At 38.2% G+C, this 72089-nt stretch overlaps 1 protein-coding gene and 1 non-coding gene across 2 annotated transcripts; both read right to left on the minus strand.

Moving 5' to 3' along the window:
- Nucleotides 1-30702: 30702 nt before the first annotated feature.
- On the minus strand, nucleotides 30703-46810 carry LOC136404284 (protein FAM170A-like). Its single transcript, XM_066383645.1, has 7 exons — nucleotides 46741-46810; nucleotides 39891-40063; nucleotides 39402-39424; nucleotides 37375-37511; nucleotides 35196-35321; nucleotides 32150-32384; nucleotides 30703-30964 (listed from the first exon to the last, which is right to left on the minus strand). Exons 1-7 carry the CDS (start codon nucleotides 46808-46810, stop codon nucleotides 30703-30705), a joined length of 1026 nt encoding a protein of 341 aa, XP_066239742.1.
- Nucleotides 46811-59191: 12381 nt separating this feature from the next.
- TRNAT-AGU (transfer RNA threonine (anticodon AGU)) lies at nucleotides 59192-59267 on the minus strand. The gene has a single exon. It is a non-coding gene; the product is annotated as a tRNA-Thr (tRNA).
- Nucleotides 59268-72089: the final 12822 nt, after the last annotated feature.

Here is a 72089-nt window from a genome sequence, read left to right on the forward strand (position 1 = left end):
AAAATTAAAAAATTACTATTGTATTTAGTGGAACAAGAAATAGATAAAATGGAGAGCCAGGGATGGGAGCACTGCTAATGTGTTAAAAAGGTGAAGTAAAAACCCTCCAAAATGCCACAAACTTAAGTTTGAGTCCCAGATAAGATAATTTGTTCGTTATTGAGGTTTGAGTGAGAGAAGATGTAAAGGAGAGAGGAAGAGACTAATATAGAGGGAGAAAAGAGAGAGAGAGAGAGAGAGAGAGAGAGAGAGAGAGAGAAAAGATGGAACCACTTAAAGAAGAAAAAAGAAAAAAGAGAAAGAGAGAGTTAGGGGTTTTGGATTGCAACCCTCATAGAGAGAAAGGAGGAGGAAAGAAAAGATAATGGGAGATGTAACACTTATGGTTAGTGTAGTTCAAAGAGAGGCGAGAGTAAGACTGAGAGAGAATTAAATGACCAAATTGGAATAGAAAAAAAAAATCAAGAATGAAGAAAAGAGACACAGACAAACAAATATAATAAAATGGGATAGGTTATAAAGTCTGCAGATTATTCTTGATTTTGAGAGGTTGTCATCTTGCTTTTTCTTTTCTGTCTTTCTGGTCGGTGACTTTGTACCCCGGGTTCTGCCCCTGTGGCACGCTCTGGAAGAGGTTTGCAGTTGATAATTCTCTATGGCGATGTCATGTATTGGGCTTCAGTCTCGTTGGCAGTCGAGGCTCATTAGTGTTTATAGGCTCCAACAGTGAGAGGGTCTCTCACTGTGAGAGTGTTCCTGGAGCCTCTCTCCTAGTCTTTCCTTCCACAATTAGAAGCCTGATAATCCAGCTATGGGGTTGCTGCTGCCTCTGCCTGGATAGTAAGAGGCTCAAAGAGCTGGCAACTCCCCACTCTATTCCCACTCAGCACAGGGCTCTGAGTAAGGCTCAGTCAGTCAGAGCTGCTAGCATAATCAGGTGGGGCTTCCTCCTACTCAAAGACCTCTGGCTCTGCCCCTCTGTGGGATAACACGGGTGCCTACTCCTGAGGCGTTCGGAGGAATCTCTTGCCCACTCTCCGTGCGCACCCACCAGGATGTCAGACCAGCCAGGTCACACTTCGAGTGAAATTCCCTACCCACACGGAAAAGATTGAGCGTTGGAATTGGCTCTCACTCTATCCCTGTGCGCGGCCCCCTCAGGGTGCTGGGGCAGCTCAGAGATTCCTCTCCTGACCCGCTCACAGGCCTCTGACTCTACTCCTCTATGGGAAAACACGGGCACTCACCCCTGAGGAGTTCGGAGGAATCTCTTGCTCACTCTCCGTGCGCGCGCCAACCTGGATATCAGGCCAGTTGGAATCAGGCTTTCTCTCACTCCGAGAAAGCCCTCTGCCCACACGGAAAAGTTACAGCGTTGGAATTGGCTTTCGCTCTGTCCCCGTGCGGCTTTCCCAGGGCGCTGGGGCTTCTGCTCCTGGCCCGCTCACAGGCCTCTGACTCTGCTCCTCTGTGGGAAAACACGGGCGCCCACCCCTGAGGAGTTCGGAGGAATCTCCTGCCCACTCTCCGTGCGTGCGTGCTGACCAGAATATCAGGCTCAGGCGGGACACCTGTCACTCTGAGAAAGCCCTTCTCCCGCACAGAAAAGTTCCGCCGTTGGAGTTGGCTCCAGCTCCTTCCCCGTGCCCGGTCCCCTCAGGGCTCTGGGGCTCCTAGGAGATGCTGCTTTTTGCCCACACAGAGGCCTCTGACTCTGCTTCTCTGTGGGTTAGCACGGGCTGCGCCCACCCCTGAAGTGTTCGTAGGAATCTCTTGCCCACTATCCACGTGCGCGCCGACCAGGAGATGCGGAAAATGGCTGCCCCACTTGTCTTTCTTTGTCTGGGTTTGGCGCGTGTGTTAGCTTGAATTGCCCAGGTTTTTCCGCGGCTTGGATCTCCGTGCCACAGCCTGGTTTGGCTGTTTGTACCGCGGCCTGGATCTATTCACTCCCTATGCCCGCCTTAGTTTCTATATTCTCAGTACTCAGTGAAAGCCATCCTGTTTGGATTAGAGAGGAAGGCGGAGCATTTCTTACTCCTTATTTCCCCCGGGGTTTGACCATATATCTAGCCAATCTTTCGCTCGACCCTACCTTTGGGTGTGTTGTGAAGCATCTGAAGACTCCAAGGATAGGTTTTTCTGTTTCTGGTTGAAGAACTTGTTGAGTTTATGGGGAGATTTTCGGTATCGCTTCCTAATGAATCGCCATCACTCTCTAATGAATATTTTTTAGAGCATTAAACAAATTGACAGGAGCTCTGATACCTTTAAAGGAATAGTTCAAGTTGTGGTGATAATAGTAATGGTTGTTAATAGTTACAAAGGTTTTTTTGTATCACTTACTCCACCAATGATTTTCTAGGTATTATTTTATCTAATTACAATAAAGATCAACTTTAAGGTATCAGTGCACCAGTTTACATATGCAGAAATTGAGTCATACAAAGATGAACTAGTTTGTTAGTGATCGCATAGCAAGAAAGTGAGGAGTCAGGATTTGGCCCTATAGGCTATACTTATATATGCTCTGACATTCTTCAAAGTGACTAAAAATCTAGGTAGCACTTGAAGGTATATGTTCAATGAAGAAAGTAAATTGCTGTGTGTATTCTTTATTCATTTATGGCTTTACTTGAAGAATTAAAACTTGACCAGTTTTCCTATTGTGGCTTTAAAATTTTTTCTTGTTAATTTGCAAGACCTAAATTACATTTTACCAACTCTATACTTTCCCAATTTTTATATCCTTTTCTTTAAATATGTATTATTTGTAAATAATTTAATTATTTTTCTTATAAATCAATTCCCAAAAAAATTTTCAAGTTATAGATTTAGGTTTAAACCTATATCTGTTAAATAATCTAATATTATGGATGCTGGTTTTTAAAGCTTTATTGATTTGGTTTTCTTTATAACACGGACTTACACTTTTGTATTGTGTCAATATATATGATCTCATAATTTTGAAAATTTATGTTTTTGGCGTTCTAGTGTTTATCTTTCTAATTTAAGAAAATCATATTCATGACTTCTCTTTATTATTTTGGCAACTTTAAATAGCATCCTTTGATTTGATATCAGAAGATTTAGAAATTACTATATTTTAACTTTCTCACTTCTGCTTCTCTTCTACTTTCATTCATTTTTATTAGTTTTATTTTGTTGATCTTCCTGACTTAGACATTTCTTCATATATCTATTTTTTTTGCAGTGTCTTTTCAGAACTCTTACCCATATTTTGTTGGATATTTTTTTTTTGGTTTCTTAACATTGAGTTGTAAAATGTCTATATGTCCTGGATATGAGTCTTTTATCAGATTTGTATTTAATGGATATTTTCAACCAACCTGTGGCTTGACTTTTCATTTTTGTAGTGTTTTTAAAAGCAAATTTAAAAAATTATGATTAAGACCTACTTACCTATTTTTTTCTTTCATGGATCATGCTTTTTGTGACCTATGAAGGAAATCAGTACCTATACCTAAGTTTTGAAGAGATTTTAAAATTTTTCTTCAATAAGCTTTATGGTTTTTGCTTTTAGTATTTGGTTTCTTAAAATTTTTGGTCTTTAAATCAGGAATGGATGTTGAATTTTCTTCTAAAGACTCTAAATCTATTTATGTAATCAAAAGTAATTGTTTTTTAGAAGAAAGTTCTTGTTCCAAGTTTTAAATTGTATATTTTGTATGTGTATGCTACAAATCTTTAGAAGTCTTTTCTCAGTGTTGTTATTTTGTTTGTTTGTTTGTTTAGACTTATTTATTCATATAAATTTTTTATATGTATATTTTAACATGAGTAGATTTTTTTGTGTGTGCTTTAAGCTTTTCCTTTTTTTTTTTTTTTTTTTTCATTTTTCTGAAGCTGGAAACAGGGAGAGACAGTCAGACAGACTCCCGCATGCACCCGACCGGGATCCACCCGGCACGCCCACCATGGGGAGATGCTCTGCCCACCAGGGGGCGATGCTCTGCCCATCCTGGGCATCGCCATGTTGCGACCAGAGCCACTCTAGCGCCTGAGGCAGAGGCCACAGAGCCATCCCCAGCGCCCGGGCCATCTTTTGCTCCAATGGAGCCTTGGCTGCGGGAGGGGAAGAGAGAGACAGAGAGGAAAGCGCGGCAGAGGGGTGGAGAAGCAAATGGGCGCTTCTCCTGTGTGCCCTGGCCGGGAATCGAACCCAGGTCCTCCGCACGCTAGGCCGACGCTCTACTGAAGCTTTTCTTACATGTTTCCTTTTAGAAACTTCTTTGCTAAATGTTAAGCTAGAAGTCTCATTACTATATTCATCGCTTAGGTAATTTTCATTGTCTGTGGATATGCCAGAATCACTTTCTATTTTTCATATTCTACAAGGGAAATATATTTCCAATAATCTAAGATATTCTGTAGTTCTTTAGTCAATCTATTAATGCACTATTTGAACAAATATGTATATAATGCCTATTATATTTTAGGCATAGTGTAATGAGTTGAAGATACAGCAAAAAATACATACACTGACTCTGCATTTATGGGCTAATATTTTAGTGTGAGATAAGAATTAAATTGTTATTTATTTATTAATTTGAAATTAGGATGGAAGCTATGAAGACCATGTATAAGTTGCTAAAGTGAGCTTTGTACAATGGGCATGAACTGCTAGTAAAAATTTGGGAAAGACTTTCTTGGAGATAGGTTCTATTTAAGTGAGTTCTAAAGAAGAGATAGGAGTTGCCTAAGAGGAGGAAGGGTGCACAGGGGGAGCATTTGAGGGAGAAAGAACAAAACAAACAGCATATTCCTATAAATGGCTTTTCACACTTCATCCTTTGAAACCCCATACTCTTGGATTCTGAACTCTGCCCATCTGATTTAGTTTATTGGTGCATTGCAGAAGATTTTAGTCCTGGAGTAGTTGTTTTGGAAAATGATTTTTTTTTAAATTTAAATATTTATTTACTTAATTACTTATATATTTTTATTATGTAAGAGAATGGAGATAGTGAGGTAGACTTCTGATACGCCCCAACCAGATCCACTCAGCAAGCCCGCTATGGAGTGATGCTCTGCCTATATGGGGTGTTACTCCATTGCTCTGCAGCTGAGCTATTTTTAGCGCCTGAGATGGAAGCCATGGAGTCATCCTCACTTGAGTCAATAAAGCCATGGCTGTAGAGGTGGGAGAGAGAGAGAAAGAGAAGAGAGAGAGAGAGAAGGGGGCAGGAGGTGAAGAAGCAAATGTTTACTTCTACTGTGTGCCCTGACTGGAAATCAAATCAGGGACATCCACATACCAGGCCAGTGCTCTACTGCTGAGCCAACAGGCCTTATTTTTTATTTATTTTTATTTATTTATTTGTTTGTTTACTTAGAAAATAAAATTTGATGAGGTGACTGATCAATAAGAGTACATAAGTTTTAGGTAAACATCTCTGTAGCATAGAACTGTTGATTGTTTTGGGAAAAGTTTTTAAGAGTATGCATCTGAGTCTGTATTCTCTTGCTATTCAACTCTGCATGTGACTGGATTCTTATTAAAAACATCTACACCTCTTTTTCCCATTATTTTTTTCTGGTGGAGCACGATGCACAGCTCAATCCAGGACTGATGGAAATGCCGTGAGTTACTACCCTGTGGTGTATTTTTCAACCAATAAGAGCCAGCCAGTTTCATAAAAAAATTAGCTAAACCTCCATGTCCTCGATTGGAAGTCTCTCAAGGGGTATTGTAAATGCTATCCCAGTGTGTTCTAGTGGGATTCAGTCCTATCATTTTTTTTTAGGTGAGAGAAGGGAGATAGTGAAGCAGATTCCCACATGTGCCCCCACTGGGAACCCCTGGGAACCCCCATCTGGGGCCAATGCTCAAATACTGGGCTATTTTTAGCACCTGAAGCTGATGCTCAGACCAACTGAGTTATCCTCAGTGCTGGGAGTCATGCTGGAACCAATCAAGCCAGTGGCTGGAGTAGAGGAAGAGGGAGAGGAGAAGGAAAGGGAGTAGAAGAGAAGCAGATGGTCACTTTTCCTGTGTGCCCTGACTAGGAACACAGGGACTCTGGGACATCCATATACTGGGCCAACACTTTATCCACTGAGTCACCAGCTAGGGCTGAGTCCTTGCTTTCTGGATGATGCAACCTTTATAGATATTGTTACTTTCAGACATCATTTCTCAATTCTCCTTCCAGTGTTTCCTGATATTTCTCCCAAATTGATTACTTCTGTCTTATCTTTATATCTGAGGAAACCCAAATAAATCTAGCCAGTTGTTACTGGAGGTAGTTCCTGGAAGCAGATTATTAGAATAGGATATTTGAATTATGTAATTTATCTCCTTGAGGGGCTTAGGTTTTTAATTTTGTTTAAGTTCACATTATGTTTTCTTTTAAGATTTTCAGGACTTGTTCAGGACATCTTTGTCTATTTAAACCCATGTTTCAAAGATATTTTTTCTTGTTTTTTCCTAGGAGTTTTATACTTTTGGGTTTTATGTTTAAGTCTTAAGTCCATTATGATTTAATTTTGAGGTACAGTGTGACATGAGTTCCAGTACCAGATGTTGAAATGACTATCCTATACACCTTTTAGATTGCTTTGACTCTTTGATAAAAATTAATTTGGCCATATTTGTATGAGTCTGTTTCTGGACTCTCTCTTATGCTCTACATTGCTCCATTTGTTTATATTTACACTAATATCACACTAATTAAAATCTAAGTGTTATAATGAGAATTAAAATCAGATCATTTAAGTCTTCTATAACTGTACTTGTTTGTCAAGAACATTTTAACAATTTTGGATGCTTTATATTTTTATAAATGTTATTAACTTATTACTTTTCACAAAAGACTCTACATAGCATTTATTTTATAAAGCAATTTAGATCAAATTGTTATATTTAAAATATTTATTTTTTCTATGTATAAACATCATTTATCTTTCTTTTTACTTAATTATTCAAACTCAGCAATGTTTTGTAGTTTTTAGTGTTGAGTTCATGTATATTTTATTAAATTTGTTTATAACTGGGTTTTTTCCTGTGATAGTTATTTTTAAGTTTATTTTCAGCATTTTTTTGCTAGTACATTGAAATACAGTTGACTTTTGTATGCAGACCTAATGTACTGAGGTTATCTTTTTTAAAAAATTGAATTTATTAGGATGATACTAATTAACATAATCATACAAGTTTCAGGTGCCCAATTCTACAACATGTTTCTGTATAAAGTATTATGTTCACCCCTAGCCCAAAGTGAAGTCTCTGTCCATCACCATTTATCCCCCAAAACACTCTTGAACCTCCTTGTTGGTTAAATAAGTTTGTAAATATGATGTATATGTTTTCTTTCTTATACTTTGCATTGGGTGTGGGAGACAGGCTGTAAGCTGGCAAAGTCATTATAGCCTAAGGCAGTGGTTCTCAAACTTTTTGAAGTTGGGGAGCATTTAAAATCCTAAAATATTTGCAGGCACGCTATATACAAATTTCTGAGAAATATGTTATAATAATTAGGTCAAATATTAAAGAAAAAATATAAAGTCGAAGTGTGCTTTTATGGTATTTAAACAAAATAAATACGACAAAATTAAATTCTGACATTAAAAAACATTTTTATGTTAAATTTTTTGAGTTACGCTTTTTAGAATTTGTAAAAAAGGGGTTAAAAATTTTTACAAAATTTAAAAATGTTATCTTTTTATATAAATAGATACATTCTTAGTAAGATTTAGTAAATTCGGTAGGTCCTGGCATGAATGTGTACAGTTTTTTCATTCTTGTGTTTATGAGAAACATGAGCCTAATGTGTCCTAGTGTTTTCTTCAATGTTTGGGCATATATTTGAAAGGGAAACTCTCATTTCCTCATCAATACATGAAAGAATTCCTCTCTTTTTACTCTTAATTTTCTTGAGGGTAGAAAATTCTAATTCACATAAATAGGATGTTGAAAATTGTAGTAAAATGTTCAAAGCTTTTTTAGATGTTGCCACATATTCTTCTTTTATAGAAATCCAAAAGGCTTCAAGAAACAATTCCTTATGTTGAATCATCAATCCACTATCAGTGGATATAGTTGCCAGTTCTTCTTCTTCTGTTAATGTTAAACCAAAATTACTTGAAGCTTTCATAAGTGGTTTTCTAATCTGATCATATTGTTCAGTGTTAAGTGATGGAAAATGCTATAAATTAAATTCTGCCCGTCAGCCTTCAAGTCCTATTTTATTCACACTTAACTTTTGCTCACTTCCAGAATAAGTATCTTCAATATCATGCTTCTTTTTGAAAAATCTATTTATTTTATTTGGGTATATTTATCTAAAAATAATATAATGATGTGTTAATAATAAATATAATGATGTGTTAACAAAAAGAGCAGTATTTCTGTAATGCAGTGGTCCCCAACCCCTGGGCTGCGGACCGGTACCAATCCATGGGCCATTTGGTTCCAGTCTGCAGAGAAAGAATAAATAACTTACATTATTTCCGTTTTATTTATATTTAAGTCTGAACGATGTTTTATTTTTAAAAAATGACCAGATTCCCTCTGTTACATCCATCTAAGACTCACTCTGACGCTTGTCTCTGTCACGTGATTCATTTATCCATCCCACCCTACAGGCCGTTCCGTGAAAATATTTCCTCACATTAAACCTGTCCATGGCCCAAAAAAGATTGGGGACCACTGCTGTAGTGAAATGGTATAATAGAGTAACTATATTTATTTTTATATATGGGTACATGCTGCAAACCAGCACAGCTAGTAATTCCAAGTCCTGAGTGGGAACAGTGCAGAATTAAGAAAATACAGGGTCGGGAGGGCCCTGTAATTGCTGCTGGCAAGAACAAAGCATGCGCAAAAACTGCATCTTGCTTTATTTATAGGGCAAAGTGAGGTCATTAGCAAAGCAATGGTCTCAGGTCACGTTTCCAAGGCAACTCAAGAATTTTACCAAGTGCAGAAAACCCCTACTATACATATCATCTTAACTTTACACCAAACAAAGGATAGAAGAAACTTGCCTCCAGTCTTTCCGGGGAACATGGGGGGGTAGTGTAAACAATCCAGCACCACAGCTTAACAGCCTTTTGCAACCTAATCAGTCAAGTGAGGTAGGGGGTTGGGCAACTGTCAGCTTACAGTCAATTCCCCACACCTCTGTCCCCCAACAATCTAAACTCCAAAAACCCTGTTGGTATTTTGGTCCCCAACAGGCATGTATTTCTCTGGAATACCATAGGGCGCACCTGGAAATATTCTAGGGCATACCAGTGCACCCTGGCACACACTTTGAGAACCACTGGCCTAAGTGGTTCTTTTCCTCCCTCATTGGCCTTTTCCTCACTTCTAATACTAAGATCTTCTCAAAACTAAGCTTTTCCCCACACCCTTGACTGATGCATGATGTGGAGTGGTGCACTTTTATGAGGAATCTCATATATGCCTCAGATAAGAAGCTTTGTATCAGAGACTCCCTTATTTGTATATTGGCTTAAAGGCTTTAATTTCTACACTATAAAATAAGACAGACTGGGGGCTCTCTCTCCTGGTACCTGCTATCAGCATTGCAGAGGAGAGACAGCCAAGATGGCAGAGTGTGAAGGAGAAGCCAGTTTGTGCAGAGTTTGTGCAGGAGAAGGAGAACAGAGGTGAATAAGGCTGATGAGACCTTTGATTCTAGGAATACTCAGATGAGTCAGTAGCTTTGGGAGCCCTGAATGGAAAGGGAAGTGTTTTTCCACTGTGTGTATTTTCTCGCCCACTGGGTGCAAACCAGGATTAAAAGTAATGGCCCACCAGATCTTGGCTTTGTTGTTTCATTACGGTCTGTCCAAATCAAATGCCAGGAGGCTGTGATGGTGGCTGTGGCTACTGGCTTTATACTCCTCCACTACTGTAAATAACCACATTGTTGTTTATGTACATAAGTTTTTTTTTTTTTGGTACTTTTTGCTCTATCTCCCTGCCTTCCTTGCCCAGTCCTCCCTCCCCATAGCTATCAGTCTGCTCTCTGTGTATGAATCTGTTTCTGTTTTGTTTGGTAGTTCATTTTGTTTATTAAATTCCACATATGAGTGAAATTATATGGTACTTGTCTGTCTCTGACTGGCTTATTTCACTTAGCGTAATATCTCCAGACCCATCTGTGCTGTCACAGAAGGTAAGATTTCCCTCTTTTTTATAGCTGTGTAGTATTCCATTGCATAAATATACCACAGCTTTTTAATCTACTCATCTACTGATGGGCACTTGGTCTGTTTTCAGATCTTGGATATTGTATATAATGCTGCAGTGAATATAGGGGTGCATATATTATTTCAAATTGGTATTTTGGGATTTATAAAATATATTCCCTGTAGTGGGATTATTGGGTCATAAGGCAGTTCCATTTTTAATTTTTTGAGATAACTCCATACTGTTTTCCACAGTGGCTGCAACAATCCACATTCCTACCAGCAGATAGCACTTCATACCTGTCAGAATGCCTGAGGCCTTTCTTAATCTACAAATTCCACTTAGTGTTTTTGTAGATTTCTTCAGATTTGTATAAACAATCATGCTTTCTTCAAGTAAAATTTTATTTCTCTTTTCCCAAATTTTACACATTTTATTATTTGCCTCTTGTTTGATAGGCCCTTTAGTGCAAAATTGAATAGAAAAAATGAAAGTGGGCATCTTTGTGTCATCTGATTTTCAATTTAGGGCAAAAGTATTCATAATTTTACCATTAAAAATGTTAGCTCTAGGTTTTTTGTGTTTTTTGTTTTTTAATTTTTTTACAGAGATAGAGAGAGAGTCAGAGAGAGGGATAGACAGGGACAGACAGACAGGAACGGAGAGAGATGAGAAGCATCAATCATTAGTTTTTCATTGCGCATTGCAACACCTTAGTTATTCATTGATTGCTCTCTCATACGTGCCTTGACCACGGTCCTTCAGCAGACCGAGTAACCCCTTGCTGGAGCCAGCGACCTTGGGTTCAAGCTGGTGGGCTTTTCCTCAAACCAGATGAGCCCACGCTCAAGCTGGCGACCTCGGGGTATCAAACCCGGGTCCTCTGCATCCCAGTCCGATGCTCTATCCACTGCGCCACCGCCTGGTCAGGCAGCTCTAGGTTTTTCATGGGTAACCATTATCACATTCAAGAAATTATTTTTCTGTTGCTAGATGGCTGAGTGATTTTATCATAAATAGGGTTGGATTCTGGTCAAATGACTTTTTCTATCCCTATTAAGATAATAACATAATTTTTCTCCTTTATTAAATGTGATGAATTATATTTATTGACCTTTAAATATCAAATAAAGTTCTTGTTCTGAATCACACACTAGCTTTTTAATAGTTGGTATTTGCATAGCATATCTAATTCCCTACTTCTTGCCTATCTATATTTTCCTATCTAATTTTGTATTTGAGATGTGTCTCTTTTAAACACAATATGGTTGATTTTTCTTTCTGCTGCTTACATTTGTGACAAGGTACCAAGAAACTGTAACACTGTTAGCATAAGCAATGCCATTTTGTATGCCTTCTGTTTTAATCACTTGTATGCCTTCTGTAAGCACCATTTTGAAATTTTTGTATTTTTGTCAGTGTAAACTTGCAAAGTGAGCTAGACTGCAAGTCAAACTGTCAGCAATAGTCAGGAAACTCTGTAGAAGAGACTAACCACAATTTCTGTTTCTATAAACCAGCTATTTGCACCTGCTAAAACTTCCCTAACTGAATCCTATGGCTTTTACCTTTATAAACCCTGAACACCTATTCCTCAAGGCTACATGATTTCAGCTTGTTAGCTTCATGTAACCAGCTCGCTTAATAAACTCCTCAAATTCTTCAATAACTCTGGTGTCCTTTTAGAACTCACTGGTCACTTTATAACACCTTTAATAATTTATTCTGAAAATGTCTGCTACCTAGTTGGAGTACTTAACCCATTTATTTTATGTTAAATATTAGTAATTTCTTTTTGTTTAAGTTTATCATTTGGCTATTTGTTTTTTATCTGTGTCATTTCTTTTGTTCATGAAATTGCCATTTTCTGTTATTTTTGCATTACTTATATATTTTTTAGTATTTTATATGTTTTTTAAGTTCTGTCTACACTTCTTTGTTTTATTTATCCATTTGTAGTTCTTTCTATATGATTAAACTAGCATAGTCTGTCTTGAAAGAATACAATGCCATTTCACACACATTGTAAAAACTATGCCACAGTAAATTTTATTTAGCATCCTGTCCTTGCTGCTGCTGCTTCTTCTTCATCTTTTTGAGGGTTAGTATATTTACAACTACATATGTAAACTCCCATAACACAAATACTGTTATTACTCTTTAGCTTGGAAAAACCTTTTTATTTTTGGCATTTTTTGTAAAGCTAATCTTTCAATTCCAACTGTACTTAGAAATTTGTACCTGTTTTTATTCTTTTTCTTTTTTTTATTTATTATTTTTTTGAAAGAGAAACAGGGAGAGGGACAGATAGGGACAGAAAGACAGGGAGAGAGATAAGAGCATCAACTCTTTGTTGTGGCACCTTAGTTGTTCATTGATTGTTTTCTCATATGTGCCATGACCAGAGGGGCTACAGCAGAGCCAGTGACCCATTGCTCAAGCCAGCAACCTTGGGCTCAAGCCAGCGACCTTGAGTTTTAAGCCAGGGACCTTTGGGTTTGGCTTAAGCCAGCGACCATGGGGTCATGTCTATGATTCCACACTCAAGCCAGCCACCCCAGGCTCAAGGTGGTGAGCTCTGGCGCTGAAGCTGGATGAGCCTGTGCTCAAGCCAGCAACCTTGATTTTCAAACCTGGGTTCTCTGTGTCCCAGTCCAATGCTCTTTCCACTGTACCACAGCCTGGTCAGGCCATAAATGTTTTTATCATCATAGAATAATATCTTAGCTGAGCCCATTTTAGCTGTATTGCATGCTGAGCCCTAAGTGGCAGGCATGTATGGAAGTGACTGAGGAAACTCAGAACAACTGGAGCTAAGACTAGAAGAAGTAGACAAATTGTAGTAGTGACAAAATGACCAAATACCCAAGTTAGAGGGCTGTGGTGTACTTTGGCTATTGTCAATGTCAAACTGGAGTCAGTTGCACTGGAAAAAATATATTACTAGATCTTATAGACAATGATAGTATGTTTGGAAGCTAAAAAGGAAAGAACCAATTATTCAGACTTTAATATATTGAAATGGTATATGCCTTTTCTCATAAAATTCATTTAGGTCTCTGAAAAAACTATATAAGGCAAGTTTTATCATTGTTATTTTATAGATAAAAAAAGTTAGGCATCTGAAGGTTGAATTTATGATAGTCCATGTGGTTAGGGAGGATTCCAGCTGTCAACCGTGAGTGTAAGAAGTACGATCCAAACCTTTAATTGTGAACTTGATGGAAACAGAGCAGAGTGTTAGGGTCCTAGTTAAGTAAACTGGACTTCCATTAGGGAATCCAGTGTGACTCCATGCATGCCATCATATGAAAGTGGCATATGTGGCGTGGGGCTGGGGTAAGGCCATAGCTCTGTATATGGAATTTGCCAGAGCTAAGACCAGACATTGCAGGTTAATTTTATTTATGGAAGTGGATGAGACTCCCAGTGTCTTGCTCCTTTATTTATTCAATAAGATCTGTTCCCATACCTGACTGGCACTAATTGGAGACATCAGAGCCTTTTAGCACAGTAGGACTGTGGGAAGTTGGGAGTTCCCATGAAACATTGCTGAAGCTAGACACAGACAATTCAGTTATTTTCTGCTTTTTACAAAAATTGATAGATAATTTTTCACTAATGGAATTCCAGTTTATTTTTAAAGATATCCACAGCATGTTTGCAGAATGTCCCTTTATATAGTGCTTCTAATGTACAAGCAGTAATAAACACTGAAAAGTAGAAAATGCACACTTCATCTCTTCCTCAGCAAAAGCCGCTGTACAATTTGACTTTATTTCTATTAGTTCTGTCTCTACTAGAACAGAATAAAATACTCCTCTCCTCTGCTCCCTTCCAACACCATTTATTTATTTAAAATCAGGAATTCACTATACATCTTTTTGTGTTCAGTGTAAATAATTTTTAGTTTTCTAAACTTAAAAGCATTTTAATTCATTGATTTTATTCTTATTTTTTATTTTACTTCATTGTTTTTAGTGAGAGATAAAGGGAAGGAGAGAGAGGGGAGAATCAGGAACAATTGATGTTCTTATATGTGCCCTGACTGGAATCGAACTGGCAACCTCTGTGCTTCAGGGTGATGCTCCAGCCAACTGAGCTAACCAACCAGGGCTATTTTTCTAAACATTTAACTAGAGGTTCTGATTTCTTACCTTTCAGTAAATTTTTTATTCTCTCATAAGAGTGTGTTAGTGTGTAATCACACACACACACACACACATATATATATACATATACATATATATATATTACATATATATTATAAGCAATCATAACTCATCCTTGTAAAATACTTTCTTGATGAGATTCTTAAACATTGGAAAATATAAACTAAAATAAGTCTATACAACCAAATGATAGACTTTCTAATGTTCTGCTGAAGCTGGAAGTTAATGTCATGTCTGAACATCAAGGCCATAGCGAATGACTTGGGCAGAGTAACAGCAGGATGCTGCAGTTGTCTTACAGGTTTATTAGTGTAATGAATCACATTTATGAAGGCATAACAAAGTTATAAACAGTTATCATATAACAGTGCAGAGTGGTCCATCCCAGATACTTAATATATCCATTTTATTACTGCAGGGGACCAACATTACAATTAACTAAGAAACAGGCTACACATAAGTTATTTCAAAACAAAAAGAATGAACTGCAAAAAATCAACTTTCTGGACTTGTTTAAAAGTGAATTCTTATAAACTACAAACAATTGTGCAGCCATTGAAACATTGTACATAGACCCATAGAAACACTTTCTATACACCATTTATGCCTTATAGAATAACGTTAATGTGATAAAGTAGTTTGGTATTAGCTGTGCATAATGAAGAAATTTAAGTTTAAAAATTACAAGCATGGTTTTATATATTTAGTAATACCTCTGTCAGAAAAATCTTGCTATCCTGTTCATTGATCATTTTTTATTCCACCCAAAAATCAGTCTCAGTGAAGCATGTCTACCTCTGGACTGGATCCCTCAAGCTTCATTTCCTTCTGCCAGCATAAATCTACACAGATGGATGACAGCATGTTATCTTTCTCTTTTGCCCACTCAAATGCCTTCTCTTGTCTTAAAGGGGAAGCTATTATGACAGAGTATAAGCCATGATATCATTTTGTAATTTAACATCATTGTTTCTGAGAGTCTAACATTTATCTGCAGTGCTCTTCGAAGGGCTTGCTGGCTGTTAGCATTGACTCAACTATTTCTTCTTAGGAATGGAGAAATTCCAGGAATCATTCATCTTCACACACATTTCTTAAAAGCTTTGTGTTTACCTTTTCTTTTTATCTTTTAAACCTTTCAGTGTTTAAGGGAATGATAACCTAAAGCTACTCTTCTTACTTCAACTTTAAATCAATAAAATGTATGTGTTTTAAGTTTTTTATATGCTCAAATATTTAATTATATAAATAACATCATTTGTCCTATCTGTGATTTTTTTTTAAATTCTACCAAATTCACCTATAAGGCACAACCAGTTAATTTTAAACCTTAAATTATGAAATCTTAATTCTCAACTAAGTTATAAAGATTGTATATATAGGACATTGACTTTACCTACTTGATAATTGTAAAGCCAGTAGCCACGGCCACCATCACAGCAGCCTAGTCCATGCAGGTTCACAAAGGATTCGGACAGATAGTAATGAAACAGTGGAGCCAAGAACTGGTGGGCCATTACCTTTAATCCTAGCTTGCACCTGGCGGACAAGTAAAAACATACACTGGGCTCCCAAACCCATTCATTCAGTGCTCACAAAGCTACTGACTTATCTGAGTTTCCTAGAATCAAAGGTTTCTAGCTTACTAGCCTTATTCACCTCTGTTCCCCATCTCCTTCTCTCTGCACAAACTCTGCACTAACTGGCTTCTCCCTCAGCACTCCACCAATTTGGCTGCTTCTCCTGGCCTCCTCCACGTGGCCTTTCTCTGCTCTCCTCTCTAAAGTTAATCTCAGGAACCAAGAGAGCAACCTACGGGTCTGCCCCCATTTTATAGTGTAAAAATCAAAACCTCTAATCCAATATACAAATATGGAAGTCACTGATACAAAGTCACTTATCTGAGGCATAATGGGATTCCTCATGAGAGTGTACCATCCCACATTATACAATCATTCAATGGTGTGGGGAAAAGCTTAGTCTTAAAACTAAGCCTTAGGCTATAACCACCCTGCCAGCTAACAGCCTATCACACACACACAATGCAAGCTATAAGTGAGCAAACATATATCATATTTAAAAACTTATTTGACCGACAATAATTTTTTCTTTTCATTGTAGTTTTTCCTAAAAGATACCATTGTGTCTAAAGGGTTACTGAAAGTTTAGAAATTAGGGTTTTAATATTAAACTAATTCAGTAATTCATCCTGGATTGGCACATGGTCATGGCTATGATGAGGTACATATCAATCTTAGGGATCAATTTTCTAGCTTTAAGCAAGCCAGTGATACAAATATGTAAGGTAGATAACGAATAAAACCTTATACACTCAATTCTAGCCTTAGATACCTAGCAAATTCAAACACAGATGTTGTTTTATGACTGAAAAACACCTGACTTTAGTCAGAGTTGAGGTGGATAGTGCAGAAGAGTTGCCCAGCTCAAATCTACTGGTCGCAAGACAACAGGATTGATAACTGGTCCTCTTCTCTTGGAACAGTAGCTGCCTCCCTCCTGTAAAAGCAAGGCAGTCCTCAACTCTTACCAGTAGCTGGAACCCACAGGTGGTCATGTCTGCAGGTACCACAATTAGGAAAATAAAAGTATGTTGTTCCTTCTTGGTAATAGAACTTTCTGATACGTAAACTTATGTTTCACCTTTCAAACCACCAAATGTTTTTTGTAATGCAGTAGACACTGACTTTATCACCTTGTTAATTTACAACCAACTTTTAGATTTCATGAAAGCCCAGTCATTGATTTATACGGTTTATATAGCCTCAAGGTATCTGCCACATTTTGGTAGGAGACATATTTTTTGCCTCCTAAAGAAGATTTCAAATCATAAATAGTTCTGTGTCTTTGCTTACATATTTTAAACTTACACTCTTTAAATCTTGAGCATTTTCTTCTCTTTGTTTAGAAGCCATGTATTCCTAACACTCTTCTCTCCTTTAGTGCAACTGGTTAATAAACTTAGAAATGAGAGCAGCGCTGCAATGCTTGTAATGCTACTGCTCTCTTGCTTTCAAAATGGAATAATAGGTTCCAGAATTGGGTTCTTTAAAATGACTGCTCTCCCTGTTTGTTCTGAGGGAAATGAGGGAGTTTTTAACTCCTTTCAGACAGAAAGAGTCATTATTTTTTGGCTCCAAGTTGAAATTAGTATCTCAAACTACGAAACTTTCCATCATAATATTATAATACCAATACTGCTCAAGATTTCCTTGAGAACCATAACTTAGTGTAGCTCACCCTGCCTGGCAACCCTGAGAGGTCAGTACTGTTAAACTAATGTGTGTCACAGGTTAAGGACCTGGGAATGAGAGCAGTTAAGGGACCCTTTCAAGGCTAATGAATTGGTAAGGATTTCTGTGCTGGGGCCCAGAGCTTTTGTTCTATAAAACTCTGTTGATTTTGGTAATGGCAACATTTTAATTTTATATGTTGAACATGATAATTTTCTTTTGAAAAAAGTGAAAAATACCAGATCAAAAACATTAAGCTAAAGTGCAGTTATCTTTTTGGCAAATATAGTCCCTTTTCTGTAATATTTTAGCTATGCAAAATAAACCAGCCACCCAGGGACAAGACATCTGTTTCTTAATCAGGTGTGTTCTTGTTTAAATGAGAGATTTCAGCCACATGCAAAAGAATGAAACTCGACTACAGTTTGTCCCCTTGTACTAAAATTAATTTAAAATGGATCAAAGACCTAATATAAGACCTGAAACAATAAAGTACATAAAAGAAGACATAGGTACTAAACTCATGGACCTTGGTTTTAAAGAGCATTTTATGAAATTGACTCCAAAGGCAAGAGAAGTGAAGGCAAAGATGAAGGAATGGGACTACATCAGACTAAGAAGTTTTTGCTCAGCAAGAGAAACTGATAACAAAATAAACAGAAAGCCAACTAAATGGGAAATGATATTTACAAGCAACAGCTCAGATAAGGGCCTAATATCCAAAATATACAAAGAACTCATAAAACTCAACAACAAACAAATAATCCAATAAAAAAATGGGAAGAGGACATGAACAGACCCTTCTCCCAGGAAGAAATACAAATGGCCAACAGATATATGAAGAGATGCTCATCTTCATTAGTTATTAGAGAAATGCAAATCAAAACTACAATGCGATACCACCTCACATCTGTTAGATTAGCTATTATTAACAAGACAGGTAATAGCAAATGTTGGAGAAGCTGTGGAGAAAAAGGAACCCTCATTCACTGTTGGTGGGAATGTAAAGTAGTACAACCCTTATGGAATAAAGTATGGTGGTTCCTCAAAAAACTGAAAATAGAACTAACTACCTTATGACCCAGCAATCCCTCTACTGGGTATATACCCCCCAAAACTCAGAAACATTGATAGGTAAAGACAGATGCAGCCCCATGTTCATTTCAGCATTGTTCACAATGGCCAAGACATGGAAACAACCAAAAAGTCCTTCAATAGATGACTGGATAAAGAAGATGTGGCACATATACACTATGGAATACTACTTAATCAGACATAAGAAATGATGACATCGGATCGTTTACAACAAAATGGTTGGATCTTGATAACATTATACGGAGTGAAATAAGCAAATCAGAAAAAACCAAGAACTGCATGATTCCATACATAGGTGGGACATAAAAACGAGACTAAGAGACGTGGACAAGAGTGTGGTGGTTACAGGGAGGGGGGGAGGAGAGGGAAGGAGAGGGGAAGGGGGAGGGGGAGGGGCACAAAGAAAACTATTGAATAGATAGAAGGTGACGGAGGACAATCTGACTTTGGGTGATGGGTATGCAACATAATTGAATGACAAGATAACTTGGACATGTTTTCTTTGAACATATGTACCCTGATTTATTGATGTTACCCAATTAAAATTAATAAAAATTTATAAAAAAATTTAAAAAGAATGAGAGATTTCAGTGTAGTCGCAACATGGGGGAGGGGAGCGGACTTTGTTAAAGACTCTAAAGTATAACAAAGGAAAGATAAGTTCTTTTCAAGGCTATATATATTTTATTAAGTTCTAATTTAAATTTAGGGGGAAATAAGGCAAATTCTTTTTTAAAAATTCAAAAACAAGAAATTCTGAATGAGCTTTTAATGTTCCAAATTTTTACAGATGTCTGTTATCTGAGAAGACTATTTCATTTTGTTTTCTCTGAGTTTATACATTTTCTTATTGTTTCCTATATTTGATGGCAAATGCATAAACCTATTAACAACCAAGATTCCCAATATTCAGAAATTTCTATTTCTCTCTCTCTCTTTTACCTCTCTCTCTTTCTCTCCTATGCACATGTGCGTGCTCGCGCGCGCACACACACACACACAGTGTGTGTGCACAATAGAAGGTGAATTAGTTCATGCTCCACTGTGGCCTAAGTTTAAATTTATTTTGACCTCATGCTTATAGGAACATGCATAATGCAGTAATTAAGTAGTGCCCACACTGGCCTGGATCTTTGTTTCCAGGTGCCCCCAAATCTACATGAATCTCTCAGGGGGATTGGAGGTTGTATTTATGCCATAGAACTTTTAAGATATATGAAAAAATATAGTGCACTAGAGCCAAAATGTCTACCGAAGCTTTGAAACTTGCAATTCTGGAAGAGTAATTTTTTTACTTGTTACAAATAAATATAATACTGGCATAACAATTCCAAATTTGCTGCTCTGTAATTAACTCAGCACATTCCTACTTTTTAAAAAAAATTTCAATTGCAGTTGCATTCTATAACACTCTGCATTAATTTCGATATGCTGCGTAGTGATTATACAGTCATATACTTTACAAAGTGTTCCCTCCAATATTTCAAGAACTACCTGGATCCATACATAGTTATCATGATGTATTGTTGACTATATTTCTTATGCTGTGATTTACATCCCTGTGACTATTCTGTAGCTACCTATTTGCATTTATTAATTCCTTCACCAGTTCACCCAGCCCTCTAACTTCCCTCCCCTCTGGAAACCAGTTCTTTCTCTTATCTGTCAGTCTGTTCCTATTTTGAGCCTCCCTCTCTATTTCCTTCCTTCCCTCCTTGCTTCCCCCCTCCCTCCTTCTCTTTGCTCTCTCCCTCCCTCTGTTTCTCCCCCGTCTTATCTAGTAAAAAGGGCTTCTCTAGAGTGAGTTATTACAGTTTGGATGATCCCAGGTTAGGTAACATTATGTGAAGAATTATTAAAGAAATATGTAGATATTTTTCTTCATGAAAGAATGAAAACTTCAAACTAGCACAGGAAATTTTGAGAATACTTTAATTTATACAATTTATGTTTCTTAATTTATAGTTTATATGTCTAACAGCATGCATTTTGCCATAGTATTCTCTAAAAAAGGGTTTATCAGATGACACTTTGCAACCTTTATGTTCAGAGATACATTTGGGAGAAAAATTTTCAAAAGATTAGTTTAAGAAAGAATCAAATAAATTTATTATAGCTCTTTAAATGGGTTCTAAAGGAAATAAAAGATGAGGGGTTTTTTTTCCTTTTTTTTAATTGGGACTCAATGGTCATAATACGACATGCATTTCCTGATTTTATACTTTCTTAAGTTAGTCTCAAGGTGGAACAGTCGGCATTGATATATGTACGTCTTATTTTTACCATTCCTAGCAATCATGCATCATACGTCTGTGAAACACTAGACTCAAAGTCTTCTGATATGGAAAAATTAGAGCTATTTTGACTGAGAACAAGTAACAAACCCATTTTTTTCACCAAAATGTGCGTAAGGAGTCTTAGGGAATGCTCTTGGGACTTATATTTCCCCACGGACTAAAACAGTTATTCAGTTACATTACAGTTAAGGTAAAAACAAGTGAGTGACTGAAGACAGAAGGTTAGTAATATAAAATAATAATAATAGTAATAATAATAAAACTAGATAGTATTTAAAGCAAGAATGTGATGGTAAGTGCTCTCAAAGCTCTATCAGATAATTTATAACTATCTAATTTTAATGAGGCAGCCTACAGCACAAATTAGATGATCTGACATTTAAAAAAATAATGGATGAAACATATATATAATACAGTGTGATTTAGCTTTATGCATATACAGCCCTCATGGATTTTTTTTTATAAGAAACTCATTTCTTAAAGGATTAGTGTTATCATAGAAGTGAAAATACTACACATATTTCCAGTTCATCCTTAGGTTTGAAAATGAGGTACATTCATTAATTGGGTGAATAATTCTGTTCTTGATAAAGAATGATTTCTTTTTTAATTTTTTGTATTTTTCTGAAGCTGGAAACGGGGAGAGACAGTCAGACAGACTCCCGCATGCGCCCGACCAGGATCCACCCAGCACGCCCACCAGGGGGCGATGCTCTGCCCCTCCGGGACGTCGCTCTGCCGCGACCAGAGCCACTCTAGCGCCTGGGGCAGAGGCCAAGGAGCCATCCCCAGCGCCCGGGCCATCTTTGCTCCAATGGAGCCTTGGCTGCGGGAGGGGAAGAGAGACACAGAGAGGAAGGAGGGGGGGGTGGAGAAGCAAATGGGCACTTCTCCTATGTGCCCTGGCCGGGAATCGAACCCAGGTCCCCCGCACACCAGGCCGACGCTCTACCGCTGAGCCAACCGGCCAGGGCCAAGAATGCCTTCTTTTTAACCTTTTCATTTTATTGTACCTATAACATCTGTTATATCCAAATTCATGTGTTTTATGCCTGATCTTATTATTGGGGACTGTATCTCTTTTATCATGGCAAATAATGTTTTTGTAGTGGGTAATTCACAACAATGAATAACATTTGGTCTTATCTCTGCCAAAACTTTACACCACCGCTGGTAAGACCAAAATTAAAAAAAAACAAAACAATAGAAGTGGTTTTGTCACATCCTCTGAGAATAACTCTTATTCATCTTTTTTAATAAAACCAGACAGCCTGAGAGCTCTTCAAGGCATATCTGATGTCAGTGCAGTAGGGAAGAAGATAATTTCTAATCCATAACCCCTTATCCTGGCTCACTGTTTCTGCACAGGAAGGAATCACTTTGCCTGATTTGAAAGAGTTTATTCATTTCTTCTTTTGGTACTCATATTTATTTAAGGAAACAATTCCTCAGCACATTTTTTATAGTTATTCCTTTCCCTCGAGTAAATAAACTCAGCCTTTCCCCTTCAAAGTCAATAGACACAGTTGACTTAAACCTACCCATAATCACTTCAAGGATTATATCATGGGATTATATCCATTCTGATCTATTTACGCAAGCAAAATGGAAGGTAAATTCAAACATTATTTTATCAATCTATTCAAGAAACAATTATTAAATAAACACTGTGTGTCTCTTTTAGATCTTTGGGATACAGGTGTCAGTATCTGTTTTCAAAGTTGAGCATAGTCTAGTGGGAAAGGATGGTAGATGATAAGATGAATGACATCACTAAGTACTATGTAAGTACTATATGCAACCTATGAATAATGTGCTATGGGAGATTGATTATGGCAAAAGCATTTGGGAATGACTTGCATTATGCAAGATCATTGTTATGAATTAGATTGAAGGTGTTCATTACAGTCTAAATTCACGAGTTAACCATGTGTTTGTTGTTTTTTTTCCTGAGAGCCTTATATGCCTATCATTATTATGTCAATACCTTGAAAATAGTCAACAAATTTTAATAGTTGAGTTCTTATATATTGATAATTAAGAGTTTTGGATATTTTAAACCTGTATTTCTATTTTTAATGTGTATATATTATATATTTTTTTCTTTTCTTTTTCTTTTTTTTTTTTTAGTGAGACAGAGACAGAGACAGGAACAGACAGATAGGAAGGGAGATAGATGAGAAGCATCAACTCATAGTTGTGGTACCTTTGTTGTTCATTGATTCCTTTCTCATATGTGCCTTTACTGGGGGGGGGGGGCTTCAGTCAAACTAGTGACACCTTGCTCAAACCAGCAACATTGAGCTTCAAGACAGCAGTCTTTGTGCTCAAGCAAATGACCGTGGGGTCATGGCTGTGATCCCACGCTCAAGCCAGTTATCCCTTGTGCAAGCAGGTGGGCCCACACACAAGCCAGATTTGCCCGTGCTCAAGCTGGAGACTTCGGTGTTTCAAACCTGTGTTCTCAGCATCCCACACTGACGTTCTATCTACTGTGCCATTCCTTGCCTGGTCAGGCCATAATTATTTCTTAGATTATAAATTCATAAGCAAAAATGCATTGTTTTTCATCATATTTATCTTCTATGTTCTCCAATACCATTTATTTAAGATATCCTCAGCATTTAATAAAAAGTGTTAATTAACTAAGTGCTTTTGAAATTTTTTTTAAATTTATTCATTTTAGAGAGGAGAGAGAGAGGGAGAGAGAGAGACAGAGAGAGAGAGAGAGAGAGAGACAGGGGGGAGGAGCTGGAAGCATCAACTCCCATATGTGCCTTGACCAGGCAAGCCCAGGGTTTCGAACCGGCGACCTCAGCATTTCCAGGTCAACGCTTTATCCACTGCACCACCACAGGTCAGGCCTGCTTTTGAAATTTGAATGAAGGATGGAGAGGGATAATCACTTGGTTAAGAGTAAGGAATCCCTACTTCTGCTAGCAACTCCAGCAGTTTCCATGTAGTGATTTGAACAAAATCATAGAATCCATTGTGCTCATGTCTTTTAAATGTAAAGTTGGATAGCATTATTGAACTAAGAGTCAGAAATATTAACATGCTGGAGATATGTATTCCCGAATGGTGGAATAAGGACTCCTCAAAGTTCACACTTCCATAAAAGAAGTGATAGGAGTGGAAAATGTTTTCAAAATTTACTCTTAGATTTCCAGAAATAAACAATGGCTTGCAACAATCCAAAGAATATATATTCAAGAAAAATGGTGAAATCTTAATAAAACTAGCAAACTTGGTGGTTTTTAAACTTTCTCTCCTCCCAATTTCCTCCTCAAAGATCTTTAATATTTTTGAAACTAAAATTTTTGAAACTACAACTTTCAATTAACATGTCATGAAAATAAAGTAAAAGAATTGATTCTAATAAATAATTAATAATGTAACAAATACCTCAAATTGCATTTCTTTAATTTTCTATACACATTTTACCTCTTGCCAAAATGTTACTCTTGCACAGGAAACTCTTGTTTCAATCTTTAAAATTTAAAGAAGCTTGTACTTAACAAGTAAAAGCAATGATCAGAAATTTGGTCAAGAAGCAGTTAAGTTACAGGTGTTACAAGGGAAACTTATGTACATATCTACTTTGAGAACCGTATAGCATCCTGCCTTTAGTTTGATTAAATATAGTTGTGTTTTCCGTGTTTTCTCTTTAAATTTTGGAAAGGCTGTGGATCCTAGGTTCTGTCCCCTAGGTATCAAGTCTCCTGTACAGGTGGAGATGTGTTTTTCTTTTAATTTATACAAATTTTTAATTCAAGATTATTTTATACTAGTTTCAACTGTATATCACAGTGGGTATAAGCATTCTGATAATGTCTTCAGCCAGTAGGTATTGACCATTGAGTAAATTCATTGACTCAACCGTGCCCTTTCCTTGAAACTCAGCACTATTTTGAAATATTACATATCAAATGTAAGAGGAAAATTATTTTCTACTTAAAGGTGCAATATGACAATAAGACCATGATTTTGCAGTTCGCAGGATCTCAAATACATAGAGAGACAGGCAGTAGAAATTGTAGGAAAAGGTGAGTCAGATGGGAAGTGCTGGTAGGTGCAGAGGTGCTTCATAGGAAGGTGGCCATGAAAACTCAGGGGGGCTGATTTGGTATTAGGATTCTAATAATTTATTTTTCAAATAAAAGACAAAAACAGAGATTTTTCTCTCAGTTTTTAATATTCATATAAAATTGGTTATTTAAAAATTTTCAGTGGCTTGTTAGATGGACCAGCCATTATTCACGAACTGCCAGTTTATAAACTTTATCTGAAGGCCGGATGGGGAGATTTTGAGTTAGATTATTAAATTTTTATTTATATGCTCACTTTTAAAAGTGAGAAATAGTGTAGGGAGTTTCTTCAAGGAGCACCTTCAGTGTTCCCTATTTTTTTTTTATAATACTAAACAATAAAAAGTGGTGTAAATCATCTTTTAAGGGAACTCAGCTCTAGACCATGATTTCCTATTTGCCCTCATTAGATAAAGACATTATATGTCAATTAACTTTCCTAAATTGCAGTTACTTTTTTTACTCAGCTCTTTTGCAACATTCTCTTCACTACCATCCCAGAGCCTGCTTATTCCAGGCCGTTGGGCTACCAGAAGAGAAAGAGAAAAGTGTTGGGAGTTATCCACCATCCTGGTGCTTTAAGCATCTACAATATGTGGTGTCCTAAGCCAGTTCAAATACTTGAATGTAGCTATTTTTCAATTCAGAAATACATTTGGTTTTGTCACATAGGCAGGGAAGATAGGGGCTGTCAATTCCACTCCTAGCTTACCTCGATACATCTCACATGAGGATCAATATTTACCCGAATGAAGTTCCATACAATTGTGGAATTGGTATTCTTTCCTACCCTTATCTCCCAACGTCCATGCTGATGGCTTCTCCTTAGTATCTTCATCATCACATCAGGAAACTCTGACTGCATCTACTATAGTAACTGTGCATATTGCTTCTTCACCCAGTACATCCTTATTAAGGGATATCACCTATGTGAACATCTTACAGGTGCCTACATGGAAAAATCAGCCAAAAAATGACTTGTGTTTCTATATTTCTAATCACTCCTTTACCTGGACTTCAGCATTCTTATTTTGTCTTCTCTTAGCCATGCTTACACTATCTCTGAAGGGTTGATGTTTATTTTCAAGATAATTTTAGTTAAATCTTCAGTAAGATTTAGGAATTTTTGCAGTTCCTATCAATAAATTGATTACACCTACTGCATTTTCTTCGTGTGATAATTGAAATTGTTGGCAACAAATTCAACATACTGGGAATGATTTTACCTCTTTCTCCATATTCCTTTTATTTTTTGCATGATTATCTTTTAAGTGTTCAGAAATAGATCTCCCTATGTCCTTCTGATAATATAATCTTCCTGATATACGTTGCAATAATATTTGTGAGTGTATCCTGGACTCTCAGATGTTTCAGAACTCTCTGGTCCCGTTGGCCTCCACAGCTGCAATTGACCTCAGTTATTGCCCTATTTTGCACCACATAATTTTTGAAGAGGAAAACTCACACTGGAAACAATTTTGGCTATCAGCTCTTGGGCCTAAATTCCTCCATCCTCATAAGTAATAACACATAGCATAGAAATCTGTGTGGTTATATTCTAATGCTGGGAAACTTATAACCTGTGATACATGAATTTAAATTACAACTTTCCCCGAAGTGTCTTAATAGAAGAAATCATCGTAAGAACTGTCCATTTACCCTTCCACATTGAGATGCCTCCTTCCTAAAACCCTACTCAGAATCTGCTAGTGACTGGACTCTCTGGAATCCATGTCACCGGCATACAGAGGTATATCCCCTTTGTTCAGCACAGTTTACAGCAGGGGTCTCAAACTCAACTCAGCATGTGAGCCGCAGAGCAAGATCACAGCCATTAGGCAGGCCGCACTAGGTCTACAAAAGGTAACTGTTACGCAACACTTTTCTCACTGCAGTTGAAAACACTCTGCGGGCCGCACAAAATTGTTCGGCGGACCGCATGCAGCCCACGGGCCACGAGTTTGAGACCCCTGGTTTACAGTGTTACACATCTTCAACCATTACTAATCCTCACAAAGCTGAAAATGGCAGAAGTAAGAAGACATCTGCAGAGCCACAGAGTTTCAATTCAAAGTCTTTCTATATTCCCGTATGTTTCTGGCCCTGTGTTCCTGTATATCAGCACTGAAATGTCATATATATAGATTATATATATGTTGGGCGGATAAAATGTATTATGCTCACTTTGTTAAAGATGGTGCTGCCCACGTGGAGGCCGTTGCCCAGGTGATATTAATGTGTGTTGGGGGCTGGCTGTGGGCAGGCAGAATCCTTGTAGCCTGGGGCTTGGTTTTGGGATTAAGCCTTTCCCACCATTTTGATGTGGGGTGGTACAATCCAATCATGCCTCAGAGAAGTGACTTTGTATTAGAGACTTCCCTATTTTGTATATTGGATTAAAGGTTTTGATATCTACACTATAAAATAAGGGCAGAATGGGAGCTGGCGCTCTTGATTCCTGAGATTATCATTAGAGGAGAGAGAAGAAAGGAGAGCAGAGAAAGGCCACGTGGAGGAGGCAGGAGAAGCAGCCAAGATGGTGGAGTGTTGAGTGAGAAGCCAGTTTGTGCAGTTTGTGCAGGGAGAAGGAACGAGATGGGAAACAGAGGTGAATAAGTCTGGTGAGCTAGAAACCTTTGATTCTAGGAAACTCGGATAAGTCAGTAGCTTTGTGAGCACTGAATGTGAGTGGGTTTTGGAGCCCAGTGTGTGTTTTTTACTTGCCCGCCGGGTGCAAGCTAGGATTAAAGAAGATGGCTCATCAGTTTTTGGCTCCGTAGTTTCTTTACCGACTGTCCGAATCTAATGCGAACCTGCATAGGCCAGGCTGCTGTGATAGTGACCCTGGCCTTGGCCACTGGCTTTACAATATATATATATATATGTTTTTGGTCTCACATCTTGTTTTCTTGAAGCAAGGAAAATGTGAATTTAACTGCTCAAATGCCTCATTCAAAATCACTTGAAGTGGTAAATGTTAATGACTTGTAAAAAGCCTAAAGCCAGAGTAGTTTTAAACTTCTTTTTATTATACAACTGGAGTTTCACTTCCACCTGTGAGCCTTCTTTCGTGTTTGATAAAGGCTCTGAACACCCACCACCTTCATTTCATTTACTATGTGCATTTGCTATGTCATCTTAGTGTTTAATGAAAAATAACATACATGTGAATATGTGTGTGTGGGGGGGGGGGTTGCTGGCCATCTCTAGTTTCATAGATACATTAATAAGTATAATATATTTATTTTTAAGGAACGGCTTTGCTTGTTAGGACTAAAGAGATGAAATTTATTATCGGGACTCAGTTACATTTTATCCTATTTGTACTACATGTCTTATCATTTCTTTAGGGGCCCTTTACTCTGGTGATTTACAATGCTTTTGAAGAGGTGAACGCCCTGTGCCTGAATCCGGAGACTGGACCCCTCCGCATGCAGCCCCCGGATCCCCCGTGGCGTCCCAGCCTGTGCTTCCAACCGCTGCTTGCCACCCACCAGGTTAGTTCATCCCTGCTGGGCAGCCTTCTTTATTTCTATCTGCGCACACTGCTATTCCTTATCTCCGCGTCTGTTCCTAAAGCAAATAGGACTGCAGGTATGGTGCAGGGTCAGTTCATGAATGACACTGTTTGTTCTTTTTAATGATAATGAAGTTATTATATTTAAAATTCCCAGCTTGTGAAATTTTGAGTGCTTTTTGCTAAACTACTGTTTATTAAGTTGGAGAGAAATTTAGTATATCTTTTTTCTGCTCACTGTCCCTCTCAACAATGGTTAAGAAATTGTGCATGTTTACCTAGGAGACTCCTTTTTAACCTTTATTTAAAGAAATGTTCACCATGTGAAAATCAAGCAGAATGGCACCATGAGCCCCGTGCACCCACCGCTCAGTGCGAGCAACATTTAACTCTGCCCGTCCTGCTCCGTCCACACCCGGTCTCCCCTCCTCCGCTCAGTCCATGGCAAGGTCATGACGTTACCTTAGTTATCCAATAAATATTGCAGTATGCACTGCTATAACTAAAGGGTTTTCTTTTTTTAAAATTAATAATATATTTTATTATCCAGCTATGCTTCATAACTTCAAATAATCTGTATTCAAATGTTAATGACTTCATAAGTGTCATAGTTTTAAAATATGACAATTGAATCAAAATTTACACATCTAAATTGCCTAATATGTTTTCTTATTCCTAGAAACCTTAATTTTAGAACACTTTTAGATATACAGGAATTTTCAAAGATATTAGAGAGTTTGTGTAATGGTTGATTATATGCAGTAACTTCACCAGTTATGGGGATCCCAGATTACACATTATGTCTGTGACTGTGTGTCTGTGACTTTGCAGTTGTCTGCCTTCTGGATGACATTGGCATTGGAATCTGAACACTCAGTGGATCACGTAGTCCAATATGAGTGGGCATCATCCAGTCTCTTGAGGGTTTAAGAAAAACAAAAAGTGAAAAAGGGAGGTATTCAAACTTATTTTTTCTGAAAGAGATGCTCTGTGATTTTCTAATTAAATTTCTGTCTTTGTTTGGACTTGTGGCTTCACAGTGGTTTCCTAGTGGTCTAGTTTTGTAAGCATCTGCTTCCTGCCTCCTTACCTGGGTAGTGCATTCGAAATTCACTTTTTAAAACTCACTGAGTGCTGTTGATTATGTTTTTTTCTTATTCTTTACTACAGAAAAAAAGGGTTAATGTCACAGCTACAAATTATAAAGAACATCAATTAAAAGAAGAATCATTTTTAGTTCCCTTCTCCTGTATAGTTTGGTGAAGTGTAAATACTACATTTTTAATATCTACTTAGGTTTCTGAGCCTTGGAATATGCCAGAGTGACAAAAATTAAAATTTATCTTTGAAAATATACCAAGTTAAATAAGTGTAAATGTCAAACAAACACTCAAATTGTGTTTTACAAAGTTGATAGCTTTTATCCTTAAAAGGTGTCAAGATTTAAACTTCACTGTGGCATTGTGAACCCTTGGATAGATACATGTGAGATTATCATGAAATTGTGCATTTTGTGTGCCATCCTTTCCCTGGGGTATGCACGTATACAAGTGAGTATGCACCTGTTGTCCACAAGTTCACAGAAGCTAAGAGGTGAGTTATAGTTGCTATTCTTTAATTTCTGCTCCTCTCTCAATAATAAGAATGTCTGTTCTCCAGTAAGACTGTATGGGTGAGAACAATCGAGGAAGCTATAGGAAAAGGCATATGTTTTTTAAAGAAAAGCAAAAAGAAAAATATGCAAGGTTGTTAACAAAGCTCATTTACGGAGAAACATGGGTGAATATAGGGGAGGGGAATTATAATCTGTACTATTTAAATTCTATAGAATCTACACTTTTTTGCTGAAGCTCATATTCATGGATGTTGTATGTAGGGGTGTAATAAGTTGGAAAGAGAATAAGGCAATTTCTGGGATGTTGTGGTCTGTCTTCTTCTTAAGGAAAAATGGTGGATAGTGTTAGAAAAGGTGTTATCTTCTCAAATTGGTGCTATGGCAGTAGAGCAAGGGGTAGATATGCATAAAATGGTGGGTAATATGGTTGCTAAAAAAGTGTATTCCCTCAGTAGAGTCTAACCTGCTTCTCTTCCTCTCTTTTAGGGCCTGAAGAACAGTCTGTTTAGTTGAAAGGGGTTGTCTTCATGCCAAAATATACTTCCTTCTGGCATCTACGTGTTGCCTTCTTCAGTTTCCTTTTCTCTTCTTTCTGCTTTTTGTGGTTCAGACGGGCCATGGCATGATAGAAAACATGGCAGCTGAAGCCCTCAGTGACCCCGTACTCCACGTGTTCCTGCAGGACCTGTAAGCTGGGGAACACCCGGCAGCAGGCCATGCACTTGAAGCCACGGTCCGGGGCCACCAGCCACTCAGGTGTCTTGGCCCTGGGATAATCAACCAGACCTGGAGGCTCTACTAGAGTCTCAGCCTTCTTCCTTTTCCCTTGGGCTCAGGTGTCTAAGCTGGGCTCGTGGTCAGTTAGGTGTCTCTTCCAAGTCATGTGAGAGAGGGGGACATTTTTATGGACCTTTTCAATATAGGTCATTTCCTCCATTTTTATCTTTTTTGAAGGATGCACCAAACATTCTTGAATTTCCTATAAAATCGTAACCACCCGTCTCCTTTGGACAGGCATGTAATAAATGACCCTTTCCTCTGTGCCATGCACTGAAGACATAAAGGACTTGTTCTTATCAACCGAGTGGAGTGGACAGGCGGCAGGTGGACAGAGAGGGAGAATCTCTGAATGCTACAAGTCCTGGAATACAGGCGTCTGAAGGAATCCTAGGAAAGAAAATTTCAAACATGAGAAAACTAGGATGTGTGCTCGAGTTAGTTGAGTTAAAATGGCCAGACCCTGTGTGAGCATGAGGAGTGAATGCTCATGTGTATGTGATAGTTCCAAACTCCCTGTGTAGTAACCGTTAATGGAGTTGTTTACATGGTATAGTTTTGTTGGAAGGAGGATGTAGCATGAAATATATACTCCAGTGGAGTTGTCCGTACATTCTGGAACATATCTGGTGAGTGTTGCTGATGTTGGTGAAAGGGGACGGTGAATTAGTATGTTCACGTGTGCTACGTTGTGTAACAGCACACGTGAACAGTACAAGAGTGAGACCTGTTCAGAGTGAGATTTTAAGCCTTAGAGTGGTAGAGGATGGCTGTGTAGCTCTCAGAATGAGCATCTCTGTGGTCTGAGATTTGTGGCTGTAATGGGATACAAATTAGAAAGACAGATGAAAGTACATTTCCATCAGGGAGTATGAGTTTTCTAGAGTTTGGCTCAGAATGAGGGACTTAAAACCAGTTGTCTTTGTGATGGGATGTGAATGCTTTATGGAACTAGTGTGTAAATGGACAAGACTGAATTGATTCTGGGAAGGAATGGTGGAGAGGGTGCACCTGTGAGATGCTGCTTGAGAAGCTCACTTCACATTTCAGCACAGTCCACCACGTCACCCACAGCTGTCCCAGTGTTCCTATTTGTAAATTTGTGCTGAGCCACCTTGCTGTCCCTTTGTGTCCACCTACAGAAGCTTTAGCAGTTGTCTGTCTGCCCTTTTTACCTTGCCGGTGTCTGAGGGGACAGTGAAATCAGTAGACACCGGGCCAAGCAGCTCAGCTGCATCTCTTGTCCGAACAAAGATCCCACCTGTGTGTGTTCCTTACCGTCCTCATCAGGATAGGAATGTGTGGATGCAGAGTACTCCCATGTTAAATCTTCTGAAGGTGAAGAATAGTCTTCTTCTCTTTGTCCAGATTCTGTGACCTTCACTCCTGACTGAGGCTGAGCAGCATCCACTTGAGTGTTGTGGAGAATGGGATAAATATAGAACATTGAGATGAGACTTCTCTGGGCCTTGTGTCAATTCAGTAAAGACGATACATTTTGAGTGGACATTACATGTCACTCATCAGTACCACACAAGACACTTGCTCTCATGGAAATTAAGTTTCCTTTCCTATATGCAGGTTCATTTACTCAAAATATGAGTAAACATATTTAATTTTGTGTGTCATGGATGTCAGTAGGATTACTTACTTTTCTGTGCTATCTCGGCAGGTCTATAGAGATCATCAGAAAGTTAGAACCATGCCTGAAAGAACCAGCACTAAAAGTTGGGTCTAGGACAGGATATCTTGTACAGACCCTCAGGTTCTGTGCTTTAGGACCCAACCATTTTGGGCCTTTTTATTTAAGTCATTAGTGCTTCCCATCTTCTCGGTAATATGCCATTTTTCATTTGACTCATCTTAACATTTTTCCATGTTTTTTTTGTTTTGTTTTGGTTTTTTTTTTACAGGGACAGAGAGAGAGTCAGATAGAGGGATAGATAGGGACAGACAGACAGGAATGGAGAGAGATGAGAAGCATCAATCATCAGTTTTTCGTTGCAACACCTTAGTTGTTCATTGATTGCTTTCTCATATGTGCCTTGACCGCGGGCCTTCAGCACACTGAGTAACCCCTTGCTCGAGCCAGTGACCTTGGGTCCATGCTAGTGAGCTTTTCTTTTTTGCTCAAGCCAGATGAGCCCGCGCTCAAGCTGGCAACCCTGGGAGTCTCGAACCTGGGTCTTCCGCATCCCAGTCCGACGCTCTATCCACTGCGCCACCGCCTGGTCAGGCTCCATGTTTTTTTCATTACACACTTATTCCCCTTAGTTCCTCTTCCTGTATTTCCAAACACATACCACCATTCTCCTCTGATCTCCTTTGGCCTTCTGCAGTCCTGTAAGTGTTTTTTCCTTGGAATATATTGCCTCCACTTCTGATCACATGAATGAAGATGCAGAAGTCTTCTGAGGATCTCTTTCTCCTGGACAGCCTTGTACTGACCGATGGGCAGAATATCTTAGCCCATCTCTGCGCTATGCCTCAATGCTAACCTCCCTTTACATCCTATTCAGTAGTTCCTCCTTATCAGAACCTGTTAGCTCCTCTTCAGAAGAAATAGAGACAAAGTAATCTGAAGCACATGAAGCACCAGCGAAGTCGCTTGGTTTTAATGGGTGCACTGACTTTTCTGTCTGTTTTGCTAAGCATCTTCTTGTAAATTTAACTCTGTTGAGAAATTAAATAACAGTACATGGGAATGGGTCCATGATTGTTTTTGTGTATTTATCCGTGTATGGAACAAACTGTAGCAGTGTACTATGGGACATGCTGATTGAACACATATGGCCTTCATCTTCATGGAGAGTGTATGTGGTTCTATGGAGTGTTAAAATGCACAGGGATATTTATAGTGTCAGTGCATGCATTGGTGACTGCGTTTGCATTAAGATGCTTCTTTGTCAGTGGAATAGATACTGATGTCTCATTTCTACCTAAAGAAATAACTCTATTGTATTTATTAGCCTTTCCTGTAGGTAGTTTATACCATGTGATTGCGAATCTACAATGGAAAGTGAATGGATATGACATGAGCCACTTGTGGCATCCCATTAAACCCTCCTATGTGCCTCTCGGTGCTCTTGCCTTTTGTAATGGATGTCGACTCAGGCATATCGGTATTTCCAATACATGCAAGATTTTGATGTAATGCTGGGAACTAGGAGAGGAAATTACAAACAGAAGAAAAGTAGAATATGTGTGTGAAGTCTTTAGTAGAAAAGAACGCCATGCCCTGTGTGACCTTGTGGAGTGAAAGTTCACCTATATCTGGTATATAAGACATATATGTGTGATGTGCATTATTTGAGTTGTTTACTTGCTACACCTCTGTGGGAATGAGGATATAGCATTGTGTGGATGTTTGCGAGAGTTGTGTGTATACTTTAGGACGTAATTTGTGAGCTTTCCCATGTTGGTAGAAGGGGCTGGCGATTTAGTGTGTGCATATTTCTTTGTGGTGTGAAAGCACATGAGGGCAGGGCAGGACTGAGACATGTTCGCAGAGTGAGATGGTGTGACAAGAGTGTAGATGATGGTGTGTAGCTTTTGGAATGAGCATCTCTATGAAGGTGTCAGGCTTTGTGGCTTTAAAGGGTCATATGGATATAAATACAAGTGATAGAAGTAAGTTTTCGTCAGGGCTTGTGTGTGTGTGTGTGTGTTTTATTTTGCTCATTTATGAGGGGACAGGTGATCTATTTGAGGGATTGTGAATTATTTATGGAACTAGTTGTCAATGCATGAGTCTGATAATAACTCTGTGTAACGAAGGTGAAGGTTTACCTATGTGATGCTGCTGGAGAAGGAGAAAGATAGATTGGGGATGAAGGCTTGTGTATTTGTGAGAAAGGAAAGGGGAGCTGAAATGGAGCCATACATGGTTAAAGAGGAGAGATGTGTGAGCGTGTGTGAGTATGTGAGTTTGTGCTCATATGAGAGGGCAGGTTCTGTTTACACTCCCACTCACATATCAGCACTGTCCACTTTGATACCAACAGCTGTCCCAGTGTTCCCGTGTTGGAAATCTGTGCTGAGCCACCTTGCCCCAACCTTGCAGACACACTTCCTATGTGTTTCTCTGCAGAAGCTTTAGTACTAGTCCATTGGCTCTGTAGGTCCTTCTTCTGTGTGACGGGACAGTGACATCAGGAGACACTGGGTTGAGCACCTCGGTGGTCCACGCAAGCTCAGATCACAGCTGTGTACACTCCTTACCATCCACATCAGGATGGGGATGCGTGGATACAAAGAAGTCCTCCATTAACACTTCTGTGGGTAATAAATATTCACGTGCTGTGGGTCCACTTGCTGAGGCCTCCACAACAGCTTGAAGTTCTGAGACTGGAATACATAAAGAACATTGAGATGAGACAGTTTTTGGGGTTTATATCAACTCAAAGAATACATATTGAGTGGACATTGTACGCTAGACATCATTACCTACCATTACACTTACCCTAGTGAGAATTGATGTGATTTTCCATTTAAAATTTTATTTACTCCAAACTAGAAATAAACTCGTATGCAAATTTTGTATTAGATGGATGTCAGTGAGATTGAGGGATTTGTATGTGATATTTCTGGAGATCTATACAAATGAACAAAAGCTAGAACCATGGCTGAAAGACAGTATGCAGTAACGAATAATGGGATATCGGTACAATGTCCCCATGAAATGCTGTACCGTTTAGGGATATGTGGTAAAAGTTATTTTGAAACCTTCTGCACATATATGTACATATCATATTTATATTGATATCTATATTGATGTAGATATAGAGGGAGAGATGTAAGGGAAGATTGTTATTGTTACCAAAATTCACTATTTATTATTTGGAGGTCACGGTCCCTGTTTCAGTGTTAACCAAGCTCACTGGTATTTATTGAAATGTTTAAGATTATCATCATCTGTCATGAGTGTGTCTCATGTATATATTAGTTAGATTTGTGGCAAAATGGTATGTTGAATGAAATAACTGGTATTTAAGTCAATAACATTTTGGTTAACACAGTGTCAAAGCTTCATGTGTGTTTGTCTTGGTGCAGTGAATCTGAATATTGATGAGTTTTATATGACTAAGAATGTTACATGTGTTTTTCTCTGTGTGTTAGTTCAGCCCTTATTTTGTGTATGATGCATTTTCTGTAACTATGGTTTTGTGTGTGTTTTATATATGATCCATGGTTAAGGACTGCTACTACTGAGCATAATCTTTTTGTGACCCATAAATTTAGTTTATTTGTAAATGAGAGGGAATGATAAAGGAATGTGAGAGTCTCAAAATGAAGGATTATAAGACAAAGGTCCATAGGAATTGACAAACTGCTCCTTGTGAAGAGGCAATGTGAATGAGAGTGCAGAGGAGAGTGTGTAAGGTTATATGTGCAGTAGCAAGTGTTGGCATAGGAAATAACAGTATGGAATACTGAGTCCTTAGACATAATGTAGACTATAGAGACAATGGTCTAGCGATGATCTAACTCTTAAGCATTCATCAAATAGAAAACTGTTCATATGCAAATCAATAAAATAGAATGTAAAAGCATCTGCATTCCAAGTAGTACCAGAATGGAAGCTAACCAAAGGTTAGAAAAGTATAATAATAAAGAAATTATAATCCTGCAATGGTATGCATATACCAAGAATGTACAAGGTAAATCTACATGAATCTTGGATACATTACATAGATATAGTGATCAGTGACAGGAATCAGATACAAAGTGTGTATTGTGGTCGTCTATTTCTGTCACTTTTAAAAGAGGGAGGATCAGTCTAGACCTTAGAATTCAGAGAAATCTGAATTCCTTGTATGGTAGGAGAAAAGTACACCGTGGAGAGGTGAGATGCATGTAGGAGACCTTAAGGAAATGAATGAGGAAGACAGTGAGTGCCGATGGGGGTGGTGAGGGAAGAAGACGAATGGGAACACTTTGCTGTGAAAATATGTGGATGAGATGGGGTCATTGACAGAGCATCTCTGTGCTCTCCTTCTTTTTGAGTTCTAGATAGTTGTTCCACTTTGACCTCTCTTACGTTATCAGTGCTTTCACCCCTCCAGGTAAAATGCCAGGCTCTTGTCTGGCGTATACTAACCAATCTTCCCTGCCATTCTGATAAAAACTCTCAAACCCGTAGGCCATCATCCATTATTGAAAGAGAATATTAACACTGTGTCCTCTGGTATACCTGTGCTTGTTTCAGTCCTTCTAAGTGTCTTATACGTGGAAATGATGCTTCCACCGCTGATCACAGAAGAAGATGCAGAAGCACTTGGAGGTGCCTCTTGTGCCGGGCGGCCTTGTATGGACTAATGGGCCGAATCACTCTGTTCACGTCAGGGCCCTTCCTACATCCCAGTCTACCTTTGCATCCTATTTAATGATCTCTCTTTACCATCTCCTTTGAGGTCATCTTCGGGAGAAATGTACACTACATCATCTGGAGTAGAAGAGATCTCACAGAGTTTTGGGTCTGAGTTTGGGCCACTGCCTTTTGAGCGCTCTGCAAAGCAGCTGCTTGTAAACTCAACTCTGCGAGAAATTAGATAATAATGAGAGCAATGTGGTCCATGTTTCTCATTTGTTTATTTATCCATCCATGAGAGAAACAATAAGTGTCAGTTGTGTGAACACAAACAACCTCTATCTTCATGGTTAGTGTAATATGGTTGCTATGAAACTTAACTTACAGTTATATTTATTGTGTAATGTTGTTGTGAGTGACTGCCTTTGCCTGAAGACACTTCTTTGAAAATGGAACAAGAACCACTATCTTTTTTCTACCCAGGCATAAAACTGTATTATTCCTATCAGCTTCCCTTGAAGGTAGTTTGGACCATGTGATTTCATCTCTACAGTGGAAAGTGAATGGAAATGCCATGATGCACCTGTAGGCATTGCCATAAACACCTCCTCTGTGGGACTTCTGGTAGTGCCTCTCCTAGCAGACTATGATCCATGTGTCTCTGGGGTTCCAAGATTCAGAAATGTTTTGATTTAAGTTTTCTGTTCTTAAGAAGGACAGGTTCAAACTTAAGAAAACTAAAATGTGTGTGTTAAGTTTTTAGTAGTGAAGAAGGCATTGCCCTGTGTGACCTTGTGGAGTAACAGTTACTCTGTAAGTGTTATTTCAGAAGTCGGTGTTTGAATGCATTTTTTGAGCTGTTTTTATGGCCTGAGTCTGTGAGAACGAGGACGTAGCATTGTGTGTATGTCCTAGTGGAGGTGTCTGTATGTTCTGGGAAGTATCTGGCAATGTTACTGAATGGGGATGCCGAGTGACTGTTTCCGTGGTTGTTAGTGGTGTGACAGCACATGTGAGCAGTGCAGGAGTGGGGCCTGTTCTCATAGTGAGATGGTAAGACTTCGATTGTTAGGGATCATTTATGTAGAACTCAGAAAGAGCATCTGTATGAAGGTCTGATGCTTTGAAGCTGGAAAGAATGTGTGGATTAAACAATCGTGAATGAAAGTTCATTATCATCCCGTCATGGGGGCAATCTGTAGTTGGCTCAATATGAGTGATTTATAACTGGTTTTGTGTATGAGGGGGTGAGAATTCATTGTGAAATTAACTGTCAATGGTTGAGTCTGAAAATGGTTTTGTGATGGAGTGTGGTAAGAGTGTAGCTATGTGATGCTACTGGAGAAGGAGGAAGGTGGGTGGGGGATGAAGGCTGTGTATTTGGGAGGAAAAGTGAAGCAGAGGAGAGATGGGATCATGCCTGGTGGAAGGAAGGCTGGTGTGAGAGAGTGTTTGAGGATGTGTGGTTGTGCTGAACTGTGGGGGGCAGGCTCTGAATCCACTCCTACTCACATGTTGGCACAGTCCACCATGTCACCCACCACTGTCCCAGTGTTCCTATCTTGGATTTGTGCTGAGGCACTTTGCCCTGTACTTGAAGCTACTCTCCCTGTGTGTCTCTTGGCAGAAGCTGTGATACCACTCTGTGAGCCCTTTAGCCCTCTCCTGTGTCTGAGGGAACAATGAAATCAGTAGTGACTGGGCTGAGCAACTCAGTAGCATCTCTTGTCCAAGCTCAGATCCCACCCGTGTGTGTTCCTTACCATCCTCATCAAGATGGAGACGCTTCGTTGATCAGTAGTATTCCTCCATGAAATCTTGTGTGGTAAAAGGGTTTTTTCCATTTGTCTTAGCAGATTCTGGCATCTCCACAACTGATTCATGTTATGTGGAATGGAGCATAAAAAGAATATTAAGATGAGACGGTTTATAGGGTCTTTGTCAATTCAAGAAATACATGTGGAGTGGACACTATATGTCTGTCACTCATCAGTACCACACAAGACACTTGCTCTCATAAAAATTAAGGTTCCTTTTCTATATGCAGGTTCATTTACTCAAAATATGAGTAAACACATTTAATTCTGTTTGTCATGGATGTCAGTAGGATTACTTACTTTTCTGTGCTATCTCGGCAGGTCTATAGAGATCATCAGAAAGTTAGAACCATGCCTGAAAGAACCAGCACTAAAAGTTGGGTCTAGAACAGGATATCTTGTACAGACCCTCAGGTTCTGTGCTTTAGGACCCAACCATTTTGGACCTTTTTATTTAAGTCATTAGTGCTTCCCATCTTCCGGGTAATATGACATGTTTTTGTTTGATGCATACTAACATATTCTTCCTTATTTTTTTCATAACACACTTATTCCCTTTGTCCCTCTTCTTTTATTTCCCCACACATAACACCATTTTCTTCTGATCTCCTTGGGCCTTCTGCAGTCCTGTGTTTTTTCCTTGGAATTATTGCTTCCACTGCAGATCCCATGAACAAAGATGATCCCATGGACGAAGAGATCCTTCTGAGGATCTCTTTTCCTGGGCAGCCTGGTACCGACTGATGGACAGAATCACTCAGCCGTTTCTGTGCTTGGTTCAATCCCAACCTCCCTTTGCATCCTATTCAGTAGTTCCTCCTTCCCAGAACCTATTAGCTCATCTTCAGAAGAAATAGAGACGAAGTAATCTGAAGCACGTGAAGCACCTGCGAAGTTGCTTGGTTTTAATGGGTGCACTGACTTCTGTCTGTTTTGCCAAACATCTTCTTGTAAATTCAACCCTGCTGAGAAATTAAATAACAGTACATGGGAATGGGTCCATGATTGTTTTTGTGTATTTATCCATGCATGGAACAAACAGTAGCAGTCTTCTACGGGACATGCTGATTAAACACATATGGCCTTCATCTTCATGGAGTGTGTAGATGTTTACTATGGAACTTATTTATTTATTCATTTTATTAATTTTAATTTATTGTTTTTACGTGGATTTAAGTGTCCCACTGATATTTACACCCTCACTCCCCAACCTCATATCCCTATTTATACCCGCTTTGCGCCTGTCCAACTCCCAACTCCCTCCTCTCTTTCCTATGGAATTTGTTGTCTTGTTATCTATTACCTATTTGTTATGTATATATAATTTCACTAATTCTTTCACGTTCTCTGATCCTTTTCCCGCATCCCCCTTTTCTCAGACGCTATTTCTCTGGTCCCTGTGACCTCGTGTCTGCCTCTGTTTTTTCCCTCAGTTCAGTTGTTCTTTAGATTCCAAATTATGTTAGATCATACGATATTTGTCTTTTCTTCCTGCCTTATTTCACTTAGCTAATAATCTCTAGATTAATCCATGTTGTCACAAAAGGTAAGATTTCCTTATGGAACTTTTAAATGCACTGGGATATATATTGTGTCATTGAATATCATTGGTGACATGATTTGTATTAAACTGCTTCTTAGTTTTTGTTTTTTCTTATCTTTTATTTAAAAAATTAAATTTAAGTTGGTGACTTTGATCAATTGGTGTACATAGGTTTCACGGCTACATTTCCACAGCATTTGAACTGATTACTATATTATTGAACTGGGATATAGGGCATACCCATCATGCTAAAGTCTAATCATTCTTTATCATCTGATATCTGTCCTTCTTTACACCCTGACCTCCACCTGCTCTACCACATGCCCCCCCCCACATCATTGCCTCCTGGGACCACTTCACTTCTATCTATGTCCATGAATCTCAGTTTTATATCCCAACCTACGTTTGAAATCAGATGCTTCTTTGTAAATTGGAACACAGACTTCTGTGTCAATTCTACCTAAGGAATAAGTATATTGTATTTATCATATTTTTAGTAGGTAGTTCTTACCATGTGATTTTTATTTTTTATCTCTTTTATTTTTTGAGAGTCAGGAGCGTGAGACCGGAAGTTGGACCAGCTCCTGTATGTGCCTGGGCCCAGACTAGAACAGGCAACGTCTGCATTCTGAGACTGCACGCCAACAAACTGGCTTATCACACCAGTGCTTAATTTTTACTTTTAATTCATTGATTGACTTTAATTGAGGCAGAGAGAGGTGTGGCTAAGGGAAGCAGTAACTTGTTGTTCCACTCAGTCGTGCATTCATTGGTTGCTTCCTCTGTGTGCCTTGATGGGGGAGCTAACTCGTAAACTTTTCATTTCAAGAAAATGCCATTATCCGACTGAGCTCAAGACCATGGCCCCAGGATTGTGTTTCTACATGACCGGTGCATGAGTGTGACCTGATGGATACTCCGGTTGTGGTGGTAAAACTTAGACTGGTAGAGGATGAGTGTGTTTCTCTCAGGTGAGCATCTCCATAAAAGTCTGAGCATAGTGGTTTAAGCAGTATATGGACTCACTAGGGAGACAATGGACATAAGTTCATTTTTGTCAGGAAGTGTGAGTTTTCTAAAGTTTGACCGAGAATGAGGGACTTAAAATGGGTTATTTGTGTGAGGGAATGTGAACTATTTATGGAATTATTTTTTAAGTTGGTATTCTGAAAAGGATTGTGTGAAGGAAGGAAAGTTAAGGGTATGCCTGTGTGATGGTACTAGTGGAGGGAAAGGTATGGGGAACGTAGGCTTGTGTGGTTGGGAGAGAAAGTGATTAGGACGAGATATGGGGCCTTTTCTGGTTGCAGAAGAATGGACCTGTGAATGTGTAAGTATATGCATTTGTGCTCCTCTTTGGGGACAGGTTCTCATTATCCTCCTGCTCACGTGTCAGCACAATCTACCACATCACCCAAAGCAGTTTCTGGGTTCCTATGTTAGGAATTCATGTTGATGCACCTTACACTATTTTTGAAGACACAGTCTGTGTGTGATTCTCTGGAGGAGCTCTATTGGTAATCTACATGCCCTGTTTTTTTTGCCTGTCTGTGAGGGATGGTGAAATCAGTGGAGACTGGGCTGAGCAGCTCAGCAGCATCTCTTGTCTAAGCTCAGATTCCACCTGTGTGTGTCTTACTGTCCTCATCAAGACGGGAATGTTTGGATTCAAGTAGTCCCACATTATATCTTCTGAAGATGAAAAGTGTTCTCCTTCTGTCCATTCGAACGCTCAGACCTCCACACCTGACTCAGGATAAATGGCATCTATGTCTGCATTCTAGATTTCTGGGTAATGGAATAAAGGAAGAACACTGAGATAAGACATCTTCTAGGGTTTGTGTCCATTTAAAGAATATGTGTTGATGTGTATATTTCAGGTCTGTCATCATTAATACAGATGCAACTTGCTGTCACAGTAATTAAGGTTTTGTCATTTAAGAATAAATTTAGCATAAAATAAATGTAAACACTTATTAAATATTTGAGTTTGATGGATCTCAGTGGATTGGTTGTCTTGTATGACATTCCTGTATTTCTGCACACATTATTAATGTAGATATATATGGAGAGAGGTAAACATAAAGTTATATTGTTACAAAAATTAACTTTTCTTATTATCAAGGACCCTGTTTCAATGTCAACCATGTTCACTGGCCATTAGTAAATGTTTAAGATTATCCTAATTTATTATGAATGTGTCTGGTGTATATATTCTTCACATATATAACAAAATGATATGTTGCTTGGAGTGTGTTTGTTGTTTAAGGTCATAACTTGTTGGTTTACCTGAGGTCCAAGGTAAATGTGTGATTTGCATGGTGTTTGCATATTTGTGTATGGGATGAGATTTGTGTGACTGAGGTTGGTATGTGTGATTTCTGTGTGTGTATCAGTTCTGCACATATATATATGTGTATATTGCAGGTACTCTTAACTATGGATTTATGTGCTTTACATGTGTTCAGATATGAAATATCTTACTGAGCACATTCTTTTTACAGCAGTGGTATCAGTACATTTGTAAATGTGAAGGAAAAGTAAGGAATGTGAGGATGTGAAAATCAAGGATTATAAAAGAAAGAATAGATCGATATTGGAAAAAAAGGCACACTAAGTGAGGAGCCAGCATAAGAGAGAGAGTGGGGAAGATGTGTAAGGTATGTGTGCAGTAACACATGATGGCATTAGGGAATGAGAATGTGGAGGTCTGGGTTCTGGAGGGGATAAGCCAGATCTGGACATTAAGGTCTTGCAATGTCTTAAGCATTTATTCAAGACACATATGTCCATATTGCATATCAATGTAGTAGACTGTTAAGAACATCTTTTTAATACTCTCCGAATAAAATCATACAGAAACCCTGAAAATATGTCAGTAAAGGGATGCTCATGCAATGGTTTGCATATACCAGGGTGCACAGACTAAACACATGCTGCACAATTGCACTAAGATAATGGTGAGTGAAAGGAACCTGTCAAATGTATATACTGTGACCTTTGATTTATATAAAATTTAAAAAGTGGTATAGCTAATCAGGGTCTGAGAGTCTGAGAAGTTACAAATCTTTTCATGGTAGGTGGAGCAGAGAGAACTTAGATGCCATGTAAGATGACAAGGGACTGAGGACAGTGAGTGCCGATGAGGGTGATGAGGGCTGAGGATGAACGTGGACACTTTGCTGTGAAACTGTGTGGATGTGATGTGTCCTCCCCTGGAGAGCTCTGTGCTGCACCTCAAGTTCACTTCTCAGGTACTTAACTCTTCTGCACTCTTTCATGTTATTCGTGTGTTCACATGCTCCTGATAATATAACATGTCCTTGTCTGGCTAATACTAACATATTCCTCAATGTTATTCTGAGGATACTCTCATCCTCTTTGCTTCTCTCCCACTGTTTTTTTGTTTTGTTTTGTTTTGTTTTAATATTTTATTTATTGATTTTTTAGAGAGAGAGGAGTGAGAGAGAGAGACAGAGAGAGAGAGAAGGGGGAGGAGCAGGAAGCATCAACTCCCATATGTGCCTTGACCAGGCAAGCCCAAGGTTTCGAACCGGTGACCTCAGTGTTCCAGGTCGATGCTTTATCCCACTGCGCCACCACAGGTCAGGCCACCCACTGTTTTTTAAAATGTAACTCTGTTCTCCTCTAGTATCCTTGTGCTTCCTCCAGTCCTTTTAAGTGTGTTCCCTTTGAAATTTATTGCTTTCACCCCTAGTCATATGAAAGAAAATGCAGAAGCATCTGAGGTTCTTTTTGTCCTGGGCAGCCTTGTACCGACTGCTGGGCAGACTTACTCAGCTCATATTTGGGACCAGTCTAGATCCCGTCTTCTTTCACATCCTTTTCAGTAGTTCAGTAGTTTTCCTTTTTGTTGTTGTTTTTTTTTTTTCTGAAGCTGGAAACGGGGAGAGACAGTCAGACAGACTCCCGCATGCATCCGGGATCCACCCGGCACGCCCACCAGGGGCGACGCTCTGCCCACCAGGGGGCGATGCTCTGCCCCTCCGGGGCATCACTCTGCCATGACCAGAGCCACTCTAGCGCCTGGGGGCAGAGGCCAAGGAGCCATCCCCAGCGCCCGGGCCATCTTTGCTCCAATGGAGCCTTGGCTGCGGGAGGGGAAGAGAGAGACAGAGAGGAAGGAGGGGGGGGTGGAGAAGCAAATGGGCGCTTCTCCTATGTGCCCTGGCTGGGAATCGAACCCGGGCCCCCCCGCACGCCAGGCCGACGCTCTACCGCTGAGCCAACCAGCCAGGGCCTCAGTAGTTATCCTTAATGTCACCAGTTAGCTTATCTTTAGAAGAGATGCTGAATAAGAAGTCTGATGACAAAAAAGATGCCAACCATGCTATCTTTTCATGAGTTAGGGCTACTGCTGTAAGTCTATGCTTCAAATCATCTTATCTTAAAGATGTTGAGAAATTAATAACAACAATAGGAATGTGGTCATGTTTCTTATTTGTGTATTGATCTTTCCTTTAAAAAATCAATAACAGCCAACTAATATGTTCAGTACACACTTAGTCTCCAACTTCATGGATATAAAAAAGGGTTTCTATGAAATTTTAATTGAACATTAAATATACTATGTCAGTATATATCTTGGGTGACTGGGTTTTCCCAAAGTCAGTTTTTTGTTAATGAAACAAACACTGCTGTCTCCTTTCTACCTGGATATACAGCTATATTTTATGTTTACCTTCCCTTGCAGGTAATTCCAACAGTGTGATTATGTTTCTATATTGGAAAGTGAGTGGAAATTCCATTTTCCTCTTTCAGGCATATTCACACCAACCTCATATGTGCGCCTCAGAGATCCTCTTTCCTTAATGAGTGGGATGCTTATAACTTGTATCTGGCTAAGCTGCATTTAATGACTACAAAGTTCCCTTTTAGTCAGCCCTATAAATTATCTTATAGAAGATACTGGCCCTACTAGTCTATACTTATATGCTGATTTTTCATGTAAATAAGAAATGAATTCATTTGTGTACTTGTAGCTACAGCCTAATGTACTTTAATGAATTAGAGGTATAATGTGTTCTGAAATGCAAATAACTGGACCTGGTTCCTCATTAGTGAGCGATTATGTCAGGTATCAGTACCTTTCTTCTCCTGACTTATTTATGCTCTGTATGTGTGTGTAGTGGAATAGATGGGAATGCTTATCAACATGTCTCATAGTTTATAATCAATAACATCTATAAATCTGCACAGTATTATTTAAGTGAAATGAAGACAGCCTTCTTCAAAGGTCCACTGGAAGATGCAGAAATCCCAAACAAGTTGGAAAAGTCGGCTCTCTTTAGTAATGTGAGCCACCATTTGGCCTTTGCGGTTGTCTCCATTTAGTCTTCTCAACACTGAGCAGTGGCTCTTCCTCATAGCAGTTACTTTTTTACTTTTAATCTTTGTAGTAACCAAACTGTTTCTGTCTTCCACTTAAGGGGTGTATTGTTTTTGTGTGTGGTGTGTGTATCCCATTGTTTTTCATTTCACATAGGGCCCTCACCTTTACATATTCACATTCTAAAACAAAACAAAACAATTGGTTTTTCCCTCTGAGTAAAAAAACTCTTTATGTCATTATACTCTCATCCCTACACAACCAGATTTAAGTGTTCAAAGACTTTTTTTTTTATTTTTTGGTCACCTCTAAGGCACAGACTCTTTTCTTACCAAAGAGAAAATACCATTGGAAAACTAGGAACAATAACATTTACTTAATACCCTTAGGCAGAAATCAAATAAAGGGAATTAAATTTTCTCATAAATATCATACTAATCAACTGTTATGTCTATGACAGTGTAACCCAGAGTGACACGGAACAGGTAGCACAAGTCCTAAGCCACAGAGACAAGGACCCAGCCACTGAGTTTTCTCTATTCTCAGACTACCTGGGTCCTCAAAAAGACCATAATGCACACATCTCCCTCTCTCCCTTCTCTCTCTCCCTTTCTCCCTACTTCTCTCCACCTCTCTATCACCTCTGCTCCCTCTCTCTCTCTCCTTTTCCTGACAACTAGGAATTCTCTCTCTTTAGAAAGCAGTCCCCAGCTACCCCATGCCCAGAGAGTGTGCTTAACGCCTACCTCTTGACACTTCCGCAGATTTGATGGAATAACTGCTGTCCAGATGTCTCCTTTTTCGTTTAGGCTTCATGGTTCAACTCTTTTTTTTTTTTTTTTTTACAGGGATAGAGAGAGAGTAAGAGAGAGGGATAGACAGGGACAAGGACAGACAGACAGGAATGGAGAGAGATGAGAAGCATCAATCATCAGTTTTTTGTTGCGAGACGTTAGTTGTTCATTGATTGCTTTCCCATATGTGCCTTGACCACGGGCCTTCAGCAGATCGAGTCACCCCTTGCTCAAGCCAGCGACCTTAGGCCCAAGCTGGTGAGCTTTTGCTCAAACCAGACGAGCCTGCGCTGAAGCTGGCGACTTCAGGTTCTCTAACCTGGGACCTCAGCATCCCAGTCCAATGCTCTATCCACTGCGCCACCACCTGGTCAGATGGTTCAACTCTTTAAAGATTCTTTCAAAGCAGGTACTTTCTCCTCACTAACTCTGTTCTCAGAATGTCAGTTGATGGTGACAATGAATTAAAATACAAGTACAGTCAATATAAATAAATTACAATCAATAACAAGTCACTTGAGAGACTTATCTCCTCACCAAATCACTGTTCTGACCAGGGCTTCGCACAGACCAGGACTGTTATCGCTAAGGCGTCAGCAGTGTTCCTTGACCTCGGTATGACATCACTAGGCCATCAGAAGTATTCTGTGGCCTTGATATAATGTTATGCACTCTAGAAAGCCAGCTAATATGCACAGAAATACATAACCACTTTCACACCCACTGACTAGAGTAACTTCATTTATCCAATAGAAACTCTGTAATGAACTGAAATTTTTAAAAATAATTTTCTTGCTATAAAAATGAGAGGGTCTGTGACTTGGATTAAAGCAAGGAAGTTATTTTATGTGTCTAGATTAACCACATTACTAAATCACTTCAACGTTGAGGCTGAGCATTACTTGAGCATATTAGGCTGAGAACCATGCCTGTGTCATGGAAAGTAGTAAATATTTTTTATATTTTATTTTTAGTTATATTTAACTTATATACAACATAACTATATGTGAAGTGTGTGTATGTTGGTATGTATGTGTTGAGTTGAAAACACCTCATAAATCTTACAACTCTTAACATTTATTGAATATCCCCTCACAATTTATAATGGTATTATATATTTTACAACTAGCTGTTTTCTTTTTGTTACTCTTATCACTTCTGCAGAAGCTTGGGAAAAGAGGAAGCCCCTGGCCCTTGTCATTGAATCCTGTTCTTGTCATTCCAAAGGCTCTCAATTTCCAGGCTTCTGTTTTAGGCCCCATCTCCCTCTTCTGCAAATAGGTGCACTCTGTACAGGGTTTGACTATGTACAGTTGGCTCCATTCTCAATCCGACCATCACTGAATACACTTCCTTCCTCAGGGGTGATGTGGTTTTACTTCCAAACCTTAGGAGCTCCCTGACAACCAGGCCCTGATAGCCTATTCTGTCTTCTTTACCCTCAGCAACTCCTGCCTCGGGGTGTTGCCCCACTTACCTGAGCTAAACATCTCATAGCCACTAAATGGTGCACGTTTATCAAGGAATTTTAGCTTGCTAGCTATCAAGGAAAGGTGAAAACAAAGATTAGACATGAGTTTACATATAGCACACAGGGAAAAATTAGGTCAAACTTTACAAATGATTTTAAAATGAGAGTGAAAAGGAATCTTTTCTTAAAATGAAACATTGACCAATGTAGTTGAACCATTGCTGTTGAACCACAAAGACTTTTTTTAAAATTAATTAAGCATATAACCTATGACCTCATTCTCTTATTCCTTAAAGGTATCTGTACAAAGATAATACTTATACCACAATTTATCCCAACAGGGAGTTGGAATATTAGTTTAGTTATTTTCCAACTCGAGGGGAATAGATAAGTGAAATGTAATGTGTACATGTTACAGAATCAACTTCCAAAGATAGAAGTCAAGCCCATTAAAATAGATTCATATAGGAAGGACTATCAAAAGGAACTGGTAATCAGAGATAAAAAGAAAATTGTGTTTAATAAGGTAATCACTAGTTGTTCTTTCACTAGGCAAGTGACTAGAAGAATCATTAACTCAATAGTCAATAATTTTTAAGTATTAAAAAAGTAGAATGATCTCCATCAAAAGTAAAATGGCTCAGATTAGGTCTAAATTGGAGAGAAAGAATTGTTCTAAAGATATCCCTTACTGTGTAAGTATTGTATTGCTGCTATAACTAATTACCACAAACACTATGGTTCAAATAAAAATGTATTATCCTATAGTTCTGTAGGTCAGAATTTCAATGTGGGTTTTAAAGCCCCAAACCAAGTTTGTCAGCAGGATTGGTTCCATCTGGAACTCTAGGAGAGAATCTGTTCCCTTGCCCTTTCAAGGTTCAAGACTCTGCCTACATTCCTTGGCTCTTGTACTTTTCATCCTCAAAGCACATCACTGCAACATTTGCTCCCTTTGTTACATCTCTACTCTCTAGTCTCCTGTCTCCCTGTCATGTAGACATTTATGTTTATATTGTCCCCACACTGGTAATCCAGGATAATCACTATTACAAAATTTTTAATCTCATCTGCAAGGACTCTTTTGCTACCTAACACAGGTTTGGGGAGTATAGTGACATACTTTTGAGGGAGACTTGGGAAGAGTAATTTTTCAGCTGTCACACTGAGACAGAAAGAGAGAGTGTCAGAGTCAGTTTACCTGTAGCAGAGTCCTGGAGGCTAAAAAGAGGAAACCCAAATAAATGAGAAGAATAAGAGAAAAGGATGCAGCAGTTATGTAAAATAGTGAATAAAATAAAGCAGAAGGAATTTAAGAAATACCCCTGTGTGAAAGAAAACATGAACCTAGGAGCAGAGTAACAATTACATAACAATTCTTCATGGTTTACGTTTAGGCAACTGAGTTGTTAAAATAGGAGCCAAGACAAATGACAAGTCAATATACAGAAATAAAAATGGAAAAATGATCTTGAAAAAAACAAAACAAAACAAAACAAAGTCTAATGGAGGTCAAAACAATAAATAAATTAATTGACCAGAAATAAAAAATAAGTACCCAGAATAAAGCTTAAAATTAAAGAACTGATATATAAACTATCTTATATATAAATATTAAAGGATAGAGATAAATATATAATTAAAGAAAAGATGTAGGCAAAAAAATAAGGCCAAATGATGCAACATAACTATAAAGATAACAAATAAACCAGTTACACAAGATATAATACGTAAATTATCCCAAGGATTGAAGAACTGAAACCACAAATGAACAGGGTACCCATTTTTTCAAGAAAAATGAAATGATAGCAGATAACTTATAAAAATTCAAAACTCACAATTAATATTTATATTGTCTTAAAGTATAAAACTAATATATTCTACAGGTTCTATAAGAGAACCAAGTCATTTATAAGTATTAAATACTAAGTTAGTTTTATACATCCATAAAGCAATATTTATTGCTTGAAAATAATGGAAATAATGGATAGTCCATCGGTGGACAAGTGAATTTAAAAGCCTTGGTACATATACACAATGGAATACTACATGGCCGTGAAAAAGGAGGAAATCTTACCTTTGCAATGGCATCGATGGACCTGGAGATTATTATGCTTATTGAGATAAGCCCAGCAGGGAAAGACTAATATCATAAGATCTCACTTATATGTGTAATCTAATGAACAAACGGAACTGAGGAACAAAATGGAGGCAGAGGCGAGGTCACAAGGAGGAGAGGGAAAGCTGTCAAAGGGAAGGGGATGAAATGATGGGATCAAAGAAGGTGAAGTAATTAGTGAAATTATAAATACATAACATATAGATACAGATAACAGGACAGCAATCCCAGAGGGAAGACAGGAGGGAGTTAGTGGGTGGGCTGCAAAAGTAGTGTAATGAGGACATGGGGGTGGGGAGCGAGGGTGTTATATTCAGCGGGACACTTGAATCCATGTTAACCCAAAAAAATAAAGTTAATAAAATTAAAAATAATAATGGATAGTATCTGCAGTTGTTAAACAAAAGTTGTGAACTGAAATATTATTTTCAGCAACATTTTTTCTTCTTTCTTATTAGTGACAGAGAAAGAAAGAGAAGCAGAAAGAGAGACAGGAAGGGAGAGAGATAAGCATTAGTTCATAGTTTCATAGGTGTGACACCCGTCGGTGTTTATTAATTGCTTCTTATATGTGCCTTGGTCAAGGAAACTCCAGCCAAGCCAGTGACCCCTTGCTCAAGCCATTGATGTAGGGCTCAAGCCAGAGATCTTAGGTTTCAAGCCACTGAGTTTTGTTCCCAAGCCAGTGACCATGCTGTCATGTTTGATCCCACGCTCAAGCCAGAGGCCTCACGTTTAAGCTGAATGAGCCTGACTCAAGCTGTGGACCTCAGTGTTTTCAACCTGAGATCTCAGCATACCAGGTCGGTGTTCTTTCCATTTCACTACTACCTGTTCAGGCTGCATTGTTATCAAGTTTAAAAACAACAGGCAGACATTGTGAAATGTTAAATATTTTTTCAGGGAATATATTTATGTTATTAGAGCCACTTCTTAAAATGTCACCTCACTGTGTAATACAGCCAACTGAAAATGAATGACAATCCATGACAATGGACATGTACACCACTCCATAACAGAAGGCAGAGCATTGATAGTGGACATATGAGGATGGAGGTGGAGGTGGGATGGGAACTGATTGGCCCAGTATTATTATTACTCCATTTCCTATGAATGCAGTTGGGTAGCAGGGCCTTTGAGCTCTGTGTAGTTCTACTGCCCAGACCTTGTCAGCCTGTTGTTTACCATGTGCCCCAGCACTGTCAAAATCCCATAGTACCCCTGCATATTGTTACTCATCTCTGTGCTTTCAGTCTGTTCTTCTTGACTTGAAACCTCACACAACATTTTGAGCATAATTGATATTGTATTTGGTACAGTGTTCGGGTGTTTGATCAAGTTTAAAGTTCTCCTAGTCAAGAATATTGATGTGTACAAGTGTGTAGACCCCATCTAGAATGGTACTGAATGCTCAGTAGCCTCTTAGGAGTAAAGAAGCTATACATGGATGCCCATGACACTTTAAGAGCAAACAGAGTTTTCTATAATATGAGAATTACTTGAAAATACATCCAAAATAACTACTTTGACAATAAAATTCAGCCAACCAAATGATTTAAAAAAAATTGGTCATAGTCTATGAATCTTTCATTGTAATTTTGAAAATGTAACATTTTTTGGCCAACAAAAACCAAAAAATATGATCAACTCTCAAGAGCACAGAAAATCAACTGATGGAAATCTTAATCTGATGATCAACTAATGGAACTCTTAATCTGATGATGACCCAGTAGATGGAATTTTCAAAAAAAGACTATAATACAGCTATTATAACTGGGGCCTATAAAGTGAATATAAATTCTCTCTAAAATAGCTAAATAGGGGGGAACCTGAAGATGGCAGCAGAGTAGGCAGATGCACAGACTCCCAGCTCACACCACCAAACTGGAATACAAATCAATTTAGGAACAATCAGTGTGAAAAACCAACTCTGGACTACAAGAAAAGCTCTCAAAAACCAAGGAGCAAAGAAGAAGCCACAATAAACCTGGTAGGGAGCGCCTGAATCTCCCCTGGTAACAGTAACGGAGGGGGGGGGGTGAGTCTGAGAGCTCAGAGAGGCTCTCACTCCAGGGAAAAGAGCAAAAAATACTGCTCACAGCCACTTGCCTGGTGACCAGGGAGCGAGGTGTGTTGAAAGGACCAGTTTGTCATCCAAGAGGAAAGGGGAGAGAGAGGGACAGGTGGTGAGGGGCAAAGGAATGCAGGGGACGACCTAAAAAGCTGACTCATCCAGTGCTGGAGGAGGCCATAGCTGGGGGAGGGGCTGATCCTTCCACAAAACAAAAGACTAAATTGCTTCCAGATCACAGATCTCCAGACATCTCTCTAGTTCCAATCAGTGCAACAAGACACAACTGAAAACAAGAAGTGAGGAGGAGGGGCAGTAACTCAGGTCTCCATGGAGATCTGAGATACACATCCCCCTACTGAAGCTGAGAAAACACCCTGCTCCCAGAGAGATTAACTGGTAGAAGAGGCCTTCAGAGTCTCAGGTAACACCCACCACATTCCTGGATACAGTTTCAAGGAAGCACCCTGCTGAGATCAGTAAACAAGACTATCACATGTTAAGACAACAAATAGCCCTGGCTGGTTGGCTCAGTGGTAGTGCGTCGGCCTGGCGTGTAGGAGTCCCGGGTTCGATTCCTGGACAGGGCACACAGGAGAAGCACCCATTTGCTTCTCCACCACACCCCTCTCCTTCCTCTCTGTCTCTCTCTTACCCTCCTGCAGCCAGGGCACAACTGGAGCAAAAAGTAGGCCCGGGCGCTGAGGATGGCTCCATGGCCTCTGCCTCAGGTGCTGGAATGGCTCTAGTTGCAACAGAGCGGCGCCCCAGATGGGCAGAGCATTGCCCCCTGGTGGGCATGTTGGGTGGATCCTGGTCGGGCACATGTGGGAGTCTGTCTGACTGCCTCCCCGTTTCCAACTTCAGAAAAATACAAAAAAACAAAAAACAAAAAACAAAAAACAAATCAAGACTTCAAAGCAGCCATCAACAAAACAACACAGAATAAGTGCTGGCGAGGATGTGGAGAAAAGGGAACCCTCCTGCACTGCTGGTGGGAATGCACTGGTGCAGCCACTGTGGAAAACAGTATGGAGATTCCTTACAAAATTGAAAATTGAACTGCCTTTTGACCCAGCTATCCCACTTTTAGGAATATACCCAAAGAACAATATAGAACTGCTTCAAAAGGAGAAATGCACCCCCATGTTTGTGGCAGCATTATCCACAATAGCGAAGATCTGGAAACAGCCCAAGTGTCCTTCAGGTCCTTCAGAGGACTAGTGGATTAAAAAGCTTTGGTACATATATACTATGGAATACTACTCAGCCATAAGAAATGATGACATCGGATCATTTACAATAACATGGATGGACCTTGATAACATTATATGGAGTGAAATAAGTAAATCAGAAAAAAACTAAGAACTATATGAATCCATACATAGATGGGATATAAAAATGAGACTCAGAGACATAGACAAGAATGTGATGGTAATGAGGGTGGGGTGGGGGTTTGGGGTGGGGAGGGGGCGAGGAAGGAGAGAGAGGGGGTGGGGGGAGGGGAGTGGCACAAAGAAAACCAGATAGAAGGTGACAGAAGACAATTTGACTTTGGGTGAGGGGTATGCAGCATAATCAAATGTCAAAATAATCTGGAGATGTTTTCTCTGAACATATTTACCCTGATTTATCAATGTTACTGCATTAAATTTAATAATAATAAAAAAATTAACTAAATAAGAGTTTACAGAGATACAAACAGTAAGAATAACCAAATAGAAATTTTATAATTGGATAGTATAATGTCTTGAATTATTTATATCTTGGATTGAGCTAAAGAACAGATTCAGTGAATCAAAAGTACATTAATAGAAATTTAATCTGAGGGAGATAGAGAAAATAGTTTTTTTGAAAGGATGAACAGACACTCAGTGAATTGTGTGACAATATCAATAGTCCTAACACACACTCTTCTGGTGTCCTTGAAAGAGAGTAGAGGTAAATAGAGAAAGTAGCTGGCTAAAAACAATATTAGTCAAAGGTTTTCTAAATTTGGTGAGAGAGAAATTTAGAGACTCAAGAAGCTTTATGAATAAAACACAGATATGACCTGTATAATAAGTACAAATGCTGATAAAAGCAATCAAGTAATACATAATACAATAATTAGAGTAATAATAATAAAGCAATGGTACATTTACACAATGGAATAGTATGCAGCCATAAAAAGAAGGAAATCTTACCTTTTGTGACAGCATGGATGGACTTGGATATAATTATGCTAAGTGAAATAAGCCAGTCAGAGAAAGAAATACCATACGATCTCACTTATATGTGGAATCTAATGAACACAATAATCTGAGGAACAAAATAGAAACTGAAGCATGAACACAGGAAACAGATGGACAGCTGTCAGAGAAGAGGGGGATGAGAGAACTGGATCAAAGAAGGTGCAGGAATTAGCCAAAATACTGATATACATAACACACATATACAGACCACAGAGTGGCAATAGCCAGGGGGGAAGGGAAGGAAGAAGTAAGGGGACAAGGGCAAAGAGGGAGACAGGCCACCAATAGGAAGAAAATATTTCAAATCATATATCCAACAAATAATTCATATTGAAAACATATGAAGAGCTCTCAAAATAATAACTATCTAATTTTAAAATGGGCACAGATTATTTGTATTTTTAAGTGCAACTCTGTAATGTAGATTACCCATTTTCTGAGTTTTTTTGGGGGGGATATTATTTTCATGGAGCTTTTTGTCTATTAAGCAAATTAGACTTCATCTCTGATATGAGTAAAGGTATTTTTTCTCAGTTAGTTGTATTTTGACATAGTTTATAGTTTTATTTGGCCACTCTGATGTTTTTTAGTATTTCACCGTTAAATCCATTAATCTTTCTGGATTTTATATCATCCATAAAAATCATCAATGGTAGGGGAAAGTATGGGGCAATAGATGGTGATGAACAAAGACTTGACTTGCGAGGATTGAACACAATAATGTGTATAGAGATATGTTGTAGAATTGGGCACCTGAAACCTGTATAATTATGTTCAACAATGTCACCCCAATCGATTCAATTTAAAAAGTCTATTCTTTAATACATTTTCAAATTTAAAAATTTTGGTGGACATATAATTTATGTACACACTTATTTATTCATTTTTAATTTTTTTCATTGTAAGCAATGAAATTATAGGGTAATATATTTGTTTTATAAAGTGACCATGCAGCTATTATAATGCCATTCACTAAAACATCTATTTTCACTATTTTAATAATTCACTATATGTACATATGTAATCTTTTATGATCTCAGTTGTATTTTACTCTATTTATGCTTACTATTACTTTTTAATATGTTTAAAACCAATAATGTATGTTCTCCTATATTTAAAGATTTACTTTTTTATGAATTTATATATATATATATATATTTAACCTACCATTAAAGTCTTTTTGGCATTTTAATTATGACTATTGGTTACAATTTAGTATGAGAATTGGCACATTTATAATGCTGAGTGTTTCTTCAAGAATGAAATACAAAATGATTCTTTTAGACATATGTCTATTTTCCTTTTCCTATTTTATTTTTTCTTTTTTTAATGAGTTGATTAGGGTGACTCTGGTGAACATAATTACACAGGTTTTAGGTGCCCAGTTCAACAACACATCTCTGTACATTGTGTTGTGACACTGGTGAACATAATTACACAGGTATTAGGTGCCCAGTTTTACAACAAATCTCTGTACATTGTATTGTGTGTAACTCTCTCCCACCCCCAAATCAAATCTTGGTCCATCACCTTTTACTCCCCCAATCCCTCCTCTAACTCTTCTTTTACCAGCATTCACCACAATGTTGTCTGCATCTGTAAGGTTTTTAATTTCCTTTTTTTGCTCAATCCTTCCACCTCTCTCACCTCATACCCCTACCCTCAACAGCTTTCAGTGTATGCTATCTATGTATAAGTCTTTCTCTGTTTTGCTTGTTAGTTCATTGGATTCCACTTACAAGTGAAATCAAAACAGACATACAGATAAATAGAGCAGAATAGAGATCCCAGAAATCTTCATACCTATATGATCAATTAATATTTGACAAAAGAAGAAACAATAATGGGGTAAAGAAAGTCTATTCAATAAATGGTGTTGGGGAAATGGAACATATATGTGTAAAAAAATGAAATTTGACCACCTTCTAACACCATTCACAAGAATAAACTCAAAATGGATTAGAGACTTACATATTATACACGAGACTATAAACATCCTAGAAGAGAACACGAGTAGTATGATCTTGGATATTTCTCATAGAAATAGTTCTTCAGCTATTTCTCCTTGAGCAAGGGAAATGAGAAAATATAAATAAATTTACATCAAACTAAGAATTTCTTGCACAGGAAAGGAAACCATCAATAAAAATGACAAAACAACACACTGATGGGAGAACGTACTTGCCAATACATATGATAAAGGATTAATATGTAATATTTATAAAGAACTTATAAGTCTCAACACCAAAATTAATTCAGTTCTGTCTTATTTTCTTTCCTTATCATCATAAAGTAGGTTATTCCGTGTTAAGCAATATGTTGTGAGACAGTTGTGCTCTTGTTCTTCTCCCTGGTGATTCACAATGACCTCATCTGCACTTCACTCTCAGCAGATGGACAAGCTACTTCACAAAATCCAACAAAATTTCTTCAGTATTCTGGCACAGTATTTTTACTTAATTGAATTTTATCAAACATTTCTTTCAGAAAAAAATAAAAGTGGTTTTTTTTTTCTGAGATATGCATTACTTGTTATTCCAAGGTATCTCTTCCTGTTCTTTAGAATAACTTTTAGAATTGCCTTTGATGTCTAAGTAGTCCCTCTAAATATTTTCAGATATATCCACTTCTTTCTGCCTACACCACTATCATTATTGTTCAGGAAATGGCCATCCTCTTTTTAAAATATTTTATTCATTTCATAGAGAAGAGCAAAAGAGAGAGAGACAAAGGGAAGAAGAGCAGGAAGCATCAACTCCCATATGTGCCTTGACCAGGAAAACCTGGGGTTTCGAACTGGCAACCTCAGCATTCCAGGTCGACACTTTATCCACTGCCCTACTGCAGGTCAGACAAAAAGTGACCATCCTTTGCTCAGGTAATTATATGAACATCCTAACTGATCTGCGTATGTCTAGTTGTGCCAATTTCCCTCATTGTCCCCAAATCCTTTCACCAACTTTCATTCTCAGTGTTCCTGTTCAGTGTCCCATTTGATTTTCAAACTCTCTTCCTAAAAATTCTTCATTGGGATCTCATTGCTTTTGGGATAAAGGTCACACTCCTGACTCTGGCTTACAAAAGTGAGCCCACACATTTTTACTTATTTACCTTTCTAGCCTGATCTTCTCTACTCCCGTGACACTTGGGCTCCCAAGGAAGCTCGCTCAGTGTCCGTGTTGTCTATCAGTGAAGAATTTCTGCTGCTTTTTTCTTTGCCTTTAAGTTTCTTCTTTAAGCTACCCACCACCACCAAAGGAAAACTATCTTAATTTGGGTGACTTACCTGACTTATTAGAGGTAGTAGACCATTGTAATTAGGGTAAAATATGTGGAATCAGAATTTTTGGGTCTGCAGACTGGCTCTCCCACTCATACACTGTGTGATGTTAGGCATTTTCTTAAGTAGTCAGAGCCTCAGTGTCTAAATTAAATGAATATATGATGGAATCTACTTTAGAGAGCTGTGATGATTAAGAGGTATAAAGTCCATGAGCACTTAGGACATAGTCTGGCTCTGAATAAGGTTCCATAATGTTTCCTCCTCTTACATCCAGTCTTGCGCTATTTCATCTGGCCATGCTTCACAAAACAGCTCGTCAAAGTCAAGATCTGCTTCAAAACCATCAATGCCTATCACTATCTATATACTAAAGAACAAGTCTTTTCACCTTTCCCTGTATCATGGGCCCTCGTGGTTTCAAGACATAGAAATAGTTTTCTGAGGGAAGATAAATTTTAGCTGAGCCAGTAAATAGGGACAGAAATGATCATGGAAGACTGCTGACCTAGTGAGAGCAGATTGAGCTTAGAGGTCTTCCGTGTGGCTCCTGAATCCTTTCATGATTTTGCGCCAGTTTGCTCTCAAGCTCCTTCTGTGTTACTGCCCTTTCAGAAGCCTTGCCTGGGCAATAGAAATGACCTGTATTTCCCCACGATACCAGATTGTTGGAGGAAAGCCAAAGCACCGAGTGACTCTCTGTTCCCATCCTGAGGAAGTGAAGTTTGCAACCAAGCATAGGTGACTGAAAGCTGTCGCGTCCAGGGAAGGGCCAATGATGTTGGTGCTTTGTGCAACTGGAGCTTTCTGCAGGTCAGGAATCACACAGCAGATGGTGTGCTGTTATGTCTCAGAAAGGATAACAGAAATCTAATCATTTTTGCAAAACTAAATAGTAAAAGTGTATACTGTATTCTGCTTGTTAGTTTCTTTTTCTTTTTCTTTTTTTTCTGAAGCTGGAAACAGGGAGAGACAGTCAGACAGACTCCCGCATGCGCCCGACCAGGATCCACCCGGCACGCCCATCAGGGGCGATGCTCTGCCCATCCTGGGCGTCGCCATGTTGTGACCAGAGCCACTCTAGCGCCTGAGGCAGAGGCCACAGAGCCATCCCCAGCGCCCGGGCCATCTTTTGCTCCAATGGAGCCTTGGCTGTGGGCGGGGAAGAGAGAGACAGAGAGGAAAGCGCGGCGGAGGGGTGGAGAAGCAAATGGGCGCTTCTCCTGTGTGCCCTGGCCGGGAATCGAACCCGGGTCCTCCGCACACTAGGCCGACGCTCTACCGCTGAGCCAACCGGCCAGGGCCCTGCTTGTTAGTTTCTTGATGCAAGATACATATTTCTGCTTAAAAACTTGGATAGCTGATCTCACCCAGGCACCTGAATCCTGGAGAGATGGGGGTCCTCCACTTTCAGTATTGTTGCTACCTCATTTCTTTGCAGCTCCTCTTCATGAAAGGTTTCTCCCTTTGGCATTCCTTCTCTGACAATGCTTCCTAGGTCTTCTAAGGTTCAAGTTGAAATAGGTCTTATTTTTATAGATCTATAATTACATTTTTTATGCATAGTACGCACCCATTTATAAATACTCTGATTGCCTCCTTAGTGTGTAAAGCTTCATGAAGACAAGACCTGTGTTCTATTAATTTTTTTCCTTAGTTCTAACCACAGTGTCTGGACCATCGTAGGTTGAAAAATATTTGTTAAATGGGGATATGAATTTAAAATATAAAAGATAATGCAAGTCATACATATAATATATAAATCAGGATGCAATGTTTTCTAAATGTTTTTTGAATAATGTAGTGTGTGCCAATAACTTAGGAAAGATGATATCAGCCCTTAATCAATTTAAAGAATAAGGCGTTCCTCTTCGTAACAAAACAAGTCAGAAAAAGATTATGGTACATAGAAACAGTCTTGGAGAGTATATTGTCACTTAGAATAAATACACTCTCTAAAACTTCACTACTCTTAGAAGTGTTAGAAGTACTGTTTTTGTATCAGGAATGAATGTGCATGTTCTCATATTTAAAGCTGATATACTGAAATCATTCTAGCAAGATTGAGAGAAACAATAAAATCTTACGTGGCTAAAAAGAATTAAACAGTAATAGTCAGAATTATTATGTATAATTGCAAAAAGAAAAAAAGCTGGTAATGATCCAAATTGCACCAATGGGTGAAATGGTAAACACACGCATCTTTTTTATGGAAAGACACACTAATCAGCCTCTGTGATAGACTACAGAGAAACACTGGCATGGGTGAACTGCAGGAGCACTATAAAATAGTGAAAGAAACTGGACACTAATGATGTTGCATTAGACAATCCCACTTATATGAAATTTCTAAAAATTGCAAGTCACTGAAAGCAGTGTTTGCCTGGGATTCGGGGTGTGATTAGGGATTTGACTATAAGGAGTGGACCTTAGAGCGATGAAGTGTTTAACTATTGTGATGGTTGTACAACTTCATAAATCTAAAAGTTGTTGAAATATAAATGTCAATGGGTGACTTTTGCAGTATTATATAAATTATACCTCAATAAAGCTCATACGAAAATATCAAAACAAACCCATGCTAATGCGTTATTGATTGGATATAAAGTCATACAGAGTTTTGGAGAAAATTTTGATAATACCTATATATCTCAAAATCCTAAATGTGTGAGTTTGCGAGTTGACAAAATCCTCACAGTGTAAGACTAAAGAAAAGGATAAGCTCTTGCCCACCACCTCTGATTGTTTGATTAAGTTGGTAAGGGCAATTTACATGCCCTTCCGGACACCTCCATCATTGCTGTGATTTTGGATTTTTTCTACTCGTCCTATCCCCCATGTCCCTCGGAGAAACTGGAGGCAGTTTTCATTTCCTCTTGGTTTCATGAAGTTAAGCTGTTATATATGGTGTAGGTTTTGGGGGGAGCTGGGGAGAATTTTTGGTTTTCCTTGGAAATATGACTTTGTATCTGAGCTCTCTTTGATTTGCAAATGACTTTGCTTTACACTCTAAAACTAAAGCTTTTGAGAGTGCAGGCACTCTTTGTAGACCATCAGCTACCTTAATACCACCTGATCCTATTCTTTTTCTTTCTCTGTTTATTTTCTAATACTCCACCGTTCCCACCCAGGACCGCAAAGTTATTTGTTGAGCTGGTTTGTGACACCTAAAGATTATATTCTCTTCAGCTATTGATCTCCTGATTATCCTTGTTTAATACAAAAATGCTTTTTTACTTGTAAGTATCTTAAATATTTTACTTTGTTTGCATATAGTTAGTGTTTTAATAAAATTTATAAATTCCAGTTTTAAGATGAATAGCAAGAATAAAATTAATCCAAATTAACCTAAATGTTTCAAAGGTTTAATGGAAGAGTCAGCTAACTTTCCTCCATTATCAGTTATCTCCTTTCTAATTTAAATAATGCTATTCACTTTCTCAATCAGCCACACCACCAGCCTTAATTGTCTGTATGGTCAAAGAGATAGAAACGACTTTTCCTAGTCTACCTCATAGCTAGATGTGCGCATGACAGGGATTATGGACCAGTGGGATGTGAATAAAATTTACGTGTTCTATTTCTGGGCCATGCCTCTTAAAACAAAATTACATACACAGTACTTTTATTTTCATCTTGAGAATAGGAGTGTATAGGTGGTGTTGGTGAGCCACTTTAAAGGATGTGGATGAGGACAATATACTGTTATCACAGAGGAAGAGAATGGAAGGAACCTGGGCCCTGAATGACCTCATGAAGCAGCGTTGTTCTTCCAGCCTGGATTGGCTCAACTGATAGTGCAAAAGAGAATTCTTAGATTGTAATGAGCTGCTATTGTTCTCATTCTCCTTGTTATAGCAGCTTATTATAGTGACTTAATACAAGATAGGTCCAACAAAATAATACATAATAATATTAAATGAGATTTAACCATTATTCATATATTAGAGTTGAATATTTAAGACTTCTGTGAATGGGGTATTGAATATGTTATAATTTCAGATTTGAACAAACAGTAATATTTTATAGGTTATATATTTATAAATATTATGTATGGATATATATATATGTATGTCATGTATTGTCATCTATATCTGACTAGATCTCTCTGTCTTTCTCTCTGTCGCTCTAAATTTATTCTAGCAGTTGGCACACCAAGTTATAGCAGCACTAAAAATTGAGAAACATGGAAATAGTTTGCCTAGTGAAGATATTTGAGAATTCAAAGGTAAAAATGTATTATGTGCAGGATGATTAAAGGATTCTGATGTATTTACACATATCCACATGACATTGTACAGCATAACAGCATGCTATTTCCCATTTCCACTTAATGCTTTGTTTTAGGACTCTAATATTAGTTTATGGGACTTCAATTCCTACTACTGTATACACCATTCCCAGATCTATTTCTCTAAGTTCACTAATTCCTCTGAGTATAAAGCTTAAGGTAAATATAATGTTGAAGTAAATGTAGTATCTGTTTGTGAAAAACAGATATAAACTCAGCTCTTTGAAATTTTTTGGTGCTAAGGACCAATGACCGTATGTGGCAGAGATGGAGAGGTGGATCCCAGATTGATATTATATTATTGACAGTAAAACTATCTTAATAGAAAGTGAGCTGTTTTGGGAGATATAGGAGCTATCCTCTTCTGTTATAGCTAGTCAAATGCTGAAGGTAGTGAAGGTGATGTAGAGGAAATGAAATGGACGAATGACCATTCAGACCTCCAGATCCCTTCAGAGGTCACCACGTATTTTGTATGGTCAGATAATGCCATATCTTGAATTCTTGCTACAAAAGAGCTTTCTCTGAAATGATAATTTTTTTAATTTTTGATAATAATATTAGATTTTACACTTCATTGCCTATGCTAGCTGGATTTAGACTGTTCTTCAGAGAATTTTAGTTATACTTACTGGAAAATAATCTCTGGTGTGCTATTATCGGGTTTCAGGTTTTTTCCCATTGTCTTGGGTCTTCAAAGACTGACTTTGGTGTGTGAATTTTGCAAATCAGTCATGTTTATATGCTCTTGTGTTTTTCCAAGTGTAGACTTGAACACTAAAACTATTTTTCTAATTCTTTTCTGAACTCTTTTACATCAGTTCAGAAAATGTTTTTTAATTCTGTATTACATCTCTGTCAAATCATTTCTTATTTATTAAAAAAGTTTATCTTATTTTGAAACATCGAATTCTAGTGATCCTCTGACTTACCCTTGAGTCTAACTTAGCCAGTTCTAAATCAGTGTGAATGACCTGAAAGGGGCCGTTTCTCCAAGTCTTTGGTGCAGTATTCAGCAGATACCGTTGAGGTTTGAATGAAACATTTCAGTCTGCTTGAGTCTACCCATTTCCTTTCTTCAGATAACTAATTTCTGGGTCTTATCAGATAAGCTCTTTATCCATTGGAAAGGATCTGTCCCTGCACGCCTGAACTATTCTGGTCTTGGTTTGCCTGCTTTTTACAGGCCGCAAATTTCTTAACTTCACTGAGTCCTACCTAGTGTTTCTTCCTCTGTCGAGTGTGGTTAGATGTATTTTAGAGAATTGTTGTAAAAATGTAATAAATGTAAATGCCCACAACAGTGCCTCACTTTCTTTTTTTTTTTTTTTTTTTTTTTTTTTTAAATAAATTTTTATTAATGGTAATGGGATGACATTAATAAATCAGGGTACATATATTCAAAGAAAACATGTCTAGGTTATTTTGTCATTAAATTATGTTGCATACCCCTCGCCCAAAGTCAGATTGTCCTTCGCCACCCTCTATCTAGTTCTCTGTGCCCCTCCCCCTCCCCCTAACTCTCCCCCTGTCCTCCCTCCCCCCACCCCTGGTAACCACCACACTCTTGTCCATGTCTCTTAGTCTCATTTTTATGTTCCACCAATATATGGAATCATGTAGTTCTTGTTTTTTTCTGATTTACTTATTTCACTCCTTATAATGTTATCAAGATCCCACCATTTTGCTGTAAATGATCTGATGTCATCGTTTCTTATGGCTGTAGTATTCCATAGTGTATATGTGCCACATCTTCTTTATCCAGTCTTCTATTGAAGGGCTTTTTGGTTGTTTCCATGTCTTGGCCACTGTGAACAGTGCTGCAATGAACATGGGGCTACATGTGTCTTCACGTATCAATGTTTCTGAGGTTTTGGGGTATATACCCAGTAGAGGGATTGCTGGGTCATAAGGTAGTTCTATTTTCAGTTTTTTGAGGAACCACCATACTTTCCTCCATAATGGTTGTACTACTTTACAGTCCCACCAACAGTGAATGAGGGTTCCTTTTTCTCCACAGCCTCTCCAACATTTGCTATTACCCGTCTTGTTGATCATAGCTAATCTAACAGGGGTGAGGTGGTATCTCATTGTAGTTTTGATTTGCATTTCCCTAATAACTAATGAAGCTGAGCATTTTTTCATATATCTGTTGGCCATTTGTATCTCTTCCTGGGAGAAGTGTCTATTCATGTCCTCTTCCCATTTTTTTATTGGATTGTTTGTTTGTTTGTTGTTGAGTTTTATGAGTTCTTTGTAAATTTTGGAAATTAGGCCCTTATCTGAGCTGTTGTTTGAAAATATCATTTCCCATTTAGTTGGCTGTCTGTTTATTTTTATATCAGTTTCTCTTGCTGAGCAAAAACTTTTTATTCTGATGTAGTCCCATTCATTTATCTTTGCCTTCACTTCTCTTGCCATTGGAGTCAAGTTCATAAAATGTTCTTTAAAACCCAGGTCCATGAGTTTAGTACCTATGTCTTCTTCTATGTACTTTATTGTTTCAGGTCTTATATTTAGGTCTTTGATCCATTTTGAATTAATTTTAGTACACGGGGACAGGCTGTAGTCGAGTTTCATTCTTTTGCATGTGGCTTTCCAGTTTTCCCAACACCATTTGTTGAAGAGGCTTTCTTTTCTCCATTGTGTGTTGTTGGCCCCTTTATCAAAGATTATTTGACCATATATATGTGGTTTTATTTCTGGGCTTTCTATTCTGTTCCATTGGTCTGAGTGTCTATTTTTCTGCCAATACCATGCTGTTTTGATTATTGTGGCCCTATAATATAGTTTAAAGTCAGGTATTGTAATGCCCCCAGCTTCATTCTTTTTCCTTAGGATTGTTTTGGCTATTCGGGGTTTTTTATAGTTCCATATAAATCTGATGATTTTTTGTTCCATTTCTTTAAAAAATCTCATAGGGATTTTGATGGGAATTGCATTAAATTTGTATATTGCTTTGGGTAATATGGCCATTTTGATTATATTTATTCTTCCTATCCAAGAACAAGGAATATTTTTCCATCTCATTGTATCTTTTTCGATTTCCCTTAACAATGCTTTGTAATTTTCATTATATAGGTCCTTTACATTCTTTGTTATGTTTATTCCTAGGTATTTTATTTTTTTTGTTGCAATCGTGAAGGGGATTATTTTTTTGAGTTCGTTTTCTAATATTTCATTGTTGGCATAGAGAAAGGCTATGGACTTTTGTATGTTAATTTTGTATCCTGCGACCTTACTGTATTGGTTTATTGTTTCTAATAATCTTTTTGTGGAGTCCTTCAGGTTTTCGATGTATAGGATCATATCATCTGCAAAAAGTGATACCTTTACTTCTTCTTTTCCAATATGGATGCCTTTTATTTCTTTGTCTTGTCTGATTGCTCTGGCCAGAACTTCTAGCACCACGTTAAATAAGAGTGGAGAGAGTGGACAACCCTGTCTTGTTCCTGATTTAAGGTAGAAAGTCCTCAGTTTTATGCCATTTAAAATGATGTTGGCTGATGGTTTATCATATATGGCCTTTATCATGTTGAGATATTTTCCTTCTATACCCATTTTGTTGAGAGTCTTAAACATAAAATTGTGTTGTATTTTATCAAAAGCCTTTTCTGCATCTATTGATAAGATCATGTGGTTTTTGTTCTTTGTTTTGTTGATATGGTGTATTACGTTAACCGTTTTGCGTATGTTGAACCATCCTTGAGATTCTGGGATGAATCCCACTTGATCATGATGTATTATTTTTTTAATATGTTGTTGTATTCGGTTTGCCAGTATTTTGTTTAGAATTTTAGCATCTGTATTCATTAGAGATATTGGTCTGTAGTTTTCTTTCTTTGTGCCATCCTTGCCAGGTTTTGGTATGAGGGTTATGTTGGCCTCATAAAATGTGTTTGGAAGTATTGCTTCTTCTTCAATTTTTTGGAAGACTTTGAGTAGAATAGGAACCAAGTCTTCTTTGAATGTTTGATAGAATTCACTAGTATAACCGTCTGGGCCTGGACTTTTATTTTTGGGGAGGTTTTTAATAGTTTTTTCTATTTCCTCCCTGCTGATTGGTCTGTTTAGGCTTTCTGCTTCTTCATGACTCAGTCTAGGAAGGTTGTATTGTTCTAGGAATTTATCCATTTCTTCTAGGTTGTTGTATTTGGTGGCATATAATTTTTCATAGTATTCTACAATAATTCTTTGTATATCTATGATGTCTGTGGTGATCTCTCCTCTTTCATTTTGGATTTTATTTATTTGAGTCCTGTGCCTTTTTTCCTTGGTGAGTCTTGCCAAGGGTTTGTCAATTTTGTTGATCTTTTCAAAGAACCAGCTCCTTGTTTTATTGATTTTTTCTATAGTTTTTCTGTTCTCTATTTCATTTATTTCTGCTCTGATTTTTATTATCTCCTTTCTTCGGTTGGTTTTGGGTTGTCTTTGTTCTTCTTTTTCTAGTTCCTTAAGGTGTGAAGTTAAGTGGTTTACTTCGGCTCTCTCTTGTTTGTTCATATAGGCCTGAAGTGATATGAACTTTCCTCTTATTACTGCTTTTGCTGCATCCCAGAGATTCTGATATGTCGTATTTTCATTTTCATTTGTCTGTATGTATCTTTTGATCTCTGCGCTTATTTCTTCTTTGACCCATTCATTTTTTAGAAGTATGTTGTTTAGTTTCCACATTTTTGTGGGTTTTTCCCCTCTTTTTTGCAGTTGAATTCTAGTTTCAAGGCTTTATGATCAGAAAATATGCTTGGTACAATTTCAATTTTTAAATTTGCTGATATTGTCTTTGTGGCCCAACATATGGTCAATTCTTGAGAATGTTCCATGTACACTAGAGAAAAATGTATACTCTGTCGCTTTGGGATGAAGTGTCCTGTAGATGTCTATCATATCCAGGTGTTCTAGTATTTCGTTCAAGGCCACTATATCTTTATTGATTCTCTGTTTGGATGACCGATCTAGAGCCGTCCGCGGAGTATTGAGGTCTCCAAGTATGATTGTATTTTTGTTAGTTTTTGTTTTAAGGTCAATAAGTAGCTGTCTTATATATTTTGGTGCTCCTTGGTTTGGTGCATATATATTAAGGATTGTTATGTCTTCTTGATTCAAGTGCCTCACTTTCTAAGAGGTTGTTTCTTTTGTTATTATTTGAATAACCTTGGTATCAGTTATAAAATCCCTTGAGCAGAAATGTTCGCTCTCTCCTTTTTAGTAATGAGAAAATGACAGTTTCTTCTAGTTTTTTAATTGCATATTTTTCACTGACAATTTAGTCGTATTCTTTCATTATATACTTAACATATGTTCCTGCTTCTCTAACCTAAATTTGCCTTCTCTATTTTACTATTTACTACAATTTTGTTTCCATCCCTTTCTTGATTTCTTCTAAAAAGGAAAACATTTCCCACATGCTGAACAGTTGCTCAGTTGTGAAATGCTACTGAAAATAGAGGTGTTTAAAATACTCTCAGAGCACCTGTGCCATATATGTGGGCACAATAAAGACACGGGCAATGTGGGAGGAGGTTTAAGGTCTGTGCTTAGAGACCCCTATAAGGTCCAAACTCTGCTCTACATATAGATCTTCTTCTCTTACAACATGGAGTCCTGCATTGTATTTATTTATTTTCTATTTTATGACATTCTGAAATCAAATGCATTTTCTTTTTAGCTCAGTTATTGCTGTAGTGGCTCTGATATGGAGAAACAGGCATTTAAATGAATAAATGAGAGGGGAGAAATCCAGATGTCTCAAAGGGGAGAAGGGGCTACTATCTAACAGTTTTAGAGTGTCCAGTCCACACACATCACACTGAACTTGACTAAACATAGTGTGCATGATTTAACTGAATTATGTAAGCAAGTTCACTCACACTATTTAGCTAAATTAAGTGCCCAAATAATGAGTCTTCCTGTTCATTCTTTCTTTGATTTCTTTAATCAGATATTTGTAGTTTTCTTTGAACAGAGATTTTTTTTTATGTGAGCAGAGGAAATTCCAGCATGAGCCCTGACTGTGATCCACCAGGCAACCCCATCTGGGGTCAAGCCTCGAATCAACCGACCTATCCTCAGTGCCCAGGACAGCAATGCTATGAGCTATCAAGCCGTTGCCTACAGGAGGGGAAGAGAAAGAGAAGGAGGAGAGCAAAGGAAAGAGAAGTCAATGGTCACTTCTCCTGGATGCCCAACTGGGAATTGAACCCGGGACATCCATACAGCAAGCCAACCCTCTATCCATCAAGCCAACCGGATAGGGTAGATCTTCTTTTTATTTTTAAAATAAGTAAGCTGCAGATTTGATGTGGATTTCACCAGTTTTTCTAGCAGTATTTTGTGTTTTTTTGTTTGTTTTGTTCCAGAGCACATTCAAGAGTGCTCTTTGCATTTAGTGTATATTGATTTTTGAATATTGCTACCTTGCTAAACCCTCTTATTGAATTTATTGGTGTGACTTTGGAAAATTATATAGGTTTCAGGTGTACACGTGTATATTGTATCATTGGTTTAGTGTATAATGTGTTCATCACCCCAAATCAAGTCGTCTTCTACTACCTCTGGCAACTATAATAGCATTGTGTCCGTAAATCTTTTCTTTTCTTAATCCCTTGTCCCTTCTCATTCAGCCCCCAAACGCAACTGCTGTCAATCTGTTCTCTGTATCCATGAAAATGTTTCTACTTTGCTACTTTAATTTGATGATTCTTTCAACACATAAGTGAAATCATATGGTACTTGTCTTTCTCTGATTGGTTTATTTCACTTAGTATCATAGCCTTTCCTGTTTGATCTATGCTGTTACAAAGTTAAGATTTCCTTCATTTTTCCCTGGCCGGTAGGCTCAGCGGTAGAGCGTTGGCCTGGCATGCGGGGGACCCGGGTTCGATTCCCGGCCAGGGCACATAAGGAGAAGCGCCCATTTGCTTCTCCACTTCCCCTTCTTCCTCTCTGTCTCTCTCTTCCCCTCCCGCAGCTGAGGCTCCATTGGAGCAAAGATGGCCCGGGCACTGGGGATGGCTCCTTGGCCTCTGCCCCAGGCGCTAGAGTGGGCTCTGGTCGCGGCAGAGCGACGCCCCGGAGGGGCAGAGCATCGCTCCCTGGTGGGCAGAGCGTTGCCTCTGGTGGGCGTGCCGGGTGGATCCTGGTCGGGCGCATGCGGGAGTCTGTCTTACTGTCTCTCCCCGTTTCCAGCTTCAGAAAAAAAAAAAAGAAAAAGATTTCCTTCATTTTACAGCTGAGTAGTATTCCATTGTGTATATTATGTACCACAGCCTTTTTTATTCACTCATGTACTTAGGGGAACTTGGACTGATTCCAGGCTTGTCTAGTGAATTAATATTTGAGAAAGAAGGCAAAACATACAATGGGATAAAGACAGTTTATTCAGTAATAGGTGTTTGGTGAATTGGACAGATGTGTGCAAAGAAATGAGACTAGACCACCTTCTTACACCATATACATGAATAAACTAAAAATAGAATAAATACTTAAATATTATTGAGACCATAAAAATCCTTGAAGAAAACATTAGCAGTAAAATCTAGGAACTTTCTCATAGCAGTATTTTTCCAGGTATAATAGCCTCAATGAGGAGAAACAACAGAAAAAATAAGAATGAGACTACATTGAACTAAGGAGTTTTTGCACCAAAGGAAATCATCAACTCATTGGGTGTGAGGACATACCTGCCAATATATCTGATAAGGATTTAATATACAAAATTTATAGAACTTATCAAATTCAACACCAAAATACAAACAATTCAATTAAAAGATGAGCAAATTACTTCAATAGATACTTGTCTAAAGAGGACATACAGATGACCAATAGATATATGAAAGGATGCTCAAAGCCAGGAATCATCAGAGAAATGAAAATTAAAAGTACGAGATATTACCTCCCACTTGACAAAAATGGCTATTATCAATAAATTGACAAATAACAGGTGTTGGCTGTTATTTGTCAATAACAAGTGTGGATAAAAGGAAACCCATGTGCACTAAAGGCGAGAATGCAGATTGGAGCAGCCATTGTGGAAAGCAGTATGGACTTACCTCAAAAAATAGAAATGGAACTGTCTCATGACCCAGTAATTTCATTTCTTGGAATATATCCATAGAAACCTGAAGCACTGATTCAAATAATGTATGCACCCCTATGTTGATTATAATATTATTTACCATAGCCTAGATTTGGAAGCAGCCTTCTATAGCTCTAACACACATTTTATTTCTTTCTTTTGAGTGCTATTAAATGTTACTATATTTGTACTTTAAATTTTTACTTGTTTATTACTGGTATATAGCAAAGTGAGTGGCTTTTAATATTAAATTTGTATTCTGCATTTTTCCTAAAGTTGCTTATTAGTTCTTAGAGTTTTTTGGTTAATTTTTTAAGGTTCTCTGCATAGATGATTATAACATATGTGAACAAAAACAGTCTTATCTTTTCCTTTTTAATTTAAATACTTTTATTGTATTTTCTTACTATAGTAGCTAGTACTTTCAGAATAATGTTGATAAGGTGTGGTGATAGGGCATATCCTTGCCTTGTATTTGATCTTAGAAAGCTTTGATTTTCACACCTTTAACTATGAGGTACATTCCCTCTCTTCCCAGTTTACTGAGCATGAATGCTATTAGATATTTTCAAATTATTGTTCTGTATTTATATGGTCGTGTGATTTTTTTTTAGGCAATTGAAATGATCAATTATATTAATGAATTTTCTTAAATTTTGTTTAGAAAGTCAAATTTAACAAAATGACATTGATCAATAACAGTACATAGGTTTCAGGTAAACGTTTCTATGGCATTTGAACTGTTGATTATGTTGTATTCCCATCACACAAAGTCAAATCATTTCTTGTCACCCTATGTTTGTCCCTCATTTTTGTATTCAGGGAGAGGAATAAGCCCTGAGTGCTGTGTGTTGGGCTCGTCATGCTGTAAGTGGTGACAGAGGCCTGACAAGATGAGTTTCCATTTGAGATGTCGAGTCTTTAAAAATTCAGAAATCGGGGCAGTGCTGTAAACCACTGGAAATGGAACCAGAAATATTGGGCCTAAGGGGAATTTTGCCTAAAAGTACGAATCACTCTGCTTTCCTCCTCTGATTGGATAGAGAATAGCAGTGATTTATAACAACACTGCTCCAGAATCTTGGTTGGTAATCAGTGTTTATACAGTTGTAATACTGTATAAACACAACTGGAGATATAGGGTTCCAAACATATATGGTGGGGCAAAGTAGCTTTATGTTGTTTGCACTATTGAAAAATAATACAATAAGGAATAAATAATAATATGAGAATAAACTCAGGCCCTGTTCAGTTGGCTCTGTAGTAGACTGTCAGCCTCGCATGTGGATGCTGGGGTTTGAATCCCGTCCGGGTGCACCGGAGAAGCGCCCATCTGCTTCTCTATGACTTTTCCTCTTGCTTCTCTCTCTCTCTCTCTTTCTCTCTTCCCTCTCTCTCTCTCTCTGTCTCTCTTCCTCTCTTGCAGCCATATCTTGATTACAGGGAATTGACCCTGAGAGCTGAGGATGGCTTCTTGGCCTCCGCTTCAGGTGGTAAGAAGAGCTTGGTGGAACAATGGAGCAATGCCCCAGATGGGTAGATCATTGCCTCCTAATGTGCTGGCCGGGTGGATCCTGGTCAGGGGCATGCGGGATTCTGTCTCTGCCTCTCTACTACTCACTGTATAATAATAATAATAATAATAATAATAATAATAATAATAATAATAATAATAAAGAATAAACTCTGAGTTTCGCATAATTACCACTGTAACCTATTTTTGGCCTACCCTGTATGATTTCCCACTCTGCCTTTTAA

This window comes from Saccopteryx leptura, chromosome 4, assembly GCF_036850995.1.
Source record: "Saccopteryx leptura isolate mSacLep1 chromosome 4, mSacLep1_pri_phased_curated, whole genome shotgun sequence".
In the NCBI taxonomy this organism is placed as follows: domain Eukaryota; kingdom Metazoa; phylum Chordata; class Mammalia; order Chiroptera; family Emballonuridae; genus Saccopteryx; species Saccopteryx leptura.

What these genes read in the sequence shown, in the direction of transcription:
- LOC136404284 (XM_066383645.1), bottom strand. Translation starts at nt 46,810, where the DNA reads ATGAAGCCTAAACGAAAAAGGAGACATCTGGACAGCAGTTATTCCATC. An exon ending in AGATGACCTCAAAGGAGATG is followed by an intron (nt 35,322 to 37,374) that starts GTAAAGAGAGAT and finishes TATGTATTCCAG; the next exon opens with TCTCAGAACTTCAAGCTGTT. An exon ending in TCCCCTCAGACACCGGCAAG is followed by an intron (nt 30,965 to 32,149) that starts GTAAAAAGGGCA and finishes TGATTATCCCAG; the next exon opens with GGCCAAGACACCTGAGTGGC.